Source organism: Centruroides vittatus, unplaced genomic scaffold (genome assembly GCF_030686945.1).
Source record: "Centruroides vittatus isolate TY-2023 unplaced genomic scaffold, ASM3068694v2 contig_357, whole genome shotgun sequence".
Taxonomy (NCBI): Eukaryota; Metazoa; Arthropoda; class Arachnida; order Scorpiones; family Buthidae; genus Centruroides; species Centruroides vittatus.
The window spans coordinates 901,592-973,680 of NW_027122180.1; the positions used below are offsets into that span (position 1 = coordinate 901,592).

The 72,089-nt window shown below is 25.7% G+C and overlaps 2 protein-coding genes across 3 annotated transcripts; one reads left to right on the forward strand and one right to left on the reverse strand.

The window, feature by feature from the left end:
* The first annotated feature begins 275 nt into the window (after positions 1 to 275).
* LOC136974829 (uncharacterized) lies at positions 276 to 10,562 on the forward strand. Its single transcript, XM_067269787.1, has 3 exons — positions 276 to 666; positions 6,083 to 6,140; positions 9,885 to 10,562. Exons 1-3 carry the CDS (start codon positions 316 to 318, stop codon positions 10,412 to 10,414), a joined length of 939 nt encoding a protein of 312 aa, XP_067125888.1. The 5' UTR covers positions 276 to 315; the 3' UTR covers positions 10,415 to 10,562.
* Positions 10,563 to 21,943: 11,381 nt separating this feature from the next.
* LOC136974828 (probable serine/threonine-protein kinase DDB_G0278901) lies at positions 21,944 to 35,954 on the reverse strand. 2 transcript variants are annotated; one of them, XM_067269786.1, is made up of 5 exons: positions 35,749 to 35,954; positions 33,942 to 33,982; positions 23,903 to 24,445; positions 23,609 to 23,824; positions 21,944 to 22,550 (listed from the first exon to the last, which is right to left on the reverse strand). In XM_067269786.1, the coding sequence occupies exons 1-5, from the start codon at positions 35,789 to 35,791 to the stop codon at positions 22,371 to 22,373; spliced, it is 1,023 nt and encodes a 340-aa protein (XP_067125887.1). In that variant the 5' UTR covers positions 35,792 to 35,954; the 3' UTR covers positions 21,944 to 22,370. The 2 variants fall into 2 exon arrangements, with proteins under 2 accessions (XP_067125887.1, XP_067125886.1); XM_067269785.1 differs by having other exon boundaries at positions 23,609 to 23,827; positions 35,749 to 35,952.
* Positions 35,955 to 72,089: the final 36,135 nt, after the last annotated feature.

A 72,089-nucleotide genomic window follows, 5' to 3' on the forward strand; every position in this document is an offset into this window, starting at 1 on the left:
GTATTATTTAAATTTAATAAATTTGCAATAAACTGATATTTATTATACAGTATAATCAAAGATACTATCGCATAATAAAAATTCGTTTATTTCGTTCTCATTTTTAAAGCGATTATCTGGTAAGCCTAATAATATACATAATATATTAAAGAATTTCTTTAAAATTAAAACTTAGGGTTTTATAAATTAAAATAATATTTATTGTTTTCAAAAATTAAAATTAATTATAAATTTAACTTTAAAAAACGCAATAGAATTATATGAATTGAGAGAGTTTTGGGCTAATATGTTCGAATTTTCAAAACTTCTTAATTGATGTTTTTTGTTGAGGATTGTGTTCTATTCGGCAAGATGATTTGTAAACTTCAATACTTTCTTAATCGAATAAGAAAATTCTCTTTTAAAACGTTATCAGATAGAAATGAAATCAAGCCATTACTTAAGGAAGAATTTGAAAATTATCCGCAAATTAATAACGAAAAACAACACTTTACATTCGATCATCGTATTAATGAAGAAGAAAGCGTACGAATGGAAGATGAAGAAAGAAATTTTTCTAATTTTTGTAAAAGAGAAAATTTTGATTTGGGCATTAATTCAAGTAAGGAATCAATAACTACGCTTATGTCCGAAATTGATTCGACTGATATTAGCAATAAAACGGACGTAAACTTTCAGGCAAGTTTTACATTCTTCAGCAAGATTTTATATAAAATAAATTTCAAATTACTATATAATTTTTCTATTACCGGTATATTTATGTTCAACATAATAGCTATACTACATCTACGCTAATTTTATAATTGAGATTTTGCATAAAAATAAAATAAAATCAATTTATGTTCGATTTACACAAAATATATTGTTTATAAAATCTATTTATGATATAAAAAAGCATAAAAAATTTATTTTTGGAAATATCATTCGTTTATATTGAATTAATTTGGATAATACATATGACTATTTGCTAATAAGTATTGATGATTTCAGAATTCGTGCGGTAAAATACAAGTATAATCAGTACAATTAAATTCGATTTTACGCTTATGTATGTGCATGTAATCACATATGATCCTAGTTACATGTTTTCCAACATGTTTACAATGTAATTTATGTTTATAATAGATTCATGATTAGCTTTAAGTTAAATTATTTGTTATGTTCATTAAATAAATACTTTTTGAATATTATAGTATGTTCATAACATAAAATATTATTCAATATTTTGCAAATTCTGTATTATCCATTAAATTGGTGTACGCGTTGAATTATGTATATTTATTTAAACTTGATACAGAATTTACGAAATAACGAAGGTATGTAATTATTTTGTCATTTTATTTTTAAATTTATATACATTGTATGTAGATTTGTCCGATGTCCCGGTTTTCTGGGATTGTCCCGTATTTTTTCCGACTACTATCTAGTGGCAGGAAGAATTTATTCTAAAAACTGTTCCCAGAAGTAGTATTCTTTTTCCGACATTTTAAATGTGTTTCTGTTACTGGCAGAGTAAAATACACACCTATTGCTTCTCTTGGAATTGAAGCGTCCCAATATCTTTCGGGAAGAACCCAGTTTTATTTTCCCAGCTCTGTTATATATAACAAAAGGAAAGTATGGCGATCGGTCATGATTTTTACATTTTTGGACTTAGGACACCTTAAAAGAAATCCAAAAAAATTCGGGGGTAATTTCTGTATGTGTGGATGTTAGTGTGTCTGTGTGTGTAAGGCACGATTTTGTTCACCCTGTTTGAAGCTTAATAACTTGTGTGCTTTTTGTCGAAAATTTCTGAAATTTTACAAGAAGGCTTGTTTATTAGGGGGGATTAATGCTGTTAAATTTTTATGATTAAAGATCGAGGGGTGAGGAGATAATGGGGATCGCGTGTATCTCTACTAGTGTCGGATTTAATGACGATTTTACTTGTCATTAGGTCATTTACAATTTTTTATAAAAGCCATCCGTACTTTCAAAATAAAGCCTTTTGCCATTTTATAATAGTTAAAAATGTAAAAAGTTTTTAAAATAAACTATCATAACAAATCGTGCCACATACGCAGTTTTGAATGTTGTCGGAAAAGTTAATTAACTTGTTGCTAGATTTTTTCCCAGATTTTATCTCCATGTATCTGCAACCTCTATGTAAAAATAGATGCACACGAAATGTATAAAAAATATTCTAAAATGCTTGTGTTTATTTTATACATTTATATTTTACGTAAAGATGTTTATACGCCTTGCCGGGGTTGCGATGGCCGGTTGAGTGCCTTGGGAGGACGTGGGCACTGGATGTGTCCCCAGCCGGCATTGTAATGACCGTCGATGGTCGTCATGTTAGTAAAGATGTTCATTCGTTAATTGCATTTTAAACTAGCGTTTCGAATACGGAAATGAGTTCTCGTCTTTTTTCACGTAAACTTTATTCTAAGCTTATGACATGATGGTTAAAAACTTGCAGTGATGCTACTTTCTCTATTGCATTGTATCGTTCTGTATCGTAATCATTACGATATTATTTTTTTTTTCTCTATATAATTCTATTTTTTGAATTTTATAAATAGATTAGTTTCCCAATTGTAGTGTTTTAATTGATATTTATGCGCGTACATTTTTAGGAGATTTTATCGATAAAGTTACTTCTGTAATTTGTCTTTTTTAGAGATGGGCGAATATCTCTTTTCTTGAATTAGAATATTAAGCAGAGTTCAAATATTTGAATACTTCGAATTCTAGAATACCCAGAATACTTAGTGAACTTAATTATCATAATAAATTATTAACCAAAGAAGTTATATAATATTTATTATTTAAGTTGTTCTATTTATTTTAATAAATTAATAAAGTAAAACAAAAAGTAAAAGAAAAACAATTAACTAAATTTTAAGAAATAAAACTTCAAATTTTTTTACAATAAAAGGATTACAGTAGCTTTTTTATGTTACTCTTATCTCTCTACAATAAATTAACAAATAGTTGTTCTCATTCTCATCATACTGCAGACTTTTATTTGATACTGAGAAAGAAATATGACAGAGTTGCATCAAACTGATATTACATATGACATCATGTATTCAAAAAGTTTTTTGCTAAGAAGGATGACAGAGTTTTATGTACAAAGTATTCGTACAGTTTTCCTGACGGATTGGGAGAATGTGCGGTTTGACCAATTATCCATCAATAACAACATATTGATATAATATCTTAATCTCAAAACGCTGTTAAAGTTTACCACTATAGCATGCGGTTTTCTCGAATCCGAATATGTGTATTTCTGGTGTTGATGATCCAGTTCCTTGTAAATTCCTCTTTGTTTGTAAACAATATGTAGGCTACCTGTTTAAATGCGAATGTTGTCATTCGGGTATATGCTTATATGAGCTTTATAACTTGTTTTACAATAAGGAATCTATTCTTACAGTTTTGACTATGTCGTGAAACATCCTGTAAACTTATTTAGATCTATTGAATGAAATTAATCGTAAAACTTGTAATTGGCGGCTTATTGAAGAATAGCATATTCTGAAAACTGATCGTATTGCTATTTGATCATCATGGATTGGTTTCACATTTCTATATTATTATACGTCTTTTGTATCAAGTTTAACTAGTCCAAAAGAACTAATTAAACTTGATTAACTTAATATTACTATTGTATAATTACTCAAATGTTAATATTTTCATAGATATGGCAATGGTCCTATGAACAAATTTATATGATAGACCGCTAAAATAACTTAAATTATAGATTCACATCAATCAATATATTTGGCATTCATGTTTTAGTAAAGTACAGTATTATTGAAGCTAAATTTACAATAATAATGAGTTCATATTTTTCGTTTATTGTTAAAAATATTAATATAAAAAATTTTCTCGACTGGTCATAAAAATAATTAAATGAGTCATATGTTTAAAGCTACATAATGTTTAAAGTTAATTTATTAATATTGATAAAAGAAAAACATTTTTCTCAAATTATTATCTTTATTCTTCATATTTATAAATAATTATTTATGATAAATATTTATCTTAAGTAGATCATAATAGAAATCAGTAAAATCTAAGAACATTTCTTCATAAACCTTGTAAAGAAATCCCAATCAATACGACAATAGAAAAAAAAGAAATGAATAAAATATTTTAATTTTCTAGAAATATGATTTTGAAATCTAAAATATCTCATAAATTCTAAAATATATTATTTCTAGAATTCACTATTAATCAGTCATTTGTAAAATTGAACTGACTTTTATAAACGGCCATATATTTTATATACAAAATTTAAAATAAGAAATGTTCCACTTACCTTGTTGTGCATTCGCTCATTAACATGAGTAGTACTGTACAGTACTTTTCGCATCTGTTCCTTTTGATTGAAATTTATTGGGAAATTATGAAAAAACAGTTTAGGTCGAAAGTGATCTGAAGTATTAGAGGTATTAGAGCACAGCAATCATGTTTTCATGCTGGCCCTTTTTTAGACTATTGTTTGCTTAAATACTTTTATTTATTATTATCAATAAATTATAATTTATGGAAACAAATTAATAATAGAAAAACAAAAAGATAAAAAATAAAATAAAAATAAAATTTGTCATAAAAAGTTTGAACAGATTTAGCGAAACAAGGCAAATTTATCTCCTTTAACTATGAAATAACAATGTGTCAACATGTGACGTTAAATTTATGCAAAATAAAAACTTTATATGTTTTATTTTCTCGGCTGTTATGTAAAAGAGGGAAAGTATGACGAGCTGTCGAAAATGACTCCCCAAAATTTTTACATTTTTGGACTCGAGTATCTTGAAACGTTGGGGGTTTCTCTTGTATGTATGGATGTTTGTATATGTGGGTGGGAGCACGACTTTGTTCACTCACTTTGATGCTTAATAACTCCTGTGTCTTTTGTCGAAAATTTCTTAAATTTTGCATGTAGGTTTGTATTTTGAAGATTGAAACGCTATTAAATTCTGGTGGTTAAAGCTCAAATAAATGGGGAGATATAGGGGTCATGTATCATAACTCCGGTGGTATCGTACTTAATGGAGATTTCAATTAATAATAATAGAAAGTTTTTAAAATAAAATTTTATAACAAATGATGTCATAAACAATTTCAACTCTTGCCAGGAAACTTACGCAACTCATTGCTGGATTTTTCTATTATGTTAACAGCATTTATTTTTTTCACTAAAACGGAATTGCTCATCAAATTAAATGGCAAATTGAAAAGTAAGAATATGTTGTGTTAAATGTTTAGCGCATCAAATATAATTTAATTCGAGGAAAATGACTTGAATGGAAACGCCATTAGAATGATTTTCTAGTATTCTTTTTAAAACTTACTATGACATACATTGTAGAATAAGAAATAGAAAAATTAACGTGTGATCTCAGAAGAAAGAGACTGACATAGCTCAACTAAGGGAGATGTCAATCTCTCTTAGAGAATGAGAAGCGATCAGAGAAGTACATAAGAAGTTTTAAAAACAGATTCAAAAAAGTCATTCTTTAGTAAAACTACAAGTTTAAGCACGACTAGAATTTGTTTGCATCATAAAATAAAAAAATATTGGTTTTTCTTAGACTTAAAAGTAGAAAAACAAGGAAAAAACAAGTCGCTAGCGTTCATTTATTGACTAATGAAGCAGGACGACGATTAATTGGTTAGAAAATTATCGGGCTGTTCTCTAATAAATTTGATGAAGACTTAATATCAGATGAAAATTTAATTTTTAGTTTTCAAAATCTAATTTGCAATAAAAAGTTTCATATTTCAAAAATTTCTGCGAATTTAAATCCTCGTATTCTCTTATATCAATACTAATCGAAATGATTTTAATATTATTTGCTGTCTATTTACGTGAGTTTTCGTTATGTTTTTAATGCAAATAATTAAAATACAAACGATATAAGATTAGTAATTTATGAATGGCTTTCTTTTTAAATGCTTCTTATATATTAAATAAAAGATTAATTCTAAATTTTTCAAAGTTTAGAATTAAGCTTAGAATTAAATCAAATCTGTACTGGCTTATTTTACATAAAATAATAAAATGTATTATTTAAATCTGTAGAATATGAATCAAGAAGCTAACATCTTTTATGAACGAAATCAAAATAAATTCCCTTCAGGTAAGTATATGATTTTCTATAATCTATTATAATTTATTTAGAACATTTTAAAATTGTAATTTTATAAATGTGAGTCTTAAATAAAGGATTTGGCTTAACTTTTTAACAAGAATGCTGAGAGAAAGTGGATATATGGCTGGTTTCAATGTCACTTAGACAGAAATTTGATCCGCAAATTAGGTCTTCAATTCGCTGGCTAATTTTATTGTGTTTGATTTATGCATATAAAATATTGCTGCAAAACTAATATCACGAAAGTATTAGATGAAGAAATGTGTTGATAGATTCAAAAATTACTTTAGTCCTAATAGGTTGATTTTTTAACAGCTAGTTCAAGTTAAGTGACACAAGACTTTATTGCATTAAACTTTTAAAACACATCTTTATATCAAATGCAAATTGAATCTATCAACATTATACAGCACCCATACCATGTAGAAGAAATGTGTTGATAGAAAAACAAAAAAATAAAAAATAAAGTAAAAATGAAATTTATCATAAAAAGTGTGAAACGTAGAAATGCATTAAAAAGTTTGGATTGATATTTACTACTGCTACTACACTGTCATTCTCTACAGAGGTGGCCAATAAAAAAGTGTCTCCTGTGCATCATCTTTCCTGTTCACAACACCCTGCAAGCTTCAGCCTTCTGAAAAGCATCATCTAGGCAGGGCGTTGCACACCAAGAACTCATCCAAACTTTTACTCTAGGATCTGCTGAAATTATGCTCTATACCCATACCTGACAATCTTGCGCCATTTATGTCTATCCATACATGTCTCTTGTGCTTCTTCCACGTTCATGACTATTTTCACACACTCTCGGCGCCTTCTTTCACTTAGAATCTGTTTCTTTTTCAGATACTCTTTTACTTGCTGAGTCCATCTTTTCCTCAGTTTTCTATGCTCTCTCCTTCCCTCTACATTTTCCCACATACAACTTCTTACACACATCTTTCGACATTCTCTCCACGTGGCCAAACCAAAGCAGATACCCTTGACGCACTCGCTGAATCGCATTTTCTTTCACATCGTAGTGAACCAACACATCCTCATTATTCACCAGATCTCTTTTTGTCACACCACATATATACCTCAGATATCTCATCTCAGCTGTAATCACTTTGCTCTTATGCTTCGTTCCCCACACCTATGTTTCATATAACAGAGTTGGGAGGACTTCACTCCTGTACACAGCCATACCTGCCTTCTTCGGAAACATATTCTTACGAACCAATCACCCTGTGCTCTATCCACTTTCATACAAGCAATCATTCGTCTTCCAATCTCCCTATCTATCTTGCCATTCCTCCCCAAGATGGTCCCCAAGTTAACAAACTCCCTAACCTGTTTTATTGTCACACCATTCAGCTATATCTTGCACTCACTCATACGAGGTATGTTCATCTCTTTCAAACACAAACTTTTGTTTTCTCTCCATTTATTCTCAATGCCATTTTTTCCGCAGCTCTCATTCAACTTTACCATAAGATACGCAGTTCACTTTGATTTTCAGCCTGATATTTAATACGTTAATTTGTTATCTTACAATAACCACATACTGTAGTCTCTCGTTTTATCTCAGCGACAGTTTCCTGAAGATGTGGAGTATTGAATCAACATAAATGAATTATTAATCGTGATATATTTGAATGGGATGTGTTCAAAACGTATAAAAATTGATTTCCTTCTTTCATAAAACCGTATAGAATATTTATATATGTTTAAAAACATTGTGTATGGGTTAACCAATTACCATTCACTTTACTTTTAGTACGTGAACGCTTATCGGTTAACTTTTAACTCTAACTCTTGATCCTTAGTTGTGAATACGGTCATGAGCATGAATCCTCAAACTCGACTGGATCATCATCTGTCTTTGGACTAGTTCCAGGTGTTTCAGATATGCTAATAAAACTGCAGCAACACTGCATTAATTCCTCTTTTTAACAGAACCATTCAAAGTTAGGATCAATGTCGTTTAACTTCTACAGATAATCAACCAATCACATCTAGAATTTCCTGCAGGTCGTCGGTTTCTACGAACCTGTACAAAATGAAATATTCTTTTTTCTTACTACTATTATTTCTGAATAACTTGTGTAGCTTGATCTTCCAATTTCTTATTTATTATCCAAAGAGTATTATAAGTAACAAGAGAATTTCCAATCATGTTGTTATCTTGAAAAAATTCAAAAATATGTTAAACGGTGCTAACAATGTTTAACTTATAGATACATAACTAAACGATCTCCTTAAATAAATAGCGGATTTATAGCCCAATTATTTAAGGCGATTGTTTGTTTATGTGTATACATTATATATATATAGTCATTATTTTATAAACTTTTCTAACATCTACGTTAGATTTTTTGACGTTGATTTATCATGTTAATGTTCTTTTAGTTTGTTACATAGTGGAAAATGTATTAGATAATAAAAGTTATATCACTAATATATGAAATTCGTCATTGCAGAATCTATTTATAAGTTTGGTTTGTTAATAATTCAAATGTATATTATATGAGTATAATTTGATTTGCATTCTTTAAAATAATTTCAAGTATAAATTATACATTTAATATTAAGTTTCAATAATTTTAAAATTTTAGCATTATTCATTTTGCATGCTATATTAAATTAAAATTTAATAATTATTTTAATGATTCTATATTTTTTTCTTGTGCTGTAATTTATCTTAATTTACAAAATAAGTAATTATTTAGTGTTGTTTTTATAGTAGTGAAGTGTGTAATAATACGAGGTGCAGAGCTGACTGACGCTTTTGATAGACGATTATTTTTTATACATTAAGAAAGAGATGAAATGACCAAATTTTATGAACAAAGCATGCAATTTATTATTTATGATAGATAACATCTCTAAGGTAACTTTCTTCAATTGCAATGCATTGTCTTAACTTTAAACAATCCACAAAATTGTCAAAACTCGATGCCGCAGATCAAGATGACGATGTGCGATAATTTCAGTTTAAAAAGCATGCTTCATCTTCAACACAAACCATGCCTTTGTAGGGTGGAACTTGATATCTTATGAGATCAGTCTCGAAAAATCTAGGATACAAAGATTAGAGCCAAGATGATCGACGTGAACCACATTCAGAAAATTCCCTTACTATCCGAATATTTTCTTTGTTGCGCGTAGCTCATTTCGCTACGTCTATTACATTTCTAGTATCTGCAAACTTAAGTATCCAGCCCAAAATTACGTTGCGTTTTGAAATGGTCAAAAAATATTAAATTACCATCTGAAACGATGTCTACAACGGATTATATTTTGGAATAAAAAACGACAATCTGAAGTTTATGCTACACTCCATTGTAAATGAACATTTTTAAAATGGCTTCAATGAAATTCTTTGACTCGTCATGCATCAACTCTTTTTCCTCCCTATTTTCATACAGATTAGCGTCATAAAATGTGTCGGTCGACTTTGCTCTATCCAATTCAGTAACTGTTTTTGTGATGTTATTCTTTATTATGTATAATTTGGTAGGATATCATTTGCAGTCTGTTAAGTTTGCTGATTACAATTGGGTATGATCTGTTCGGTAAAATTGAAACTGGTTATATGACTCTTTCGTGCAATAATCCAAATTTAAAATATTATATATATTTTAATAAATATTATTTTATAACGTTACTAATAATTACACTATTTTAAATATAGTTTGCAACTGTTTTATTTAATTTTAAAAAATTAATATATGTCAATTTTATTAGATATGAATTCCAAAATATTAGAAGATCTTTCTTCAGAAGTGTATTTATCAGGAGATATATTACATATAAATGATAATGATATACTTGAGATAAAACACGAAATAAACAACATACGAGAGATATCATATTTTATAATGATAAAATTATTATGTTCTTTGTTAAACACCTCTAAACCTAGTATTGTATATTTTGGTTTAAATAGTAATTTTACTATCAAAGGAATTTCAGCCACTCGTGAAGAAAGAGATGGATTTAGATGCGGAATAAATAATATAATGACTAATAAAATAGAGCCTAAATTGTCGCATACTAATTATAAAATAAATTTTATTCCGGTGCTCAGAACACAAGACATTGGTATTCCATTTAATGAAGAAAATTTAAAATATGTAATCGAAGTGCATATATATCCCGTACGAAATACTTTGTATAAAACAGAAGAGGGAGAATGTTATTTGAGAAAAGATGGCGTAACTATTTGCGCCAAGTGTGGCATTCGACAGTGGGATGGATATAGAAAAGAGAAATGATATCAGCAACAAATGTATGCTTTGCAAAATGCTGTCGAAACTCTTGAAACATTAATTTAATTTTTGTTATTCGCTTCTCAATAAATTATTTTTCAATGTTATTTAAATTTTAATTACTCTTTTTAAATAATTTGTTAATGTTATGATATTAGCTTCATTTAAAAAATGAAATTTAAATAAAATTGTAGAAATTATTTTAAAAATAAATTATTTATTAATTAATATGTTATGTAATTTAATAGTAAAATAACAAAGGCATTTTTATTTAAAATACTTAAATAAGGTATTCAATTTAATGAATTTTTAAACGAAACTTTTGAGCGTTATAAAAAATTGTTTTAACACACTAAAAACCTTTTTTATATCCAAGTACGAATAGCTTTAGATAAAAACTAACGTTTTCGACCAAAACTTGGTCTTCGTCAGGCTATCGACCAGTATAAAATTCGAAACTGGAATTCGAACAACGTGTTTAAAATTATTTTAAATTCCAAATTATTTAAAATTTGGAAACTAATTTTCACCGTACATGCTACTGAAGTGATAAAAATATTGTTACATCCCCACAAATAAATAATACGATGTATTTGCTGGTGTAGAAACGTTAGCAACATGCTATTGTTGTTCATCCTTTTTCTCATAGCACCACCTCCATGCATACGAAATATTGACGGCATCTTTCGCATTAATACAGTTGCCGGCCAGGCCGGCTTTGTATATTTCCAACGATTCAAGGTTGCGAAGGTGTTGAACCTGATCTGACATTTTTATTAATTTGGCTCTATGGAGGTCGGCTTGTATTTCAGGGTCTGTGGCATAGGCAGCTAGGACGGTGGTATATCTTTGGTTGGTGATATCATACCCGTGTTCCTGTATTCTTTTGCTTAGTAAGCGCTTCTTGGATCCGATGTATACTAGATCTCGCTGGAATCTGTGGTCTCTGAGAGGAACATATAGACAACCGGTGCTCGACTTTCCTATTTAAAACAAAAATTTATTAAACTCTAGATCTATTTAAGTTGTTTTTTTTTTAAAAATAACTAACTTAAAATGAATTGCTTGGATACAATTAGCATTTTCAAACAACTGAACATAGCCAAATATTTAAGTTTGAGGCAATTTTATTATTTGGCAATTAAAAATATAGTTAAGATTTCAAAGCACTACAATTAATGTCATATTTACATGAAATAATAATTTAAAGAATTCTCTGCAGGATGAAGGGATAGAAAAGGAAAATGTAAAAAGAATAAAAAAGATATAAAATGCATATAAAACTCAAATAATAAACATAAAGACATACAAGTAGAAAAGTTGTAGTAATTGATATTAGCCTATAAAATATAATAGAACGAAAAACAATAATTGGCAAAGCACAATAAAGACACACAGTCATGAGTTACTTTATAAATTTTTAAATAAGTACTTTATATAATTGGTAATTTCAAGGATAATACATTGCGAGACATAATGAAAACAACAAGCTAAACTTATCCCACAAAAGATTTGAAAAGTCAAAATTTATTTTTGGTTGAAGTGGTAGTAATGCTTTATAATCTACAAGTACAAGAATGATTTCAAATATTTCCATATTACGAAAAATGATTATATAATAGTTCTATTATTATCATTATGCTTTTAAGCCATGTTCTTAGATCAAGCATCCTGTCTCGACTCTTGCGATATTTTCTTTGGATATCCTCTCTTATTCCTGTTAGATTATCCAAGATCTTCGGATGTTATTTTTATCCATTATTTAACACTTTTATCATTATACTTTATAATATAATAAATGCCATTTTTGTAAGCAGAGATATGAACTTTTTACTCAAAATTCGATTAGAAGATATTATATAAAGAAGATAAAAATAATAATGAAATTTTAATTGTTTAATGATTCGAGTTTGTGTTCAGATGGATAGCAGCATTTTTAATTAAGAGATTTGTATAAAAATCTAGTCTGTATCTATATTTAAAATTTAAAAAAATACCCAGCGAACCAAAATACTTTAAAATATTACCAATTAAAAAAGTATTTATTCTTAAGATTGGAAGAAAGGATTGGAAGAAAGTATTACAATCAAATCAAATTACTATTTAATAATTCATAAACACAACAATAAAGATAATCATAATAATCACGAATAAATTTAATGTAACTAAATTACTGATTTATTGATAACACAACATACGATCTTACAAAATGTGGCATCTTTAGAAGTTATGTTTAGAAGACACTGTGCACTCACTTTTAATATAATATATATATATATATATATATCATCATATATAAGTATAATTTAAGATTCTATAGATCAAGTAATTATCTTAAAATATAATTAGCAATGAAGATTTGACATTAAGATTTTATAATGGGATTTTATAATAAATAAGATTTGCAAGATAAGAAATAGATAATTTGAAAACAAACAAATAACAGAAAAGATTTGATAAAATGGTAATATAAGCTGCTTAATATATATTTAACTAATAATTACTTAATTAAAAACACAATAAGATTATATTGTGTTTTTAATTAAATTATTCTATTAAAAGTGCTGCTTTAATTATATAATATTGTCTCGATACATTTCCACTCATTTTACTAATCTTTTTCTAAAAAGTATATTTAGAAAGAAATAATTTACTAATAAAAATTTTAATAAAATATATTAAGTATTGAAATTAATGAAAAATAAACAACAATATAATTTAATTTTAAATAAGTAAGTAAGTAAGGTTTATTGTACTAAGTGTAAACCTGTTACAAAGGGGGTTACGAGAAGGTATTCACAAAAAGACAAATATATAACTTCACATATCATAGTACTTGGCTATGACAATCCTTTACACAGATGATAGAAATTATTAATAATTACAATTTATAACCATATGGAAAAAAATACATAAAATCATCATCATTGCTCTTGACCGTCGTACGGAGGTTGTATTAATCTTACAACTCATAAATTCGTCTATGACAGGAAATTGGAAAAATTTTAAATAATATTATGAGATATTGTCTTCTCTTTATATAGTCTTATGCCATAGATCTATATAATAACAATGACACAAACACAACATCATTAATATAAGACCATATTGTTATATTATTTCGCACGAAGATTACTCTATAATATAATTATGCTTATTGGAAATTTCCTGTCGAACGATACATACAACAGAAGTTGACATAAAATATGAGAATAATTTAAATCTATTCTTAATATTCCTATTTTCATAATTATAACAATCATATATCTATTGCTTCTATCATTCAGGTTATTCACTATTTCGAAAATAATCAGATCCTATTAACCAACACTCAATTGAAACACTTTATCCAGGTTCATATCTATGAATATTTTTGGTTATCCTTAATGTAGTAATCGTCTCTTATGATTATTCTATTTCCATTGAGTTTTTCCTTTTTGATTATTAGTAATAATTTTTTCTTCCTCATTCTTGATCTTTTACATAGATCTGTGGTGAATATTATTTTATTTTCTTCTGTTTTACTGAATTTATTTTCCTTTTTCCAAAACTCTAAAAATCAAGTTTCTATGAAATAAGGAGTCCACTGAGATTTTCACTATAGGCTTACTCTCGCCATTGGTTAGTCTAACAACACTTCCTGTACAGTTATTAGATATTTCCAAATCTTTTTTAATGTACTGGTTAATTTCATTTGCGTAATCATGTAAATTGAACGGGAAATTAATAATTTAATATTCCTATTATTTCTCTCATTAATCAACTTATCTATTTCAAATTCTATCATACCTTTAATTTGGCGATTGTTCTTGGATATTATTTCCATTTCTTCTACTAGTTGAGATAGCTTTGTCAACTTTCCATGAAAATAGTTATTTTCTTCTTTCTGTAAATCAACCTCTGTTTTAATTTTTTGTATTTCAATATGGAGTTGTGCAAATTTGTCCCGTATTAGTTGATAAATCGATTTCAATGTGTATTGGGGTTCTTCTTGCGCCTATGGTTCTTTATCACTAACTATTGCGAAATAATCGTTTATTTTCTTAACTCTTATAGTCTCGGGGCTGTTTTGACGGATATCTTCTTCTATTTGATAATAATTTTCGCTACGAAGATATTTTAATTGTTTTGCATTTTCCTTTTCTTGGGAATTGTCTTTACGTGGTCTACCACGCCCCCTTCTCTGCATGGTAGAGAACGGAATAAGGGACCAGGATTCGATTCTATCCCGGAAATGAATAATAACAATATAATTAAGTCTAAGGATGGTCTACTCACTAATATCCACTTCCGTGAATTAAACATATTCCAATTATTTACAGCCTTCCAACTCACCAATATACAACACCAGGCTCTACTCAAAAGTTCACCAACACCACCGACGACCAGCACCAATATAATTTAATTTAATCTTTAGAATATTTTATTTATTCAGAAATTTTAAATTATATACTGTATTTGATTTGTATTCTGTTACGCAAATATTACAATACAATATTGTTTAAATTACATATAAAAAAATTACATTAGTGAATAATGAATGTAAATAAAAACAGGAAGAATGCAGGCAAAATAAATGCTTTATTGTAGATACTAAAAGTTATTTGCAATAATGAAGGTCGAATATTAATGAATAAATGACTTAAAAGCTCAGAAAAAATCTTTTATTATTATTACAATTTCATTTATAAATATAATAAATTTAAAATTTAATTATACAAGAATAAAAAGTTTGCAAGAATAAAAAATGGCGAGGTTTGCAAGTTTGCAAGAATAAAAGAATGGCGAGGTTGAAGCCGAAGTTTTAAACGCGAAACGTGTACAGTACGTCGGACGTTCAGCGCAGCTTTCCTGTAAGCCTAGAAGTTTGACAATGGCGTTTGGAAAGCCAGTGGATTCATGCTCGACATTCCAAACGCCGTTGTCAAACTTCTAGGCTTACAGGAAAGCTGCGCTGAACGTCCGACGTACACGTTTTCGCGTTTAAAACTTCGGCCTCAACCTCGCTAATACTTTAACGAAACACGGATTTTTTGCATTTTACTGATTTACATATGAATAGGTACACATTTGATTGTCCGGCAACTAATATCACGACTTTTTTTAATCCGGACAAGATTACGAGATCATTGGGTAACCGTAGATGGCATTATGTATGGTGCGCGCTTTTTAGCGACGGGCTAGTTACATTTTAAACAGATGTCACTCTCGCGAAAATTTACTTGTGAACAGTATATTAGTAAATCATATTACTTGAATTTTTCATGAATATTGCTAAGAATGTATGATTAAACAAGGTACAAATATTTAATTTCCTTTTCTTGTTTTGTTGGTTCGGTTTTTCATAATATATTTTCGGCAGTTCATGGTACTTTAAAGACAAGGGATGCGCATAATAAATGGATCAGAGTGTATTATTGAATTGTTATTACCTTAGTTTCGTTGTTTCCGCAAAACAGATAATTTGGCAATGCTCTGGAACTAATGGTATCGGAAAATCGGTGGTATACCCGTATTTATATTATAATTGTATTTTTTAAATGATTAATTCAAAATTTTTATTGACTATTCAACATTAATTATTATTATTATTATATTACTTTTTTTTATAAAAATCATTTTATTAAATTATTAGGGCAATCTCTTTAAATTAAAATACAAAGTCTTAAACATGTCATACTTGAAATAAATAAAATACAGTAAAAAGTTTTAACAATAGAATATATGTGACAGCTCTATTAAGTAAAATTCCATGTAACAATATTTAATTTGAATATATTTTATATAAGCAAAACATTGAATCTTTATTTGATAATTTTTCTGGTTAACATTAAAAAATTTTATTATTCGTATTGATTAACATATACCTAATTATTTTAAACAAATGAGTTACTTTTATTTACTTTATTACTATAAGTATGTAATATTAATACAGATAATACTTTTTTATTTAAATTTTAACAGAAATAATGGTTTAAAAATGCCAACATCGTCATTATATCAGTTTCTTTTTTTTAACTTTAATAATTTAATGATTGGTTTATTAATCATATACAATTTTAATTAAAATAACGATTACTTTTGATTTTACAAATATAGTTTTGTAAAATCTAGTTTTTTCTTTAGTGTTCCATTTTTTAAAATAATGTTTCGTAATAGTTAGTATCTTGATATTTACAAAAGAACCACGTACAATTCCAATACATCATAAATTTCATAAAGTATTATGTTTCGTGTTGGTAGGAATCTATGATAACAATTCGATTATGAAGTGCATTCGTGCATTACGATGTATAATTATATAAGAGTGTTAAAAATGTTCCTTGCCTACCACTTTCTTAAAAATTCGATTAATAAAATTTATATCGTGATGGTTTGTACTTTATAATCTAGTTTCGCATATAAATCTTTAATTTTTAATTTGAACACGAAAGGAAACGTTTTCTATTATTAGATTTTTTTTCTCTTTAAACATTAATTTTGTCCATAAACCATCATTAAACATCATTCTGTTAGTGTGCTAGTTATGTCTTTCATGTAAGATTTAGACCAATTTTTATTCGCCGTGCATCGTGTTATTTGAGTATTAACCTGATTTATTCTATGAATGAATATTTAGAATTAATTTTTTACGTGATTTGGCTAAAATTTAGTTTTAAGCCGTACTTAAAAAATCACAATTTGTTCTTAATTGAAAAGATTCTTTTGGTTGATTAAAAATAATGTAAGTCGTAGGTATTTTTAAATTTAAAGGAAATTATTTAACGACATACCCTCAAAATCATAATGACAAACTTGTTTTGTAATGAGAATATAAGTAATAAGTTTTATTAACTATAAAAGATAGAAAACATTGTATCATTATTAAAATAGAAGTTAAAATATAATTCTTTAATTCATAATTTATCCTGAAAAAAAACAGAAATTTTCCTTAACTTTAGAAAAAATGAGGAGGATAATAAAAAAATTAGAATTAATTAATTTGAAAAAAATTCTTTAAAACAAATTTAATTTTCTAATTTATCTGAAACTTCAAAATTTTGTCATTTCTTTAATAGCAAATAATTGTGATAACAATTTTAATATTACCGAAAGGAATTGTATTCATGAAGTAAATTTGTTTTTGCAAAATTAGTTGTCAGTCAAGAACCTTCAAAGAAAATGAAAAATGATTGTGTCGAAATCTAACACAAAACGAAATGTGAATATAATGTATATTAAATAAAGAAATTATGCAGTGATCAGAAGTTATAAGCAAGCTTGTAGAAATATTGATTATTTAATATTTTATCGCTTTTATTTGTAATCGGGTTTTAAAAACCTTATGATAATTCAGTTTTTTATCGTATCTTTAAAAGGAAATGAAAAATTCTCTGCCATTAGAATTATTTAATTATCAGCATGTAAAGAAGGAAAGTTCTGAAGCATAATTATATCAATATAAATCTTTAAAAAATCATTTCGAATTTCTTAATCACTCTCTCTTAGTGATTTATTTGTACTAGTTTTACCCTTATCATTCATTATTTCAACTTCCACCTTGTCCCATTTTACGATAATTCACTACTGATTAATTACTGATCTTTATTTAAATATTCTTTTCTTTTTCTCTGATAAATTACTTAGATTAATTTACTATCTACGTGAATTAATGCAGCTACAAAAACTATTTCCCATATCTCTTAACGTACCTTAATCAAATGATTGCTTACGATAGTCCTTTCTGTAGATGTATTCAAATATAAGTATAACGTACTTTGTTATTTGTTTTTGTCATTCTCTTGTTAAACTTAACTGGAGGCTAATATTTTGTTTGCGGTGAACACTCCCTGTCTTGGAGCCATTTGAACTGATTACAACGCTTATAACACAGTGCATAGACCCGTCTCACCTTGACACCATTGAAATAGTTAACTATCAAGATAAAAGTTGTAAGTTGGTACTAATCGCGCGACCTCGCCTAAATTATCACTTAACTTTCGATAGTGTTGAAGAATATGGGGATTTCTAATAAGAATATTCAAATTTCCACAAATCTTTACATACAATATTTTAGGAAATTTTCGTATAGCTTTAATAATCGAATATAGCAGTGAATTGATGTAAGAGGAGAATTATAAAATAGTTAAAAATTAAAGAATTGCCAAAGAGAACTAAAGTTTAAAAGGAAAAAAAATGAATTTAGCTAGTCATAAATGATCTCAGTTTAATATTCTATCGTCCGATTAATTACATTAACTTTTATCAAACGATAAACATTTAAATTGGATTAGCGTATGTAAATGTTAGTATTCTTCATAAAATTCCATTAAAATCACATATATTTTTAATATATCGTAAATTATGTTTTTGAAATTATATAAAATGATTTTTAAAGACTTCGTAAATTTTTATATATATTTACGAATAGAAAACTTATAAATTCATGGTTAAATCAAACATTGTGATGCAAAACACTAGCTACAATGATTTCAAGTACATCTTATTTTTAATTATTGTTAAATATAATTTTTAAATGGTAGTATTTAAACATATAAGGCCATTTATTTTTATTTTATTGGATTAAAATAATATTTAAAAATAAACAATGGAAACTGATTACGAAAGGTTTAACAAAACTCTGAGAGAAGATGCCTGGAGCTATAACTTGAGAAATGTCTTACTACTATAAGCTTATATTATTGTTGCTATTTTGTTTTATTTTTTTCTCCCTTCAGAGTTTCATCTTTTAACTAGAATAACATTTCTCCGCCTTTCCCTCTGGCCAGGTTAAATAATCATTCATAAAAAATTTCATTAAAAAAAATTATGATAGTCGAATTGATAATTAACAAAGTTTGATTTTATTCTTTATTTCATCCGATAAATACCTATAAATTCTAAAAACTAAGTAGTGAATTATTATTTTTTTTAATCCATATTTATGGAATTTTCGTGTAATAAAGGCATTGTAAAAGGTCTATATAATGAAAGTTCTAACGATGTAAATGAATGTAAGATGAAAATTTAATCATGTAAATTATTTAATTTATTTATATATTGTTATAATTTCAAAGAGAAAAGAATGTAAGCTATAAATATCTCGATATATATAATTACAAGAATCAAAAATTTAATTAAGATTATGATTTTATCTTAATATGCTAAATAAAGTACACAGAAAATATTCGGATTCTATAGTGTTATTTTTAAGTTTAGTTTAGGTGTTTCATTTATATGCATAAAGAATATAAATATAGATCACGTAACGAAAGGACAAATGCTTTAAGATTACATCCAGGAATGAAAGAAAAAATAATGCCATAGTATAATGTCATAAGATAATAAAATATTTCCGCATCTTGCTTCCGGTTTATTTTTCGCAAACACTTTATATTTGGTAAATTGCGGAAGACATTCTAAAATTACGTTGCACCAAAGAGAAAATGGGTTACGTTAGATCGAAAATTTTCTTAATTTATTAATAATTAAAGCCTATCTACCGGAAACGATAGTGAATTATTTAAATTAATTCCTTTTTTTATCATTTCATTTAAATTCCTACCGAACAGTGAAAAACTATTGCTTAAAGCGGAGTTCGACAATAGGGAAGTTATAAATATACTTATAAATAGAACTTTGTGCGATTTCCATCGCGTACTTTAGACACACAGGAAAAAAGATTTCTTCCGCAAAGTATGAAACCTTTCCTAGGACATTTAAATATATTTCTACATTCTAATACCGGTATTTTTTTATCTTCTCTCTCATTTTTTGCATCATTTTAAATTGTATTTCGTAGAAAGTAGAGTTTTGATTCAATCACTGATGTATTAATAAATAAAGAAAAAAATTTTCGATTAAGAAATATTTGGGACTTGTTTTTTCAAGGATGTGTTTATCTGTTAGACATCTAAATGATAAATTAACTTTATTCTGAATGTACTTTTAACGATATTTTTTCTTCCGAAAGTAAAAGAATAATTGAAATATTTTTTAAATGATAATTTCTTTATAATAAAATTTATTTTATAAAAGTTTAAACTTTAATTATGAATTATTATCCTTGGTTATTATTTATTGTGATTTATAAAAAAAATAGTTGTAATTAAATTTTTCCTCTTTTTATTATTCTCATTTAATATAAAAGAGGAAAAATAGTTTTTCCTCTTTTATATTAAATTAATTTTTTTTCGTATTTCTATTCTTATTGTAACAGTAATTGTTAACAAGAACGTGACGAATATTACAAAATATTTAATTTAATATTGCATTAATTTAAAATATTTACATCGAATATATTATTTTATTAAACATGTTCGTCTCATAATTTTTTATATCTTTTTTCTAAAATGAAATTAATATTACGAAGCATTTGCTTTGTGTTTATATTTAAATATGTATATGTACGCTATACAGTAAACGGAAACCTGCCTAAACGGGAAAAATATTCGGTACCGTAAGAGTCCGGTTTACACAGGTTTCACTGTATATATTTTAGAATTTATATTGGGTTTCTCATAAAGTATTATTTAATAATATTAATGTTTATACACCGAAAAAGTTTGGATAAACATAACGAAAATGTACTGCTTCGGTAAAAATAATTATTCAAGACATGAATAATTATTTATTTTATATTTTTAATTAAACAAATCTGTATTGTGCTTCATGATTAATCTTTATTTAATTTAAATCTAGCTACATTATAACAAGCTTAGATTTTGTTACATAAACTGGCCAAATAAAAAATGATGAAGTTTTATAAAAGATTTGATCAACTTTCAAGAAGGATATTTAAAAATTTCTTATGAAATTTAATTTAAACAGCAAAATTATTCTTAACGAAAATAGAGTTTACAGAACGAGATGAATATAATTTTTATCTCCTTTAAAATACAGATATACATGATTACATGAACTTATATTTATAAAATATATTTAATAAATAATTTTCTAAGATCTGTAAATTTAATAAATAATCTATAGATACTTTATATTCCAGGCTTTTAAGAAAATAGCTTATTACTATAAAATATCAAATTTAATATAAATTTGTATGTATATAATAATCTGCTATTTTTTTAAAAGATATATTTGCAGATACATTTCATGAAACTTTTTTTCGCAATATTTATTATAAAAAAATGAAAATTATAAATTTTTGAGATTTTTTTTTTTGTTATAATGAAAAATATAGAAAATTAATCCTATAATTATTATTCTATAGGTTATAATTATATATTTTTATTTAATTTTTTTTATTAATAAAACTTCACTTTAAAAAATGATTTAATTAACGTAATAATTTTAAATTTTAAAATGAGATAAATGAGTTTTTCCGATAGTCCAAATTCAGTTATTGATTAGAAATTTGTATTGTGAATTTTATTATTTTCTGAAAAATTAATAAAATAAATGTAGATAAAAAAATACTGAAAACTGTTAACTCAAACGTTCAAAGATTAAAAATAACAACTTTACTTTAAAACAATTATAAAAATACTTATGCAAATTATGCAATTATAAAAGTTTTTTTTAACAATTTCCTTTCCATAATTTAAAATTTTGATTTTAGTCAGTTTTTAGATTTATATGAAAAATATACATCTTAAATTTACATGCCATATATCTTTCAGTTGTATCTTCTATTGAAGCGCATATTTTCGTTACAGTTTTTTTTTAAATTTACAGAATGCAATTTTATTAAATGAATGTAATGTTATCATCTGTAACTTACATTTCGTTTACAAAGGATAGACTATATACAAAATGGAAAATTTCATAAGAATAAGTGGTATTCTTAATGAAATTTTTTTGTTTGTTTTTAAATATCAGTCATCTCGAACTGAATCTTAATCAAAATCCCATAAATAATGATTGCTGAAGGAATAAGAAGTTTAGTTAGTTGAGCCTTTACACTGTTCTCCAGATGAATACATATTTACATAGATGATAATGTTTATAAACGGTGGATCAACATTTAAAGTTGGAAGACGGGAGCCAATTCGTCTACAGACCTTCGTTTCCTCGTGTCGTCCTTTTCGCAGCGTACATTGTACCACCAATCGCAGATTCTTCTAAATTCGTTGAAAATTGTTCCGTTTGGACAGAGAAAACTGTGGCGCGGTACGAGGCTACCACCGGGACACATATGCCATACCTGTAAAGAATAATTTATAAAATTTTGAGTTGAATATAAACTGTTGTACTTTATAACTTGACTTAATATATTTCGAAAAATGATACGAATACATAAAAGTTGTTCTAGATTATAGTTGTATAATGCCCTAATTTTGAGAATTTAGGTTTCTTCATATAAATTGAACAATAAATCTTTCGATTCCTTGTTCATAAATTAATCTGACAAGAGCATACTAATAATCTCCTAAATATAAGCTTAATTTATAGTAATCCGTATCAAATAACTTTTAAAGTATTTGAGATTTATTTAAAATAATATGAATTAATCTAACCAGGTAGATTTATTTAATTGGGAATTTTTGTGTTGCTGTTGAACTATTTTTATCGTACAATTCTTTTAATTTTTTATATAATGTATTAAATATAATTATAATTATAATAAAAATTTAATATAAAATCAACACTCATCATCAATAATTTTATCATCATCATGTTGATGATGATAAAATTATTATTGATGTTAATGGTGAGCGTTAAAGTGACCTGTCAAGATATTAAGATCAAATTTGGCCCGCAGAAAATTTAACTAATATATACTCTATATTTTAAGTATACTTTATAAGAAAACATACCTTGCAGACATAATAAGAATATGTCTTCAAGGTATGTTTTCTTTGAGTGTATATTCTGACATCGTATGCTGGATCTTTGAAGACATTTAAACAATAACAATAAGAAATTTTAAAAATAATAAGAGTTTAAAATTATTATAGAATTCATATCCGTATGTAAGAAAACAATGAATATGTAGTTTATTTAAATATTTCTCTTAATATTGTGGTGGACGAATGAGACTTTTTATAAAATTATTTTGAATTTTGTTTTGTTCGAGACAATGAACATTAACTGTTGTTTCCCTCTCTGTCTTGAATAGATAGAGAAATAACATACTGTTCTTTATCGGTTATCAGCTATGTAACTACTAAGCTTTAAATTCAGTGTACTTTTATGAATATAAAGGCAGCTATATCTGCAAATAGTTATCTCAATATCTGACCTTATTTTGTCCAAACTTACCTGACAGTCTGTTTCAGGATCAGCATACAGTCCAGGACCAAGTCGTGAGCTACAATCAAAGTTTGTCTGAGGTATTCTGACATTGACAGGATAATCTATACCTGGTATACCTTTCCTGGCGAAAGCTGTATATCTGCTAACAGGTTTTTTACGTCGACTTAAACCATATTTATCACCTTTATCATCGTCATCTTCGTAAAGAGACTGGCGACTTTTCTGCTAAAAGGAAGTAAATATAGAGATAAATAATAATCTATGTTCTTAAAAAATATATTTCAAAATGACAATTGATACCTTCTTTTTTCGTTTCTCGTGTAGATTATAATTATTATTGTTGTTGTTGTTGTTGTTGTTATGGTTGTTGTTGTTGTTGTTGCTAGTAAGAAGATATTGCCGGCGAATTTCTAGTGGTGCTTCAGTAGTGCTTATTCGTTGTATAGAAGGTTTCGGTACAAATCCATCTAAACTGTATATTGCTGGGCGAGTGGGTTTCGGTTGAAGCAACTTTGGTAATACCCTAGGTGCAGAAGTTGTGAATGAAGGCGTTCGGAATCTTCTAGATGCGGGTCTTCTTGGCACAGGCCATACAATAGCTGGACTATTATCCGATGAAGAAATTTCAAATATATCAATTGGTCGAATATTTGAATCAGTTGGAATTATTTCTGTTGTTGTTGTCGTTGTCGTTGTGCTGGTTGTCGACGATACTACTCGATTGACAGATTTTACTCTAAGACGAGGTGGAATAATGGGAAAATGTGCTCGTCTCCATGTAAAAGGAAATCTTCGAAAGTTGGTATTATTCCTTCCTGGATTAATCTCTTCTTTTACTAACACCTATAATATATCATGTTTTTTGCAGTTTTAAACTAATAAATATCTCAAAATAAATAATTGGACCGGTGTCTGCATGGTTTTAATATAAGTTTTGTAAAAAAAATAACTTTTTCGATACTTTTTACATTTTTAATAACTTAAATTTTTATTATTATATTAAAATATATAAAGAAATGTTGTAAGTACTGTACAGTACACTTTGTTCTGTTATAATAATTTTACTTTACGAAAATAATATAACATAGGCTATCAAAAATAAATTATGAAATACCGTAAGAGGAAAAAAATACTAACAATATTGCTGGATACCTTCGTACTGAGATTCCTTTAGTTTCAATATATTAGCAAGGTGGATTAAATTAATAATTATTAAAGTCAGTAAATATTATAAATATTCTAAACGTACAGTTTATAAACAAAATTTGAAAATTTGTGAACTTTTACATAACATAACATTCAAATTTTTGTGAAACTTATTGCAAGGGAATCAAAAGCATTTCCCTTTCTCTCGCATAAATATACATATACACAAAACAGTATTAAATCAAAACTATTGATTATAGTATCATACTTTTCCTTTCAACAAACTTATTTAATATTTATAATGTTTTGAAGATATCAAGACTAGCAAAATAATTTTTCTTTTTTGATGTTATCATAAAGTTAAGCTACATAATTTAATACTCTCAACAAGAAGCTGAATTTCAACTATGGAATTTTTGTTAATTTTATATAAAGATCTGAATTAATTTTTATATGATTGCTGATTTTTTTTATTAAAATAAATAAAGAAAATTACTAAATTATAAATTTAGATACAAGATTGTTTCATGGAAATTTAGCATCAATATGAAAATAAAATTGATTGTAGCATAGATTGTTTATAAAATTAAATTTGTGTTTAACTTCTATAATGATCTTGTAAGATAATTTAACGATCACGATTATCGGTACATTTCTTATAAAATATAACCATAATAGTGATATTTTGAATAATCTTACATCAGAACTTTGCCAATTTAATGAGGTAAAAAAACACCAGTTTTATTTTATCGTTAAAGTGTTTTAATGCCTTTAACCATTTTTTCCTTTTTAAAATGGCTCCAGAATGTTTTAATGGCTTCATGATCTAATTTATTACAAATCTAAATAATTAAATTTTCGTTAGCACTGATAATTTAATAAAATATATAAAACTGATTTATTTATCTCTGTTCAACTCCTTATTAAATAAAATAATAAATGAATAATAAGATTCTTATAAACTTAATAACTTCTATTTAATTTAAATGTTATAGACAGGATGAAAATTTGTCTCGATTTTTTATACTGTACAGTCCTATTTAGAATGTGAAAAATAATAACACCGCAGGATAGAACCTAAACTTTTTTCTTAGATAAAAAAACTAAACCCTACAGCAATGCCTTATAAATTCATAAACAATAAACATTGAGGAAGTGTCGAAAAAGTAAAGAATCGAGTTTAGCCTATAGCTTTAAATATAAAAAAAGAAAAAAACGAATGCAGTCGTCAAACTACAGGAGCATCTTGGCAATATGGCTATGAATATTAATGAATAAGTATTGACAATATCTTCACGACATCAAATTTTATACTACCATAAAAATTTAAATGCCTTTGATACTTTTAACCTGAATTAACTTACGAATCATTCGCATGTTTTTTCGTTTATATAGATTATCGCAAAATATTCAAAAATATTTAATTTAATTTTATGTTTTATATCACTTCCTGCTTAATTAAATCAATTAAACAGGAACTAATAGATTGATGAATAATCAGTTTAATTTAAAAAAAACCCATAGAACGATTAAAAACTTCTTTTGAACGTGTAAATTTTATAATCTTGTTAAGCCACTAACAAACAGAAACTAAAATTTAAAATTAACTTATACGGAAAAAATGTTATATGTTTCCTTCTCAATTTATTTCTAAAAGATATTTAAGAGTTACAGATTTTTTTCTTATCTCATGGTTACTAAATTAGCCACACGCTTGTTCTCCTTTCTGCATGATGTAGCCTGTCGTCTGATCTCCAGGCAATACTAGCATGCTATCTACAGAGATTTAGCAAAACTTCCTTCTCTAGAGAATGAATGAAACTTCTCAATGCAAGGTGTGGCATTTCTTATCTTGAGTGACTGGGTTATTGGGAGCATGTTCTATAATGCATGCAAATGGTATCTGCTTCGTCCGCATATAAATATCATCTTTATTTTTTAAAGTTTAGTTTAAAAAATTCTCTTTTTAATCATTATATATTAAATTTACAGTATACATAAATTTAATACAGTATAATATTTAAATTAAGTGTTTTACTCTTATTATTAGTGATTAAAAAAAATTCAATAATTAAAAACAATACAGTTTTACTTTAATTTATTTGCAATTTTTGTTTAAAATTGAAAATAATGGATCGCTTAATATAAACATTTTGGTTTAACATTTCTAAATTATTTTAAATTTTGTTTAAAAATGTAATTAATTTTTAATGCATTCTGATTACCATAACTTATTTTTTGTTTATTTTTCAAAATACGTACACAGTAGAAAATCAATAAACCTTATCTAATCAATATTTAATAAGAGATATCACTTAATAGCGTTTATTGAAAAAATAATAACCTATTTTCATAAAAACCCTGTCTTGAAATTAGTTCACATTAATCGCAGAACTACTCGTTTGCTCCCAAAATTACCATTTTGTAAACTTGGGCTTTTTAGTATATGAAACTATAATTCAAAATATTAGCTTAAATGAAGTTATGTTTAGACCAATATGACACTACATTTACAACATATATTTATTACTTAAAAATTCATAGTCAAATTTGACAGTTGCTTAAGTTTAACTCCGTTATTGTAGAATTATAAGGCCTAATAAATGTAAATATAGGCCAAATCTATTTTGTGTCATTTTGAAATAAATATTATTTTCAAAATCGTTATTACAAAACTAATGAATTTAATAAACTAAAAAATATATATATTTCAATTGGGTATTAGTTACTTTGACGATAATAACGTATATTTGTACAGTACTTGCGGACAAAGTTTAAACGTAGATTGATAATTAAAATAGTTAAGAGTAATCCGAATCGGATCCAGTATATAAATTATATATACAAAAGGTCTCTTTTATTCTATTAAATAACTAGTAAACCTATTATACATTATTCCTGAAATTTATTACATAAACAGGAATATCTGCACTACTACCATTATTTGCATCCATTTTTCAAAATTATGTTCTTGTAGACAGAATCAGGTTTGGCTTCAGGCGTAAAATGAATTTCTAGATATTTACAGGAAGATATTTTTTCTTTTAATTCTGTGAATAACTCTATGTAATGTATATTTATAAAGATAAAATAGATTTTTATAATAGTATGAAATATTAACTTTAGGAAGTTTGTATTGTGCAAAGAACTGTAGGAAATACTGAATAATTTTCCATTTTTTTAAAATATTTTTTTCCGTAAACAGCAACAACGCATGTACCTCGCACCTGCCAGCATCACGCCAAATGTTTTTATTACCTCAGGATATGTCTAGTTCCATTATCAGAATCCAAGCTTTGTTTTAAAAGATGCTGTGTAATTTGAGAATTTGTATTGGATTTTCGTTGCTATTATTTCAGCATTCTACGTGATAATAATTCGAGATTTTAGATATTCCTTGATCTGTATTACTGGATTCGATTCTTGTATTTTTATACGGGTTTTTATTGCATTTTTATTTAATTTGCATTACTTTATCATTAATAGGCTAATTTCGTAATCAATAAGCAATAAATTTCACATTTCATAATATGCTAATAAACTACGATAAAATGGTTTTTTAAGTTGTAATGTAGCGATACTTTATATATCTTGTACTTTTGAAAACTAAATATCATCTATAAATGTACTATTAAAGCATATCTGATCAATACTTCATAATAGTTTAATTATAATTGTAACAAATAAAATTAGTATGGTATAAATCAGTTTGTTAAATTTTAAAATAAATTTTAATGAAGCTTTTATCATTTATTTCTTATTAATTTTGTTAATTTTATCAAAATATATATTGAAAAATTAAATAATGACGTTTGATATATTTAAAATTCTCAAGCTACAATACGTGATTAATAAAACATAAAGGCTAACTTGAGAACTTATTGTTATAATAAATAACACTGTTATTGATGAATATATAACTAACACACTATTAAAATATTTATCTCTTATCTAGTAAGTGTATTAAAATGTAAATTTATAATTCAGATCACAATCAAAATATGATTTTTAATAAATCTTTGTTGTTATTTTTTCTAAATATATTTTTACAATGTTTAGTATATAAGCCTATAACATCTTTAGCAAAATTAAAATAAGGAAATTAATTTAAATACGTGATCTTTTTGCTCGACTATTAGCCACAGGCGTTAACCTGAATTTATTATAAATTACTTCATAAACAATGTTAGCATTCAATCATGGTTTATATTTAGTTCAGTGTTTTAATAATACTAATCAATAATTTTTATTGTAAGTTTTCGATAAAGTTGTTTACAAATAGTAATGCCCATATTAATTAGTTATTAATTTTAAACTTGTTTCACGGAGGCATTACGGTTGATGTTTATGGATACATGGAATGCGCTAATTACAATTAAAATACTACATTAAAATAATAAAATATAGTCTAATATAAATTCAAGATAATGAAATTTGCGAACAAAGAAATAGGGAAAAAAATGAACTAAATTTATTAAAATTGTCACGTTTATTAAAGACTGAAAACTGCAAAAAGTATCCTTACGCTTGCATGCCTATAAGCAAATTAATCCTGAACTCAAGGTAAAAGGGTGGGTAAAAGTTATAAGTGACCACCTGGCGACCTTGTTTCTGACAATCTGAAATTAGACTATTTTTTTCTTGATGAGCATTTATAAACAGTTTAATAAAACGTGATTAAAGGACCATATTGTTCATTTATGGATTATTTTTTTTATTTAATCCATAAATCATATTTAGATGTAAACTTAGGGCAAGCCCGTTTTTTAGATAGCATATAAATTTATTTATCAAAATAATTAAATATTAAATAAATTTAACTTATAAAGGTAAACATCTTCCTTTTAAAGTAGGCTTTTTAAGTCATCTGATGTGTTTATTTAATGGATATGATTACGAAGAAATAAAATAGATCGCTAACACAGATAATTGGGATGAAGCAATTAAATTTAGGAAAATGGTTAATTTTTTTTTCTTTAAAGATCAGGAAGTAACTTTAACAAGTTGTCGAAATGAATATAAAAGAAATTCATATACTATAAATTTATTTAAATATATAACAGCTATATTAAGAATTTAATATGTGATTACTAACACAATTTTAACTGAATGAGAAATAAAAATGTAAAGTAAGTATTTATATTGAATCATAAAATAATATCCTTGAGCATTAGTTAGAATGGTATTTATCCGGATGTGTTTAAATTAATTCAAACTATAAAACTAACAATAATTATAGTGTTATATTTCCATGAAAAAGATTAGAATAAAAAAACACAACAGACAACATTACCAAATGTGCTATTATTCTGTTATTAAGATCTATACATATCTTCAGTACCTTACTATTTTTTCAGACATAAAGAATTAAGTAAGGTTAACAAGTCACCTCCACTTACAAGATAAAAAAAAGTTATGGGTAACGCTACAATATGCTTGTTATCAGCTGAATATCAGATTAAATTTTTTTAAATAAAAATAACTAATTACATTCGACACAAATTACTAAAATAGCATCATCTTTAACAAGATATAAACTTAAGTTTTGACCAGAATATCATTATTTATGTTAGGAAGCAGCTTAAATATTTTCATAAATATATTAACCTAATTATTTGTAGAACATGAGAGGTTATTCAGAAAATACTGTTTTGTTCGTGATTCACTTTCAATGGATCTAAATATTAGATCATTTAGTTATAACTCTTCCCGGATCTTAAAAAAAGTTATGTTAATGTATCCGTTCTACGTGTATCTAGGTGTCGAAAACAATAACCTCATAACCGGTGTATAGAATTAAGCGTGCTGAAGAAGAAAGAGTACATCCACGTCCTTCAGGGTATCCAATTATAAAGCATACTTATAAAAAGTCTATTGTGATGACAAATGATAAACACTTGACTATGAAACTTTAGATTCCTTTTTTAAGTTGTTGTTTCGTATTAATACTGAATAATGACTTTTTCAATAAAATAATAGGAAACTTAGATTCTAATCAATTATTTAACAATAGAAACTGCGACGTTAAGTTGACTTCAACTTTTAATGATCAAATGTTGTCAATTCTAAAAGGAATAAAAAAAACTCCAATTAAATTGTATTTTTCATCTGAAATGAATTTTTGGCAATTTAAATAACACCGAGGAATTACTATCAAAATAATAAGGCCTACACTTAAAATTCAAGATGTTCTATTACAATTAGGCTTTTGAATTATATAACTAATTAAGTAAATTTTACCTGCAGACATTTTTGAAAATTAGATAGTGAAATTGCCACATCAATAAAAATTTTTATAATAAATATAATCAATCAATCATTAAAATTTTGATTGTAGGTAGCGTCCGACCTATTTAATACTAGTTCATGACTTTCGATAACGATAAATGCTTTACTATCCTCTTAGACTTTGGGGTTAACTCCAGAGCATATCAATGGAAAATTCGCTTTCTTTGACATACAAAAATATGAATGAAACATTTAGATATTAAGGAATAGAATTAAAGACCTTTTAGATTTCATTGAACGACATCCTACTTAACATTTTATTATTTAAAATTAATTCGACTTGTAAATATCAAGTGCCTTAAAACGACCAAGAAAAGGAAAAATATTCGAAGGTTATATGCTTTATCAAAATTAGGTTATGGTTTTTGAATAATGAGTACCATACCAGTTTCTTATGATAATTATAGCCTTCAAATGTCGTTCAAGATAAGGTTCTTGATACTAAATTAATAGTGAATTTTGGCACCCAAAGATATTTTAAAGGGAAACTTTATACTGTACCTTCTAGTCACGAAAGTAATTTGGAAATCAGCCGACAGTTATCTTGTCAGGTATTTTGATTTCTGCATTCCTGACTTAAGTATATCGCGATATTTTTGCTATTTAGTAGGAAGGATATTTACCGTTTATGATCCTACACTTATAATTAAAACTTCTGCACATAAATTTTCAAGGATTTTTTACTTTTAAATTAATAATTAATTGATATAGAATTTATAACTTGCCAAAACGAATTATGTTATGTCTGCTAAAAGCAATAAAGTTACAATTATATTTTGAATTTTAAGTCTGTTTACGAAGAATAAAGTAATTAACGTTAAATAAGGAATTGTTGAATGACAATACTTGATTTACACGTAGACCTCCACATTTTTAATTTGATTGATTAATGTTTCCATACGTGTTCATATTAAGGTATACATAAAACATAGTAAATTTTAACATCATGTGCTGTACTTCGTATGCTTAATTGTGTGTATTAATTAAATAAATTTGCATATTAAAATTCTTCATTTATCATGAATCTGTATTAAGTACAAATGAAGATAGGTTCATCGCAGCGCAATAAGAACATATTAAAGAATGATTTATACTAATTAAATCGTTCTTTACTTTTTAAGTTATTAAAGAATACTTTAATAATTTTTAAATTATTATTTCATAAAATGATTTATTCATTACTTGTTTCTTTTTTCAAAGAAATAAGTTGTAGAAATAACTCCATGTCTTCGTTATCAATAGATCAATTATCCATGAACGATACGCGAAATGAAAGTTTATTATACACTTGTAAATAACTCATAAAGTGAATTTACATAACTTACTGAAATATATACATTTATTAATTTACAAAATGTATATAACTAAATATAATAATATTTATTGGAAAATCACAGTTACAGAATAAATACTATACATAAATGTGTATTTTATTTATTCTTTCTGTAAAATATATACTATTTATATGTATATATTCTATATAGGCCCTATGTGATGCATTCTTCGTATTGTATGGTAATCATTATGCATATTTCTAAGATTATTTATTTTTGCCAAATGACATTCGTATTCTGCTTTAAAAAATTTATTAATCCGTAAAGATCAGTATAGTGTACAGTTGTAGTTTAATAATGAGATAAAATGTGCTGCTGCAAACAGGAATATGGAAGTTAAAAAATGAAAAAAAGGAAAGAGGATAATTAATCCAGAATTATGGACTAATTATTTTATTATATATTCAAATTCGTATTATATTGTTTTAAAATTATTTTTATATTTTTAAAATAATTAAAACATAAGAAACAGTCCGGTTTAAAATATAAAAATTGAACTTCAACTTCATTTATTTTATTTAACTTATTTTAGTTCGACTTATGTCTATTATTCAGTTCGTGGATACTGATTTTTCTACATGACTATCGTATCTTATAGTCATACTGAACAATCTCATCGATCTTATTTTACGTTCATATTTCCTTCCGAATACTGAAAAGTTTCCTCCTCGAATTATAACTTTCATTTCTTTAATACCTGAACTTGATCTCATTTGCATTGTTTTGTTTCATTTACCTATAGGTCTAGTCACGTTTCCTTTTTATTTTTAATCGTAGTCTAATGTTCCTTAACCTTAAGCATTTAGCCTGTTACCCATATCACCCGTATGCATTCATTATGTTCAATTGAAAATTCCCATAGGCTATAGGCCTTTGCAGTTTAAGACCCTTAAGCGTGACTGACTGGATAATGTAAATGACAATTATTTTGATGTCTTCCGGGGAATTTATTATTTATATTTTTATGGTTTAAATTCTTTTAAGAATGGCCGAGAGGTTACATAATTTTCAAAAATTCTAAATAAATAGGGTAAGGCAAGAAATTTTTATTTGTATGAACTACTCGAAGTATTTTTCGTTGGGATAAAATTTTATACGATTGAGGATAAATGTTATAAATCGACGAACGACCGCAATAAGAGTAATTTTCTAGTCTTAACAAAAAGTAGACAACAGATTTCTTAACGCTCTAACGAATGCAAACTTCAATATAACGCTTCAGTTGAAAGAAGGTCGATCTTCATAAGGTTACGTTCTAGTCAAAACAATTGTAACCACTTATTCAATCAAGCAAAAATCATTATTTTAATGTTAATGCAATTTTTATTTTATAAAATAAACAATCAAATTGTCTCTGGTAAATTAATCTTATTAAGAATAATTATAATTTCTTATGCGATAATTTCACTAAACACGATTAAAGCTTTATTTGCTATTTATAATTCATTAACTCCGCTAAATATGATGTTATTATCATTAATATAGTTAAATATTTCTATCGAAGAATATTTATTTTATCATGATAATGTAATAGTTTCAATTAGATTTGCATAAAACAGACAAATACTCACTGTTCCATTTGACGATATTATTGATAATGCGGTACCTGTACCTGCAAAAAAGGTATTATATAATTGATTGTAAATATTATTTCTTAAAAGAAAATCAGTTAAAATTATTGTAGCTTACTATTCGACCTTTTTTCTAAAAATAAATGTAAAAAAAAAAAATAATAATAATAATTTTATTCGTCATTCGAAAATTAAATAATTTTTTGCCATCACGTGACTAAAACACGCTAAAAACCATTATATGACTATTCAAAAAAGAGTGTAATTTATAATTATGGTTTGAAACTTTTTTCACCCTTAGAACTAATTATAATTTCGATGTAGCACAGGAATTTTCCGCGTATAGATTACAGAAAACTGCATGCATTTGTTTTAATGTCCCATGTATTGTTAACAATACGATACTTGCTTCATAGAGGCCTCATTAGTCTCGAAATATTTCTAAATATCAGTTTGAAGTCTGTAATTCTCGTTGTCTTAAGCTCGGAAAAGAAGTAACCTGGATTTTGATAGTACCACACCCTTTAACAATAATAGTTTTAGCCTACGCTCTTCTTCTAGCTTGATTGCATCGAATATCTACTAAATACATTAATTTCTTTTTAGCAATAGAATGGATTTAATTGTATATTTGATTGTAAGAGTAGGCATTAGATTAGTGGGTAGAACAAAAGGAATTATTTGAATACTATTTGCTAAGTAATGATGAAGATTTGATCCGTGTTCAGTACAGCAGAAAAGAAGAAAAAAATTTTTTTTTAGTTAAGATTTTAATTCTTTTTCTTACACTAGGCCGAAATTCTCTTTTTTCATTAGAAAACTAGATTAGCGATTTCAAATCTTTTACATTAAATATATATATTTGCAATTATTATGATTATAATTTTGTAATAATGAAAGTATTTCACTTATAAAAGCAAGATTTTTTTTATTAATTTTGTAATTTTTGAAATCAAATCTCTTGATAAACTATTTAATAATTTTGCAATTACTAAATGCAATTACAAAAGATTTCTTATAAAGTTTCGATAAATTTGTATAATTTTTTATATTAAAATTAAGAATTTGTAAAAACTTTTAAAAAATTCGCAAAGATTTCTAATTTTCATAATTTTTCCAATAATAAAATAATAAAGAATTAATTTAATAAAACTAAACTTTTATTTCTGATAAATTTAAATAATATAAAAGAAAGCTTGAAGTTAAAAAAAGTATAAAATTATATTTATTATTATTATTATTTTCCTTTAAACGATTATTTAAATACATTATAAACATTTAAAATGTGAACTGTTTTACTTTTCAAATTAGTGCATATTTAGAGAGGAAATATAATATATTAAGTTTAATATTAAAAATAAATTATATATATTAGTTTGTTCTAAAAACTTTAAATTCATAAATGCACTAATATTAAAATGTGATCTTAATATAAGCGTCCTTTTATTAGAAAATGGGTTAAATTTATTAAATTACAAAAGTTGGTAAAATGACTTCAGGCAATGTTTTTATATATATATATTTCTCAAATATCCACATGTGGTGTGGAAATATATTATTTGCAAAGACAGTTAATAGTAGATATAAAACTATCACGTAAAAATTATACTTTTATATTAGCTAATCTACTTGTTGCATTCGATATACAGATTAAAGCGCTCCAGTTCTTCAGTAGAAACAAGATTTACATATGAAAATTAAATTATAATATATATCAATAACTTTATTAAGAAAATTACGCTCCTGATAATTATAACTTAATGTAAAATAATAAATAAATATTTTAAAAAAAAATGTAAATACTTACTTAATAAAGTAACAAGGATGAGTAAGGAGAAAGGTATCATCATTCCGTTTTTTTCCCCCAGCTATTCAAAGAACTTGCATTGATATCTGAAAAAGTGAATGGATAAAAGAAGTTTATAAACTTCTCCCAGTGAGATACGGACGAGTAATCAGCACCTGACACCGCTTTAACTCGAACTAACAAACATCAAACTTAACCGCGTTCTAATATGTGTCAATTCAATGAATAACGGGATACAAACGGCCGCGCCATCTGGTGGCATAATCGCGAAACCGATCACGTGTCAAAAAACTAGGCCCGTTTCCTGGCGGACAGCCGGTCGATCGCATGCCACATTCACTGTTATTAATGCTTTAGGGCATTTACTGCTGCTGCACTTTCTATTCACGTAATTTGGTCCCGTAAGAAGATACTCTTTTGCCCTACTTTTCGCTTCCGTAAGATTTTAATATTTAAAAATGGTTAACTGGTTAAACATAAGCATCATATTTATATACGTAATACATAATTGTTTCGTTAATTAACATATGTTTAAATAAGCTGTAGGAAAAGAGGATTGTACAAGCTGAAATTATAATGATGTTGTTTTTGTAATTTGTATTTGAATAATGTAAACTTGTTTAAATTTAAATTATGTAAAGCAATTATATGAACAGATTTATACGCATATTTTTAACTTTTATTTTCAGTTATTCGTTTGTTTGGCTGATGTTACAGTTTCGTGGACATTTTTCATTAAAATAAGTACACACTTCGTGCTTAGAAAAGTAGTTATAACGCCTCCAGGTGAATCCCGAAAGCAACATATAACCACTTCTATAATATCTTGAAACTATTTTGCCATACGTGAAATATAATTGCGTTTATTTTATTATATAAGTGTATATCTATTCAAAAATATTTAACATTGTATTATCGTTTTCCATTCAGATTACTAAATCTATTAGCTAATGTTTCCTTGCAATACTCCGAACTCAGTATGCAAGGTCGATAATATGATTTACTTTTATTGACTGAAATAATTTTTAATTTCTTATTACATCACATTGTTAAAATGCCAAGGATATTGATATTATATATCAATAACGAAACTCGTTTAACCTCTTAATTACAGATTTTGCAAACGCCCTTTTTTGATCGGTGTGATAAAAATCTCTTTGTCATATACATATATATATATGTTACTTTTATGTAATTTATCTGTTTATTGTCACTTATTGTTTTATTTTCAATTACATTAATTAATTAACTATTAATTGTCATCGATTTGTAACGTTTCGCATCTTTCACGCAATAAAAACCATTGAAAATACATTATTTCGTAGTTAAAATTTAAATCTTTTATTCAATGGAGGAATTACAATTGAACTGATGAATTATGATTATTAAAATTATTAATATTCATTGGCAATTTGAAAGTTTTAATAAAAACCGATGAATCTTTAATTTTAAAGCTGTAGTTAATAAGCTGATGTCCTAAATTGATGAAACATTCATCGATCAATCAAATTGTGAGCGTGTAGAAAGACTGTCATATAGGTGGAGATTTTTTCCAACTATCTATGTTTAGTTTAAGGAGAAATTAGGTTAGAATGTGAAGTGGACCTGTTTAAATTTCTCTCATGAAGAGAAAATTTGGCTGATGAATTGAGTGTATCGTAAATACAGTACCTATGACAAAGGCTTTGATAAATGAGAATTTAAAACTCTGAAAAGCATTGTTAAAGATCAGTATCAGTAGCAAATTGACTTGAAATTATACACTTAATAGCTACGTTTATATCTTCTATGAAATATTTTTACAGGTCTTCATTTAATGCACCGATTCATTATGATAATAAATATGTAAGATATCATGATACTTAAAATTAATGTATCTGTGTAATTACAAACTACGATAAAGAAATAAAGTAAATTAGTCACATTGCTCACCTATAACCTATCGTATAAAATGGATGTTGTACGACTAAATAAAAGGAAATAAATTATACAGCTTTTTCTTGTATATCTATTGGCAACTTTATACATTTTGCACCTGTTATTTATTTGTTATTCCGTTTTGAAATGTCTTTCGTAAATTTTGAGGTTAAGACATGTTTACTAATCTTTAGTTTATTATAAATTTTTTAAACATTTATTTAATCAATCGGCAAACCTAAAATGTAAGTGATCATTTAAATGAAAGGACATAGCCTAATTAGATTGGAATGTAGACTAAACTGACTACATAAGCGTGGATTAGACAATTTTTACTTTATTTATGAAGTAAAAATGCTTATAAATCAGATTTTATATGCAGTAAGAATAGAAAGGTCGTAAGAAATATCATGATCTGAAAAGTCGTGACACACCCACCCCCACCCAATCTTCTGTTTGAAGGTCTGACAGTGGGAAGGCTACGATAAATTTCTCACGAAATGTAAGTCTGTTATTTCTAGAAATTAATATGCTTTATAACTGATTATAAATTGTATCGATTTGTTTAAAATTTTCTCTAATAAGCATACAACATCTACATGACAATTTCCAATCGTTCATTAGCCTAATTAGCTCTAACATATCGTAGGCGTCCATTATAAGTAAAACAGAAACAAAAAAAACTAGTCACACTTATCCAGAAATTAGGAAGCCAGTAGACATCAAAGTTGCCGATGACTTAAAAAACTATCAAAAAAGTTGCAGATCCAAGTTTGAGAGTTGGAACATTGCCCAACTCCCTTAAGCAAATTTGTAGCAACATCTTATAAAGAAAAATTGAGATCGGTGCAATAAATATGATAGCTATCGTTGATCATCTTGAATGTTTTCGCATCCTACTCTCGTTTAATCAGACGTAACATGTGATTAGAACGTGAATAAGGACAATCGTTAGTCGAGTTTTAAGATGCAATGAGTTTTCTCGTAGGATAATAATGCTATTGTTACGTCAATGAATAATAACTTTCTCATTTGTCGAATTGGAAACGGTTAGACTTTCATACAAATAAGAGAAATTTTTAAATGCAATTGTTTCAAAAAATGTAGGCTAAAACAATTATCAGCGTTTAATTTAGGAATAATATATTTCTTTTTATGTCTCGAAAGTCTAGTTCATAAAAAATAATTATAAAAAGCGCGTGTCCTTAAAATAACGGGAAAAAATTTGGCATAGATAATATATTTTGTAAAGTGCACAATAATAATTTGACTGACTAAAATAATTCTGAATATTTAGCTAATTAGATACAGCCTTTTGTAAAGAAAAGAAATTGAAAATAGTAGATTTTAGTCAACTTCTTCTACGAATAACAAATGTTTCCGAATGAAAGTAACCAATGTGAAATAGGTCATTTTGTACATTATCAAAATAGATAAATTATCCAAAAATTTATCAGAAAAAAGTTAACTCAGACATAAAATCATTTAATAAAATAATTTCTTCCTGTTATTTTCTACATAAATTTTTATCTAAGAGTAGACAATTATGTCAACATCATAGAATATCAATAGGAAAATAAGAAACCGAATAGAATCGGCCACACTCCAAGTTCTACCCGAGCGCAGAGGTAGATTAAATGAGCTATTTATTTCTTTACTTGTCAGCCAACAGCTATATTTTCGTTCTAACGGCTTGGAGAGAATCGTGATCTTAATAACCAAGAACAAACCAAGGACACACTCTTGTTATACTTAAGTGAAAACAAAGCATTGGATCCAAGGTCGATGTGATTGGTAACTATTAGGTTCCGGGTGCCACAAGGGTTCTATCCAAGGCCGCGACATTACAACGTATAATCTTAGAATTTCCAGTGGAAAATGATCTACGATGTGTTATAATGTTTAAAAATAAAGATGCAACATTGTAAAGTTTAAAATTCTGCCTTTTCATTGCTTAAAAAACAAATGTGTACATTAAAATCGATCGATATACATCAAATGGACTAATGGTAATTCGAAATTCTTACAACAGATATGAATTTCGTATCTATAATGATGAAATTTTTCGTTTATGATATAATGGCATCAGATATGCTTTATATTGAAGATGAAATGATGCATGAGGACCTTTCCACCATAATTCAAAAACCGGAAAATTGCATTAAAATATAGATTAATCAGATGTAAAATTTTAAAATAATGAAATAAAATTTATTTTTAAAAAGATTTTATAGATAAGGTTTTTTTATAAAATAGCGGCTGTTTTATTTCTTATCAGTTTCTTATTTTATTATTGCGAAATTAATCACGAGAAATATATAAAATATTGATTATGATTGTAAAATTTTTATATGAAAAAATATCACATTTTTAGATTTTAAAATAAATTTTTCCTTTATAACATTTTTTTTCTTTTTCAATCATTGCCATTTCACCTGTTTTGCCGTTTCTGTCTTGTTAAGAACATTTACTTGTATATCAAGTTCTTTACAGTATTTCTTTTTATTTTTTAAAGAAAATAATATATTTCGGTATTTTTTATTTTTAATCTTTTTATTTCCACAGAAAAATTTCCTTCTGGACAAATAATTAGAATTTGATTGAGAGTTAAAAAATCTTAATTATATGATATAGTTTACGTGTATAAATTAATGAAAGGTGAATAACATTTAAGAATTTTTCTACACGGAATTCGGGAGATGAAATCCGAAACTTTCACAGTTTCGAAAAGGGTGACAAACTGAATTTCCTTATGACAGATCTTTTTACAAGGAATGGTAAAATATCGTACGAAGTTTTTCATTTGAAAAATACTAAAAACTAAAAGTCATTTTTAATTTATTGATAATACAAAATTATTACTACAATATTTTTGTCTTATTATTTAAGCAATTTATTTCAAAATACCACGAAATCGTGTTTAAGTTCCATATTACATATATTGACTTGATATTATGTAAGAGTGAATGACCTTCATTGATTATTTATAAAGAGAAATGAAATTTATGATTTTTAATTATTGAAAACTGGGAAAAATAACCTAGTTCTATTAATTATACTTAATTCTATGGCGTAAATCTCATTTTACTCGATTGGTATCGTTTAAGCCTTTCCATTAAAATGGCGTAAGCGAACGTTTTTCTTTTGTTAAGCTTATATTTATTCTAAAACAGAAAGTTGATGATATGATCTTAAATTATATGTGACAAAGGGGATTAATTATATGAAAAATTAAATTACTTTTGAAAAATTCTATCGTATAAAATAGCATCAAGGATGTTATCTTATCGTGATGAAAAATGGAAATGTAAAACATACAATTAATCTTTTTCTATTTAAATCTGTTTTAGCTTACATCTTTTCTTTATCTTAAATCTATCTTTTTTTCTTTCTTTCTTTTTTAACTTGAAAATATAATGGTTCATTGAACCTTCACTTAGTTGTTTTGGTATTGCTATGTAGCATATTATAATGACAACACAAAATTTCTAACATTTTCCTCTAATATTAAACATTTATTGATCCGGTTTTAATTGTTCATTATGTTTATTGAAAAAAAAATAGAAAAAAAATCATTTCTTTCATAAAATTTGTATATTATTCAATAGTATTTTTCCTATTTTAAGTGTGTTTAATAAATTATGAATTCTCAAAGTTTGAAATAATTTAATATTATATATTATCAATTTTTAATTTTATAAATCTTTATTTAAAAAGGAGGGAAATCTATTATTAGAATAAAACAATACGTTAATTAATAACTACAATAGAGGAAGTAAAGACCTTTATGTATTTATTTTTTATATCTGTAAAATTGTTTGAATTTGAATTTAAAATAATCTGTTTTTTAAATTTAGAAAATACACTAATGATATAGAATTATATTACTTTTTACCAAATCGTGGCCAAATAAGTCATGCTTTTGCTATCTACGAATGTTGATGATAGATTTTTCTCCATGTAATGCTACTTTTTCCCCAATTGTCTTCAAGAATACCTCAATAAATTTGATTACTTGTCTAATTTTAGCAAGACTGAAATTTTCCTTATAAGGTTCTTGACAAATAAAGTAATTGTTAAAATACACAAAAGAAAATAATGGAGACATATTGTTTAATACATATATTTAAGAGAATTTAATAATTATTTGATGGTGATTATTTCTAAATAAATTAAATGATATATGAATTAAAGTCGCATATTTCTTAGTCTAATTCCACTTTAATTCATTCAAATAAGTTTTCTCTGTTAGTGCCATGAATATCAAGCGTTATCTCATCGCAATTTTAAAACTTGTGTTGAAGTGACAGTAAGAATGATTGTGTTTCGGAACTTTGCCAAGAAGTTACGAAGCAATTATCTAAATTTTTTACTTTATTTTATTGGAGAAAAATGTCTCATCGTCCAGTTTTATAAGAAAAAAAACAATAGTCCGTAAAGTATTTTTACTTATTTATCTTGTCAAAAATAATTTAGGTTTTATAATTCAGTTAATTCTTTTTGTCATCAGGATAATAGACACATTTAACTAGGTCTATATAATTATTCCAGTTTATCGAAAGGTGGCAATTTAAAATTTTGCTTTTTATTTATTTTTGTGTAATATATTATAAATTGCTTACATGAATATTATTAAACACGTTGTTGCTATTACTTTAGAACGGACATTCGCAGGTCATTTAAAATATATAAGGACGAGAATTGCAACTTAACCAGACGTTGCTCTATTTACTAACAGTAATTTGAATATTTTTCTATCTTAGTGTCATCAATAAGCTCGAGGCAAACTCTATATAATTCATCCAGAGCGACCTTCTGTAGACCTCGGACCAACACATCAAAGGAATTTGGGTCATAGAAAACACTCGTTACTTTCTCGATCATTTTACCTATAATTTTGTCGATCGTGTATGTTTCTACTTAAGAATTTACAAAAATTATAACAAAATTCTGAATTAATAATTGCTCTGTATAGTTTTCCTCTTAAGTTTATTTCAAATATATATTATTAATATAAAGTATGTCTATTCTAATAGTTTACTTAATATAACTTACTTAAAATATTCTATTGATGAACTATTATTTCTAGTTTATTTTAAAATAATTTTCAATTAAAAAATAATTGTTCAACAAGTGTTAAGTGTTTGTTTTACACTCATATGAAGGACAAAACGAAACGATGATGAGTAGATCAAGGATAAATCAAAGTTAAATATTTTAAACAGTAAATAATTATCGACACGTAGATTTGCTTTCATTTTATAGGCCAAATTAGTAAAATCTGCTTTGAATTTAAATTATAAAATAGAAATATTTTTCATATAAACTTAATTAACAACTTTCGATTAAAACAAAAAGTAAAAAAATTCTTACTCTTTATTTTAAGAGATAATTCTTACATCTTTATTGTTCATAATCATTTATAGATTAACGATAGAACCATATTTAAAAATCCTTGTAAAAATCTACATAGAAAAATATAAATTGTCACGATCTTTATAAAAATATCAAATTTTAAAATATAATTAAAAATAAAAATTATGTTTTATTATTTAAATAAATTTAAATAATAAATTTATTACAAGGGCACTTTTAATTTATTTTAAAATATTTTCAAAAAGAAAAAATTATAGAATTCACTTAGATTATATTATAAAAATTCTGGTTTAACGACCTCCAAAGGAGTCCATATATTTTCGTCTAACTCAAAATTTCCTAATTCTCTAAGTTCTGCTAAAGCTGAAATTCCAAAATAAGTTATATTTCTTGAAAAATGTCTCGTAAAGTATATGAATATGTTAATGTTTACAATATTCTTTGCTTATTTATTTAGAGTTTAAAACTTAAAAAAGAGGGGGGAAAAACTTACATTTCAGAAAGTAAATGGTTGATATGGAAAAATCTGTTACTTAATAAATTGGAACAAAATGTCAAAATCAAAAAGAGAAGCTATAAATCCAGATTAACACGTCAAAGTTGCATAACCTAATTGCTTTCATCGGATCACGACGAACTCCAGATCCATATTGTCGTCACGAATTTTACAACTGCAAGATAATTTTTTATTTCAAATAACACTGAAGACTGTCACCGAATATTCGTTCTATAAGACTATATAGGTCTACTATGAAAAAAAAAATATATATATATATTTGTTAAATCTACAGAGTAATTGTTAACCTGTAATCACAAAAGAAAAATATGGCTTTCCTCTTTTTTACTTCATAGTAGTAAATGTGAATAATGAATAAAACATCTGATAATTATATTATTATCTAATTTTTGTTAGAATATATTTAAAAACTAGTCGACCTTTTGAATATTTTAAAACTTCGTAATTACATTTTAGTTTCTCCTTCCTCTATTTTTATCAAAGAAATATAATTTGAAAGGTGTGAAAGTACTTCCCGACAAGGTTGACTGTATTATTTATTTACAAAAAGATCGTTTTACTGTTTAGTGAATATACTTGAATATTTTTATTTGAATATTTTACAATAGGTCTACTTTATTTTTTATAATTTATTCAAGCGAAAAATCTTTCTAAGAAAACAATTTGCTACCTCGAAAAATAAATCTAATTATTTTAAATTGTTCATATTTTTGTTTTCTACAAAAGAAAAAAAATCTCAGAGAATGGAATCGAATAGCAGAAAACTCATCCGCTATTTTAGATGCGTAAGTAATTTATTTTCAAAAATTGAATTGCCAATTATATATATATATTATATAGCACGTTTCTTATATATTGACGTTAATAAAGAAATCATTAAAATAATTATTTTAATATAATAAAAGACTGCAAGGTCGAACAAATGTAAAACAAGAACTAAATTATACACGATAAACGTGATCTAAATCACGAAAAAAAATTTAAATAATAAAATGAACAATATAAAAAATAGGCTAATTCCATTCATCATACAATAGAAAAAAGTTTGACGAATATGTAAATTTTGTGTGTTCATCTATAGTTCAAATAGGTCTGACGAACGGATTGGGTGCGATAAACGTGCGTGTGAACAGAATTTTATTCTATTTCTTCTGGTTTTTTTTAATACAAATTATTTTGATTTGTGATTTCAGCTATAATTTAATATTATATTCGTTATTTTACCATTTTATTTGCGTTCATTTAAATCTGTTTCGTACAGAAAGGTTTTAAATTTTTCAGAAAAATTAAAGAGAGAATTTAATTTTTAAATAATTTTTTCATTCAGATATTAAATTTCTTTCGTTTTTAATAAAAAAAATTAATCACGCAATAAAACCTTGGAGTTTTATATATATAAAAGGATTTAAAATTTTCAATTTATTTTTAAAATTACTGTAGGATGGATTTATAGTACGAGGTAACAATGAAGGCAAATCTCTTCTAAAGATAAAATATTCTTACTTTTGTGTTTATTTTTGTTGTTTTGCGTATAAGTAGTATTTGAATCAATCATTTTGTTATTATTGAGATTTCCTTAGAGTTATGATTATCCTGGCAGAAAAGATGCCATAATTGTTATAATTAGGTACTTCAAGTTTTGATAGTAAAATGCTCGTGATGTACGTTCTTCCTGATGCTATTCATTTCTGGTCGTATATGGTGTCCTTTTGTGTTCGGAGTATCTTGTTGAGGGAGATTGTACAAGAAAACTAGTCCACTCTCTCCGAAACAAACCGAGCTGGTAGGCGGTGCCACGTGTCAGCCTATGTTACAGGGTGAACAACCTACAACATGCATACGTTTCCCGTTACGTAGAGACACATATGCTTAATTCTTTATTTTTTCTCAAACTTTCATATCTAAATGGTTAATTCTCTGAAATCTTCTATATCTAAAAGCTTCGATTTAAAAACAAAGTTGGACGATAAACGTATTCATTCACTGGAATTTATTAAGTAATGCCACCTGATAATGAATATAATTTTTTGCTACATTTGTTTAAAATTCTTGAAAATTATATTTTAATACGAAATAGAAAATGTTTAAAAATATTTACAATTAATAAAAATTAGATCAGGATATTAATTCATTGTAAAAAATAAAGACGAATATAAGAAATTTCATGCAAATCTCTAAGATTTTAGATTTTGTTGGAGAATATTTTAAAACATTTTAATGCAATTCCAATTGCTTTTATTCAATTTTGAGAATCAATTAATATTTTAAAATATTTTCCATTTGTCATTTTCTCCATTTAATCGTTTAATGTATTGTCCACGATTTATCATCTGTACTTTTTTTTAACCACTGCCATCTATTAATGAAACTTTAAATTAAATATTTTACTATTTAAGAATTTCAAACATTTCATTTTGTAAAATGAAATTTATAATAATATTCTTTCAGTGACTATGCCAAACTGCTTATAAATTAATTAGTTTAATTAGGAATTCTAATGATCTTTGATTGAAAAAATGCCATTTTTAATTAATCATTGGTGCTGATCGATGTCCAACGGTTAGTTCCATGTACTTTATGCGTGAGTTGCAAAGAGTTTAATGTGTCAAGGCAATTTGGGTACGGAATGGTAAATAAGAATTATTGAAAAACACACAGTAGACCATCTACGTTATGTATAACGTGAGAAGGAAGTCTTTTAAAATGTTAACAGATAATCAAATTAGTAATTATTATCACAATATGAGGAATGTTTATTTATAAATGATTATATAATGTATAAAAAAATTAAATTATTGTTCTTTAAATAAACGATATTTGTTAATATAGTCCCTATCTTATTGTTAGTTTTTCTGATATAAAACAAGTGCAAATCTAAAAGGAAGCATTAAAGGAAAGAGCCTAGAGAAACTGTATTAAATAATAAATAATAAAAGTGGATAGTTTAATTGAGTAGACTATTCTTAAATTGATACATTTTGAAGGAAATGAAATTATATTTTTTTAGCCTAGGGTCCTACAAATAATTTAAAATCTGATAAGTTGAATGAGCTGCGTTCAACGCGATTATTGGCGAAAAGATCTTTTATTGATTTTCTAAGATAAATATATGTTCAAAGAACTTGTTTCGTACAGAAAACAATAAATTATCTACCAGTTTTAGAATAGACTATGTATATTTTTGAATAATTTTGACTTTCTTTTATTATATACAAAGAGTTGGTTTAAAATATTTATTACCTATTATTTTTTCCTTATCTTTATGGGAAATAATAAATATGTTTATTGTTCTAAGAAATTGTTTTAAACATGAATTTAATTGTTTTTGAGTTATGATAATCTACAGTTCTAGTTTTTAAAAGTAAATATATAAAAGTTATAAACGAGTATTACATAGGTTCGAGTTGTTTATAAAAATGTTCAAGTATGAATTTTATGTGTGTTGTATTAATAAAACAAATCGTTCGAATTCTTAAGAATATATTTCCTTTAAATTTTTAAAATAAAAATTATCTGCATTAGAATATATTTTACTCGTTTACAATTTCTTTAAATAAAATTATATGCAGATTATTCACGTATATAATTAAAAAGTGCTTCCTGCAGACCTCTTTACTGGAACAGCCATCTGTCGACAAATGAAAGAACTATTTCGTATTTGAAAATTTCAAAAATACAATTATATATATAAGTTTATTTTAAATAATAATTAAAATAACTTAAAATAATTTTTATTGTTTAAAATACTCATTATTGCGTTCTCTATCGGTTGCGTTATTATTATAAATAAATTACAATACAAAACTTGAAACAGTTAAGAACAATTAACGTTGCATGCACTTATTGTGTTTCTATAATCTAATAATTGTTATTGTTTGTGTTTATTTTTTAGTTTCGTCATAGAAAAACGTAACGTATTATTGTAACTATAGGTTATTAAGTATTAAAAAATGATGATTAAGTATTAAATAATAGGAACAGATGGTTAAAGGAAATCTCTCCTCAAACTTTATAGGTTAAATGCGTAAAAACTTTTAAAATGGATAAATAGAATTAACATCTTTATTTAAAAAAATGAAGATGTTAATTCTATTTCCTGTGCCTTATTAAAGATAAAATGTCATAATAACGTTTCTTCACTTTAAACTGTTTTAACAGAAAATTTATGTTTCATTTTAATAAAATAAATTTAAATCAAATTTAATTTATAATTTTAAGAATAGGCCTATAATAAATTGTTACAATAAATTTGTGTGAAAGCATATTATATAAAATAATAAAATTAGAATTATTTACTTTATAGTATTTAAATAAGTAATTTAAATCTTTGAATATTTCTGCACTTGATTCGATAATGCAAATAAACCTGAATAATTTATTCATACTTCGAAGTCAATTAAGATATTTAGCTTTTATATTTTGTAATTAATATGATAGAATCAATAAAATATTATTTTATATATTTTACAGTAGCTTTGAATAATATTGGTTTTAAACTTTATATTATAATAATGTTTTATGTAATTATTTTATATTGATATGTGACTTATTAATTATATTTAAATAACTTATTACATTTTCGAATAACACTGTAATGAAATCTCAATTGTTTATAGATTTATATCTTTTAATAAAGATTATTAACAAAATTAATTCTTAAAATATTTCAATTGGGCAAAATTAAATTTTGATGTCGAGTTTATAAAGGATATTTTCTGAGATTTTCATTTTTCAAATTTATAATCGAAATTATTCGAAAATTACAATATAAAGTCTTATATAAAACTTATTTTCAGTTTCTAAATTTTTTATATGACCTCAAAATTATTATTACTTTTTATTGAATCTTTTCACAACAGTGTTTACTTAATAAATATGTATCAAATACATCATACTAGTAAATATGTCATAATTACTGTATAGATTTAACATAAAATAATATGAAGTTATATCAATTTTTTACATTCGTGTTTAACTGTATTTTTAAATAAATAGATCATCTAGAGATGTTGTAAAACTAAAAATTAGATTAGAAGTAGTACATGAAGTTAATGTCATTCGATACTATATTCTGTAAACAAATAAAAGGCGAAAGGCCAATTTTATTTACGAAACTTCGAATTTATATAGGACATTAATTATACCTATTTGTTTTCTAAGTATTTTTCTTCGTTAAGTTTAATAAATTAGCTTAATTTCAATAGTTAGAAATAACACTGGCTGAATATTTTCGCGAAAAATTGTAATTTTATTCTATGTGTAATTTCATTTTTATATTTGCGAAAAATATTAAATTACACAATAATTTAATATTTATTAAAAATTTTAATTACGATTTTTAATTAGTGAAAATAAAATAACTGGCTATTCGTATAAATTTAAATTTTACGTGCTTAAATTTTAAATGTTTTATAATTTATATATGCATTTTAACTTAACGGATAAACCTTCTATCTAAATTGAGTAATAACTTTAGTAAAATTTGAAATGACTACTGGTAAAACAACTACAATTTATCTGAATTACATAGTATCGTAACAAGACTTGATGTTACATGACCTGTCACTTCCTCACATCGACTGGTTAAAAGTAACTGGAGACACTTGACCCTAACACCTATCTATCAGATTAACATCACGCAATACTTATGTAGGCCTAATACATAAAAGAATTTTAAATTAATAATATACATTTTATAAGATTAATAAATTACATTGTTAAAGTTTTTTTAAAATTGAATATTCACTAAGAAACTTTAAATAAATATACAATATAAAATCTATTACTAGTCCGAAATAATAATAGGTTTTGGCTTTGTAACTAGATAAGTGATGATGATGTTTTATAATAATAAGTACATTAAAAAATAACCTATTTAAATTAATTTGTTACTTAAATAATTTTTTGTAAATCAAAACCTGTATAATACTATTATTTTATGAACTATAACTCAAAAATAAATCGAGTCCGCTATATCCTTATGTACTAATAATTATCACAGTTACTATTATTCTTTATTCTATTGGTAATAATAACGTTTGGATAAATAAAGACTGCTTTATTGTGTTTAATTTTTATTAAGCTTAACATTATTATTATTATAATATACTGTACTCATTTAAAATTGGCAATCAGGATATTTTTCTCCGGAATAAAATAATGTAGAGTCGTTAAAATTCGCACTTTTTAAATTTCTTTTAAATAGGTATTTAGTTTTATCGATAATTTGTTAACTAAAACTGAAATGTAAACAAAGTCTTGATCCGCAGATAAACTGGATGTTTCACGATAAATAAATAAATCATTTTAACTAAATACTTAGATATTTAATTAGATTTAAAGTCCATAAAAGTATAATAAATCAAAATTTAAACATTTTTCTTTATTATTTCCAATAAAATTTTACACTAGCTTGACCAGTAAAATGTGATAAAGTTCTATTTAATGCACGGATGAAATAATATCAGTGAATGGCTTAGCGAAGCGAATATTATTTTGAGTAAAATAATTTAATATAAATTAACTTACTTGTATATTTTAGTAAGTTAAATTAATTTAATACGTAATTCCGAAGAACATTCTTCTGTTTACTTGGCATAAATTAAATTAATAACAATCCCACGAATTTGTGCATATTTTTTTTCTATGAAAGTCGTGTTTTGTTTTAAATAGATTTTCGAACATTTAAGTAGTCTTATTTTATTTTGTTAAGAAAAAAAAGAATTGTATATGAATAGAATTTTGATTAAAAGAAAAGAAAGGAAAGAAAGTGATGGATTTGAATCTAGAAATGTACTTGATATAGCGTAAAAAATTTGTGTTATATTTGTGAAAAAAAACATTTAAATCAATAAAATTGGAGTAAGTTGTTTTAAATTGAATTTAAAGACTTTAAAACTATTTTTATTATAATCTTTATATATTATTAATGTCGATTTTATAAGAATTTACGATGTCTTAATTATATTAAGGTATCGTAAATTGTTATAAAATCTTCAGTCTTCTTAAAATTGTAAAGAAAAATATAGCATAAATTGATAAAAAAATTTTAATATAATATGATATAAAGAATTACATTTTTAATATTTTATTATTTTATATATATTTTATTTTATCATACTTTGAAATTCTTTCTCAGTGACATAACAAAATCAATATTTATATCCAAGCCTTACGTCTAATATGTTATTAAGCTTTAACGTTTTTTGTTGCCCTACTTATAATTTAATACATTTAGCTCGATTTTTTACAACGTAGATTTGAAACATAACCAGAGTGGTTAGAGATAGCTGAAGGCTACAATATAATAAGCAATTATAAATACCGGACGTTAATTTTAAGAAGTAATTACAGTAGAAAACTATTAATTTAAACGTAGCTTTTCTAAGTTTACTTATCATAGCCTCAAATTTTATAAAATAATTTTAAAAAGATAACTAAAATTTGAACAAGTTATACAAGTTCGATTGTGTTTTATAACTATTTATAAAAGTATAATGTTATCAAAAAATATTTATATTTTTTAAAAGCTTTGCTATTGGAAAAAATGCAAGCTATTGTAATAACGAAATGAAATAAAATTATTTTGATTTAAAAATAGGAATATTTATTTATATTTTATTTTAAATTTTAGGCTATATTTTTGTAAAATAATGTATTATTTTTGCTTGTAAATTTAATTAAATTTTAATAACTTTTACAGATTCGCCTGCAAAGTTTTAAGTGCTTATCTGTATTAGTAAGTATTCGTACAGATATATAAACTTAATTTATATTTAAAATAGATTAAAAATATTTTTATGATTTCTACATCTAGAAATTAATTAATAAAGTTTTATTCCATTAAATATTTTACTCAATTATTCAGTTTTCAAAATACTTTTCAATTAATTAGATATTTCATTAAAATTAATTCTTAACGATTAATCAAAATATATAATACTTGTAATTAGTCTTCGTAACTGTATTTATTTTATTAACTGAATGTGATTCTTTTTATATTTAAATAAAAGAATAAATGCTTAAAACTTTCAATATAAAATAACCTTTATTAATTAATTTAATGTACAGTACATGTCCGTCTAATAATTTAGAAAAGAAAACTAGTGATGTACATTTTTATAAATCCCATTAAAATTTAACTATTTTAATTGAAAGTTTTCAAGATATAAAGCATTTAGTGAATTTTCGATTGATAATGCTTAATGATTTTATCATTTATTTGATAAAGATTGTTACAATTTTATTTTTAAATTAATTTTATGTAATAAATAACTACATTTTATTTATAAACCTCATTTATAATCATATAGAATAAGATTTTATCATACTTTTAACGTTTTTTTTTACAAATAAAATATATAATTTATCAAATCTTCAAAAAAAAGTATGATGTTCTCTTTCCAAATGAAACTATTATGTATGTAATTCATAAAAAGGTAATTTATTAAAATTAAATTTCGACTCAATATAAATAGATATAATTTATAAAAATACGAATATAAGTATAAAAACAACCCTCATAAAATGATACAGCTTTAGCTAGAAGCTAAGGGGTGGACTCGCTTACAAATATTGAAAAATTTATTATAAAATTTAACATTAATGTATATTCTTAAACTTGTAGATTGAGAGCTAGAGAAGCATCTATAGATAATGTGAATGAAATATATTATTTATAAATTTCTTGACCGGAGCGAAAATCTTGGAGAATTATATATAGGATTATATATAAAAATATGCATTATTCAAGAAATGAAATAAATTTTAAAATAAGTAGTTAGCTGTAAAGAACTTTTATTTTTAAAGAAATAAAATACGATTCGTATTTTTTGATGGAGAAGATTCATGCTTATAATACTTTGATAAATATAGTATTATATATTTAACAGTATGTCTAATATCATTAAAAAGATTAACAAGATTAATAATGTGTATAAAAACTCAAAGATTTTAATAAGAAATTCTAACAATTGTTCAAATTCATAAATTGATGTTTCAATCTTAGATACACTGAAAATAATTAAATACTGTATTCACGTCTCTCAAGTTTTGGAGTTTCGAATAATTGATATTTTTTTTATTTTTAATTTAAAGCCATCTAAATGTGAGGTTATTATTTTTTTTAAATTTAATTTAATTTTAAGAAATGACTTTTTGATTTAACATTTTTTTATAAAATAAATCTTATAAATTATTTTCTAGCGCAACTTCGTTTCTATAAACCTAAAAAATCAAAATTATTTTCATGTCTGTCTATTTTTTAACTTTATATATATAATTTTTTTTATTAAAAATTGAATTAAAAGTATATCTATGTAATAAATTGAATTTATTTTTTAAAACGGAAAATTTTCATTTTTATTATCGTGACATTTTATCTAAATGATTGATTAATTTATTTTAAACTTTTTAAAAAGATTAAATCAAAGTTTGGGTCACGTATTGATTGCATATACGTTATAAAATATTTTATCTTAATTTAGCAAAATGGCGGAACTTCAAATTCTTTTTATTCACATAGATCTTATTTAGATTTATGTAAATGTAAAAATTACATCTAAACAAAATTAAAATTATTGATGTAGTCTATCAAGTTACAGTTTGTCAATTTTGTATCGTTTATCAGAATACTCGTTAAATGAGAAAACAAAATTAACAGCTTTCTGTATATCTATGCCAAAGGATTTCTAACACATAAATTATTTCACATTCGTGACATCCAAACCAATACAGGTGCACCCCAGGTTACGACCATCTCACGATAAAACAAACCGCAGATACGATCGTCATATAAACGTATTTCTACCCCTCTCATGATCCGATTTAGCACCAATTCTCACCAATACGGCGCTCGTCCGTTTCAAGTGTTGTCACCTGTCCAGTTTTTGTGACGTGTGTCAGGGCGAAAATTAAAAATGTCTGGCAAATTCTCAATAATTAATTATTTTTTAATTATGTAGCTAATTTTATAACCGACGAACAGAAACAATTTGATAATTTAATTAGCAAATCATTTACAATACCATTCCAGAGTATGAGTCTAGATACTAAACCACGAGAACACCCTTTATTTAGGAAACAAGTTTTTTTTAACAGCCAAATTTAAGCTCAGCTGTTCTGTCACTTAAGAAATCTTTGAGCAAGTAGAAAATATTCTGTGGTACTTTGGTATCTCTGAGAAGTTTTAAAATTGAGAGCCACCATGCATTGTCAAATGCGCCTTTGATATTTAGAAGTATTAACAGAGACAGCAATCTCTTCTTTTCTTAGTAGAGTATCACACAATTTAACAATGGCATTCTCTGCGAAATGAAGGGTGAGACCATATTGATCTCTGCTCAAAAACTTTCCATGAGCTGAAGCTTTCTTTAAATTAAAAACGAAAAATGCATGGGAAATGGCAATTCACGATGGGATGCATTATGTACTGTACGGTACGTAACCTGAAGTTCGCCTGCGCTACTTTCAATCGATCGGACCTGAAGTTCGCCAGCTTTATTTATATCTTATTTTAAAATTCTTAAATTATTTTGAATCTTTTAAACGTCCTTATGTCTTCATTTAATTATTCAAATAAATGCGTTATTAAAAGCATTGCTTTATAAAAAGCTTTAGTGTGAGAATAATCTATAGTTTTAAAACACGATCCTTAAACTATATTAAGTTAATTTAACATTTTAAACAATTTTTGAATGGAAGTATTCTAATGAGTAGTAAAAATGCTTAGATATATACAATCTTTCGGAAAATTTGCTCTTTAATCGGTCGGAGTTTCGAATGATAAATCGAAAAACATTAATTAGTCAGTAAAGTTGTTTATTAAACTTTTTCTTATCTGTTCTTTCTTGGTGCGATAAGAATATTAATTTTCTAGAATTGATTAATGCAAATTAAAATTAATTTATATCTAAAAATATCAGCCATGTTGTGAACATGGCGGTTTAACTTTATGCGAAACAAAACGCCAATAACAATTTCATTGTAAAAAATAAAAGAAATAGTTTACTACTTTAAAACGAGGAAAGTTATAAAAGTTTTACGAATTAGAATCTGATAAAACGTAATCTTATACGAAATATCAAGATTTCCAAAATAAGATATCAAAATATATTTCAATAAATTTAAAACTAGTTTTAACAAAAATGTATTTACAGATTAATACTTTCCTACAATTTATTTTTAATATAAGCTATAACATGTAAACTAATTAAATTAAATAATAATGTAATATAAATAAGTACTGTGAATTACTTTTCTATGTGATAAAATAACAAATAACTTTCTATTATTACATCAAATCGATACCGAGATGATCGGCACCTTTTACAGACTTAGGGTTTATAACATATACAGGACTTCCGAATTTTCTTTAATTCACTTACTAAAATAGCGAATTGGAAATGACTTAAATCTTTTACAAAAGGTAAATTATTTCTATTGTGAGGCGTTTAATAATTTCACAGCATAGTAATAAATATATTATGAAATTTTATACAGTATTTGCTTTCAAAATTCGTCATATTCGATCTCTTGGTATACAGATGTGGATAAAAATTATACATACTTTTATAAATATATTATTAAAAAAGCATATTTATGGGTTATGGTAAAAATTACCATCCCAATTGGAAAAATAAGAGAGAGATTTTGTGATCTTTTCAAACATCTGCATTTTTTAATGACTAATTCTACTTTTCGTTGCATTTTATATATATATATATATATACTGTATATATAATTACCTCTTTTTTAAATTAATACAGTTAGGTCTATAAATAAAAAGTTATTAAGCACCGGAGAATTTCGTGAGACACACTGTATATTTTGCTGGTTTTTTACTGTCATTTCTGAAAAAGTTGATTAATTATGCGGTTTGGCCCGTTGCTTAGGGATATGCATTGGAAATTTTACTGAGTTCTTATCTATGATAAGAAGTTTTTATAAAACAAAATTCGTTTATCGTAGCTAAGATAGGAATGAGTAATGACGATTAGAACTTTATCATCTTGCATTATACACGAATTGCCATCTTAGAAAATATAAACCTACTTTCCGAAACGTTTTCTTTCTTCTTTATTTTTTTAAATACTTTTTTCCCTTATCTCCTCGGATATTTGAATTCTGCAAATTATACAGACTTAAAAGTAATAATTAAAAAGCTACGTCAATAGAAAAACCTGTTCATAAAATCATTATTATTAAATCAGATATTAATACATTCGCTACCGCCTAATAATGAATTTCATTAAGAAAAAACTTTAGCCACAGAAAATAATTTAACCAGTAAGTCTGATGTAAAACTGATTTTTATACTTTGTTAAAATATATCTTTTTCCTTAAAAAAATCGTTGAAAAAAATATAATTGAATGAAAACATGTAGAGACTTTTTGATTAATTTTGAAGACTTATTTATTATTTATGTCTATATAATAATATTATCTAATATAAAATTTAAATTTAAATAGTCTATAATTAGAGTTGGAGCAAACGTAATACGGTAATTACAGAAAATTTATGTAAAATATAAACAAGTTGTTTGTTGGAAATTTCATTTTATAATTCTCATTCCGAACATGATGCTTAAGAAAATTCACTTGTAAATGTTCCCTTCTGATGATAATTTGATTCTTATCAAAGATGCATTAAGATAAATGATGCTAATGTTTTGCATAATAAAATTCTAGATTTGATTATTTAACTGTAATTTAAAAAATATAAATTAAAGCAACTAGAATTACTAACACATTTTCACTTCAAAAACTCCGATAAATAATGTGTTTTTATTTTATTAAAATATATAAGAGTACATATCAATCTAACCGAAATTATTTATCTGTGGAATAAATTAACCTTATCTATGTCAATTAACAATTCTGGAAGTAGTCTATTGGTCTGATTGGTATATTAATGAAAAATAGGAAATAGAGAAACGCCTATGCGAAGATAGATTAAGGAACATGATTACGAATGCTCTTAACCCAAACATTTATGGTAAATGAAACGGATCGTTCTTCGTGAACACATCCTATTTTAACCTTCTTTTTTTCGACAGCAATTCGGTGATTGACCCAGCTAAATGTATTCGGTTGATCGACCCTGAAAGATCGAATACAATAAACAGAACACGGAAAGATAACGCCTGACTGCAGGCTATAGAATGACCGTAATTACAGGGTCTGGAAGGTATTTGAAAGATTCTGTCGCTACTTTTGAACTCTTTCTGTCGTTTCCTAAAATACAATGACCACACCTCTAATAGCAAATCTAATTGGTTACTCGTAGCTATCGGCTTCTATTTATTTAAAGGGTTATTTTTATCGTATTGGTGGATTTATCTTCAGATAACGCAATCGTGCACGCAGTTTGATTTATTGTGGGTTGATTGTTGATTTTATAATTCCTATCTAACGTTGTATAAACAATAGGTTTTCAGTAGTTAACGTAAAAAATTGTTTGCTCAATATATTTTACACTATTTTTTTTTAATTTATCACGAAATTTAATTATATTTAAATATTTTTTTTATGAACTTTACTTATTATCTTATAACAGTTAGTTTAAGATGTAAGAAAATAATAATCTCTTGTGTTTTACCTAAATATTAATTTATGAATGATTCTGGATGGTATGCTGAAGACCAAATTATAAAAAAATATAATGATAATTTGATGATAAATATTTAAACAATAATCTTAAAATATAAAAACATTTTTGTCAGTTTTAATTCTCTTAATATAAGAAGAATAAACAATAAACAACATGATATAATACAATTTTATTTCAATCTAAAATATACTTTTGTAATTTGCAATTAAATCTTTTTCAAAGAATTGCATATTATTAGAATTCTCAAGTTGATGGAATAGAAATTGTTTCAACATTAAATAATATAACTTTAATATTATTACTAAAAATACAATTAAAACTGATTAAAATAATCAAAATTTAGTGAGTTTTTGTTACAAATTTCATTTAAGATTGATATTTATAATAGTGCAAATTTAAAAACCTCATTTTCAGTAGAACATTAAAATTACTGACATAAAAAGGTTTTAAAAGTGATTGTCAAAATTGATACATATGAATCCAATTTTTGTTTAAAACAAATCGCGTTGAAACTCCAAATATACGCATAAACTACAAAGTTTACGAGTATTTCTCAAATGAAAAATATCTTTTAGGTTGAATTACAATTAATAACGGTTCTACATAATTAATAACACCATTTTAGCAATTATTATTATATTTTGAGGTATTAAAAAACACCTCAAAATATGAGAATTCAATTTTATAATACTATTTTCATATTTCAAAAACATATTTCTACTTAATTAATTTTGTTTCAAAATGTTACCTTTTATATTGCATCTTAATCATTGTTTAATAATCTAAATATATTAAAATATATTATATAAATAAATAAGACTTATCATAAAAAGAACAATAATTTCTTTCCTTGTAGAGATTCTTATTGCTTTCATTAATTTATTTATTTAAATAAAAGAGACAGTTTAATAGTCTTGTAGTATATTTGAATATTTAACCCATTTATTCTTATTTATTATAATTTAATTTTAAAACGATGTCATTATTAAGGATACTCTACGTAACGACTCATTGTAATTCTTAGTCATATATTATGCGAAATAAGACATAAATGAAATCAATTTGCATTAGATATTATTTATGTCTCATTTACTATATTAAATTTATGAATAGAAACTTCCTTCAACTTTCTCTAATTTAAAGCGCATTTTCCTTCTAATTTCATATTTGATGAATTTATAGCTTTATATTATAATTAATTAGCATAAGAAAAATATAATTAACTATGCCCTATTTTATTCTTTAAAGATATTCACATTTAGAAATTTCGAATACGATATCCTTAGATATATAATTATGTCAATAAACATTTATTATTATATAAAAATATATTATATTAATTAATCTTTTAGTAAAATCTACTGTACAGTACATTCCATTTTAATTGCTTAAAATATTAAGACATAATAAACTTAAGAAATTATAGATTTAAGTTTAATTTTCACTGTTAAGGTTTAATTTTATCTTTACTTTATTGAATAAATAAATATCGCTTATATAATTATTTTTTAAATATTCTAACTATAGATATAGTTAGGATAAAGGCCCACTTATGTGATTATTATTTAGGAGATTAATGTTGTTTGCTACAGTCAACAAACAGACACGTGTAGGCGTTTTGGGAAAAGCATGAAAAAAATTATCATTTTAATCTTTAGATTTTCATCATTTGAAATTAATGAAGCATCCTCCAACTTTTTAATAACAAGATGCAATGATGTATAGGTTTAAATTTTTATAGGAATTTTCTATGAATTTTGCTAGAGAAATCGTGGAAAATTAGAATATGAACATAACATTTGATTATTTAAATTGAGCGCATGAGAATAAAAACATATATATTTATCTAAAATTAAATCTATTCATAAAATATGAGATTTATAAAGTTTAGCTTAAAAAAAAAAAAAAAAAAAAAAAAAAAAAAATTCGAAAAATAATTATAAAAATGCCCAAAGGGTAGATCTTTGGCATTTAATAGGCTTTGATAGAATAGCCTATTTACATTTAGAATTCATTGAAGCGTTAAAATTCTCTTAAAGTATCCTGAGAATAAATTGCTATGTTACATTTATTTTCAAAGTAGCGCCCATTTATTTAAAATTCTCGTAAAATATTAACACCAGACGATTTATTGTATAAATTTTATACCTGAAAAAGTTTGTGGCGATAATTATTATACAGGAAACATATTAACTGACTTAAGTCTAAGCCATCTAATGTAGGGCAAGTTTTAAAAAATTACGATTTTGAGTAATATTTTAAACTGGTTGAACGATGATATTATGTATAATCTACTTTAAAAAGAATAAAAATAAATTTTTTCGGAATTTAAAGAAGTTGTTACTGGAAAACAACGATAACCGCCTCGCGTTAAATGGATAATTTTACGTTTTATGTAAATTTATTGACATTTTACTGCTGTAAATAAGAAAATATTTACGATAAAAACGACATTTATATTATTAAAATTTATATTTGTTAAAAGTTATTTATTCATTAACATAGATTTACATTATGTATTGTTCTATTCGCATTTTAAATATTTTTCAATTTTATAGAATAGGCGTGCCGCTTGTAACATATGGGCCAATGGGTTAAACCTGAAAGATTAGATTATAATCCATTGGCCCAATTGAAATCCACGTGGATCGTTATGTTAAAAATGAAACCGTACACTACTGTATTGTTTGAGATAATTAAAAAATACGTATTTAAACATTTCTTGATAATTCTGAATTAATTATGTTTTAAATTTAATAATTTTGACAACATTTAATTGCAAATTGACATAATTAAAATAATTAAAATAGGGGAAAAAGTTAGAAGAATATTTATACAAAAGTACTTGATTTAGGCTATATTTATGTTATATAAATATCGTTTCATATATGTGTGTGTTTATATCTGTATATTTTATAGATGTAAAGATATCAATTTTACATTCGCAATACTTGCAATATGTAAAATTAAATACAGATTTCATGATATATAATGCTTGAATAATCGTGGCTTTACGTAGATACGTGATTAATTTGTCTATAGATTAAATTATATATATCCTATTAATTTAGTTTTATGATAAATTTAAAATTGATATTTAAATTTATCGTGTTTTAAGATTCTAATGATAAATGAATTAAAACTTTTTTTATACGCAAATTGTGATGTAAATATTTTAATCATTTCGATATGAAAAACGAAAAAGGAATCTGGAAGTTTATAACTTTCGAAAATTGTATTGATCTTGCGGTTTTTAAAAAAGACACGACTAACATTTAAGTAAATTAGGCAGACTTGTTTTTGAATTATCCTATTAAAGAACGAGATCAGGTAAACTATACTATATAATCTATATAATTTCTGACAATTTTTCTTAATTTAAATTTTGTTAAACTAAAACACGGGAGATAACGAAATAGTTATCTGAGTAGGTTTTTCGCCTGTAGTTATATTTACATGTTTTGTTTTATTAATAAATACTATCGCTGGTTTTATTGGTGTAGTGACTGGAAGATTGAAATCGTTTTATGAAATTTTAATTATAGGAATAATAATTCTAGAAGCATCAAAATCAAATAAATTAATTTTAGGAAAACTTTTATAGCATTACAATCTCATAAAACTATTTTATTCCTCTTTTCTTTTATTAATAACTCTATAAATATTCCGATTATTAAATGTCCGAATACGATAGGTAAGCGGTTTTATGATCCATAAAACCATTCAAATTTTAAAAAATCATGTATATATACAGCTTTGAAAAATCTCAAATTTCAATATAGATACAAACTAAAGTTTCTAATGGGCCAATTATTAAATTTACGATATTTAAAACACGTTAAGCTAATATTATTTTCTGTCTAGTTACTACCATTTTTTTTTTTCTCTCCTGTAGACCCACATTCTAATTGGCAAAACATATATTCCATTAATGTATTGATTGATTGAGTGAGGATGCCAGGCCCTAAAGCGAGCATTATTAGATACGGGTAACGCCCACGGTGAGACCATTCGCCCGCCATCTTGTCTAGAGGCGTTTTGCTAGTTTTGTAATTTTTACTGGGATATCGACCCATAAAACTTTGTTGTCGGACAACGTTTGCTTTGATTCTAAAAACTAATATACTGTTTTCGTATTCGATTTTTATTTCATTGAAATATCAAAGTTTGAAAAAAAAAATTAACTTGTTTTGTAAAAATACTTTGCTAGACTTTTCAGATAAAAAGTGTTTTAAGGAACTAAATATATTTTTATTTTATTTTATTTACAAATAAATGTTTAAATTTAAATAAAACAGAATCGAAAACATAATGGTAACCTCAATTACTTTAGTACTAATTTTAATGTAAATATAACAAACCTAACATGGAGTGTGAATTTGAACACGAAAAAAAAATAATTTTAATTGAGTATTAAACATATTAATTATCAGTCCTAAAAACCTCGTCGGGAATTTTTTTTCGTCGTCTCTTATATTTTCTATCAATTTCATTAGCACTTTAAGTCTAATTTCATGAAAATGACCTAAATGCAAAGGTACTATACATCATATCTGACCTAGCTATCTTCTCCAATTTCAGCAATATAAGTAAGTTGGCAATCATTAAGTCGATCTAAATCTATTGTTTGCAGATCCATTTCAAAACACTCTTTTGTCATTTTTTAAAAGTTTCACAAGTGATAATAAATCTAAATGTAGAAAAGACAAATTTTAAAAATAAAACGAATGCCCTCTAGTTCTTTTCTCAGGAAAAACTTTTTCCATAATACTGATATGGAATATAAGAAGTAAAGCTATTTTTACTATAGCTAAGTCTAAAAATACATCTTTTTTAAATTTTCGTTCTATAAAATTGATTTTTATATTAATATATAATAATTTTAGAAGCTTTATATCAAATTCTTTCTTCTGTAATTTATGATATCAAATAGTTTAATTGTCTAAGTATAAAATCAATATATTTTTCTTTCAATTTTACTTAGAAAATCAGATCTATAAGAAAATGATAAGAAAAGAGCAAACCTATCGAATGAATTCAAAATTATTTATTTTTAATTATTAATTAAGTAAAAAAAACTCAAGTTATACGTTTTAAAAATACAATCATATGACATTTGGAGCTTGAATTTATAAGTTAAATTATCAGTATATTCATATGCCAAGTGGTTTTAAAAAATATGAAATCCTTTTCATTTGTGTAATGTTATCTTCTATATCACGTTTATAAAATTAAAAAAATAATTAGTAATAAGGAAAAAAAACAATGAAACCAGGATTAAAAAACACTTAACCTATATGTCCTCATACATGAATTATATTAAAAATACATAAAAGTAATGAAAATAAAATTAACATATTAAATTAAATATCTAAATATACATAAAAAACAATTGTTTGATTATCTAACGCAATCATACAATTGTCTTATGCATGAATGCATTAGTCATTGTTTTGACTGCGTACAAATTTTTTTGATTTTAAAAAAAGAAAAGACAATTAAGATCCGATGATTCATCAGCCTACTTTCTAGAATCTAGATAAACACTAATTACCAGTGAAAGATATTAATCTCTTAAATGCTTTTTATCACTTCTGCATAAATTTTCGTTTGATAAAAATGCAAAAGAGAATATTGGAACACAAATTAAGAAATCTCAAATTACTTCGATCTTAAATTGTATATTTCGTATCAGTTAAAACAATTACTGAATATATTATTTATATGATAGATCTAGTTTTATATGTTTGCTTACATTTCTTATCTTCTTTCATCACAGTTTTGCTAGATATACATTAGATGTCTCCTGATTTTTATACAAATATTGTACATGAAATAGATAACAGAATCAGAGATACATGCTGTGTTAAGAAGCAATAATTCGTTTGTTTCCTATATGGTAATAAGTTTATTTACATGTCCGTTTATTACATAATCACTTACGTTATTATATAAAGAAATAGGATAAAATATTTTCCGAAATTAATATTTTTTTTCCGATTTTAGACCGTAGACTACATTTATTTATTTTAAAAATAAGAACAATCAAATAATTTATTATTAATTCAATATTAACTTCAAAATAATTCAACTAGCAATAATCATTACTACTTTTCGTCATGGATTGAACGTTTTGTTGTTATTTGAAATGTTTATTTTTCAAAAAGAAATTAAAATATAACACGGCCCTTTTTTACAATTTTTAAATATTTGTAAATGCTTAGAAATTATTCCGTTTAAAATTTTAATATAGACTATTTACATAAAATTTGTTTTCTCGCATAAAAATCAATATTCTTCGTCGTAATATTAAATACCTTTTTAAAAATCTAACTATTAAAGAGGTAGGGTAAAATGTAAAAATGAGAAATAACGTTGAAAATATTCAAGCGTTAGGTGTAATTAACATAAACGATCTTGACATTTGTGCCTTTTTGATATTCGTGTCTTGTTTGTTTTTGAATTCGTGGCATTTAAATGGTTTTTAAAAGACCAGAAATACATAGAGGTTAACGGCATGTTATTCATGAGAACATTTTCATAAATGAAAGCAATTATGAATCGATATCAACATATTAGAGATTCGAGCTTTTGAAAATGATCAATTTTCTTTTTCAACCCATTATCTTTATATATAATTAAGGTGGGAATAATTTAATACGTTTTTATTAACTCGCGGAGAGAACATTAAACGGGATTATAAATAAATTAAAACGATAATTATTACTTAATTTATACATTCAGAAATCATTAACACGATCCGGTTTCAACTTAAGAACTGGTTCCATTCGGATTCTTCTTTACTAAATTTATACTAAATACAAGCGGGATTAAATGAATGATTAATATTTGTATATCAAGTTCGAGATTTTCTTAATAAAGTTTTTCCAAGTTTTTAATATTGGAATAACGCATGTGAAACCTCATGATTATTAATTAATCTTATGTTCGTTTTCCATTAAGTCCGGTAGCTTTCATAAATGTCAAAAGAGCTTGATAATAAGCTAACACTTACCAGATGAGTGAGTTTAAACACGAACGAGAGATGACTGTACGATTAGAGTATAAGGAGTGGAAGTCAATGCCGCTAATGAGATACGCGTGCCTAAATTACTGATCAAGTGGACTTTTTGACGTCGTCTCCGTAGCACGCTTCTGGGTGTGATTGTATATTCTTGGGCGTTAACCGAGGTTAGATTCTATCTGTAGGTCTTCTTTATGATCAGATTGACGCATTTGTTTACGTTAAAGCTTGCTTCCAGTTTATATAGAAAACTTGTATTCTACAGATATTTTTTGATATTTTCTAAATATTCAATTTCTTTAGTCATTTATTTTAATTTGTGAATAAAATTTTTATGTAGTAAATGGTCAAAAAGAAAAAACATATAAATTGCTTGCTCCATAAATGATATTTATTCTCTAAAGAATTTTTATGTTGGCATTATTAGCACTGTTTTCGACTAATCTAAAATATTTATTATTGTTTCATTATATAATTATCAACTATTAAAATTAATAATGAAAATTTTATATCAAAATATATTTTTTTAAATTTAAATTCTTCAACACTTAAAATTTTTGGGCCATTTAATCATGGACTTATTCAGAAATCAGTTCACATATAAAGGGTTTATTTTATAAAGATTCATATCTTTCACTGTTACAATAATAAAGAATTTGAATTAAACAGTTTACTAAATTTCAGAAAAACATTCAAAACATCCATTAATCCAAAACAAAACAGCAAATTTCGAAAGAATTTATTCAATTTACATACATTAAATTCTTTATTTTTTAATATAAAGAAGACAAATTAATAACTAAATTTAAATATCATTTTCTTATAACAGAACTGTATACTACTTAAATTAAAAACATAACTTGAGAGAAATTATTTAAAATACAACCATTTAAAAGAATTTTCAAAAAGTCAAGTTGAAATGTCATTTGTTCAGAAACTGCTGGTTTTTCTATTTTTATTAAATACTTAAGCATAGCTCTCATATATGTATGTACTGTACAACAACGAAGATATTAGTATATTCGATATATGTTAAACTCAAAGATGGAAAACACTCAATGAGCGAAAAACGTTTTTCGCTCATTGAGCGTTTGGCCACAACAAAAAATTTTGCATCCTGACTGCTTATAAAGAGCCACGACGAGTCCTGACAATTTAAAACTGCATCATTAATGCGAAATTCGTATTGTGACTTAAAAAATTATTGCAACGCGTTCCAGCGTTATCAACATACCACAGCGCGTCATAGTCGTTTCTTGTTTATCTGTAGTAGCATATAAAGAATTCAGGATATACAACTAAACATCTATAATAATCAACTGTCAAGCTCAGTTATTTTTTGCAGCATCTGTTAGAACGACACTTAAAGTTAATGTTGATATCTTTCGAAGGACATTTGCACTTTTTATCAATGTAGTATCTCTCACAATAGAGATTACAAAGCCCTCTTTCGTCCAGACGTTATAATTGAGACTGACCGAAGTGAACTAGAGACTAGTTCACTCTAGTTACTAGAGGGCACATTAGGTCGATGAAGTTGTTGTCAGCAGTTGTAAACTCATTGCGAGCATAGAATCGCTCAAGCAGGACCAACTGATGTGTTTCTTGATCGCATCAGATCAAAGCTGATGAATGACTGAGTTGAGTTTGTATTGGCTCCGCTGTTCTTTCTTAATTATAACCTCATTAAGGTGGCAGATTGCTGTATGAGTGTGTGATGAAAGTGACACGTATTGTTTCTTCAACAACGCGTTGTATTATGTTTAATAATGTTGGAACGTGTTGTAGTTATTTTTTTAGCAGTGCCGAAACCAATTTCTCAGGGCATTTTAGAAATTTCTGAACTCAACGTGGCTCTTTATAAGCGGCCGGGATGCAAAAATTCTTGCTATAGCAGTTTCTGTAATACCCCAATGCGTTATGATCGTTTTTCTGTTCATTGAACGCTTTTGATCTTTGAGCCTAACATACATTGGATAACAAATATATAATATCTGACTTAAAATTTAGTAAATGCGATTTTTTCGGATCGTAGACATCATAGCCATTAGTTTCAGATATTCCACAGAAAAAAATTCAATTAGGAAACAAAACAAAAAGAAAATTTTACATTAGATTTACATTATTAATACAAAGTTCAAAATTTTGGAATTAAGAATATAACTTCAATAAGTAAATACGTTGAAGACCTTGAAGTAAGAGCATGTTAAATCATTTTTTCAAGTTTCTAGGTAAATTGCTCTAAAGTTCAAAATTTGCTCTGTATTTTAGAACATATTACAAATGATTAATGATGTTAGAGGTTGATAGACCTGTCTATTAGAAGTTATGGGTCACGAGTCTGGAAATTATATCTGCCTTATATTTGTAGACATTCAACAATGATTAACAAAGAAACTGAGCTAAAATGTTCTTACCCTAAAGTCTTCACTTATTAAATAGCATAATATTTCATTTATAAAAGTATAATCAATATAAATATGTGGTATTGCAAAGAAATCATACTATAATAAATCATATTTCTAGAACCTAAAAGTTCTAAAAATCTAAAAATTTAAAAATAATTCTAGAAACAAAAATTTTAATCAGAGACTAGAATAAAATAATAATCTAATATATCTAAAATCTATATTAAATCAACGTCAAATGATAATTCGTTTTTGTAATAGAGTATTAAAACATAATAAATTTTATAAGATATAAATCAATGTAACTTTATGACTACATTACAAACGCACAGACATTAATTTTAAAATCAAATGCCGAATAAACAATAAATAGAAATAAGATAACTAATGCGTTACCTATATTCAAAGTTATATTCCTATAATTAAGTTGTAAAACGTAAGATATAATCATTGTTTTTCAAGTTTACATGGAATGGAGCAAGGTTCTGATGCCAGCGATAAATAGTAAGTAGTAGGTTTAATAATAATATTTTGTAATTCATTTAAGTTTCTGATAATATATATGATTAAAAATGCAGTTTCAAATTACCGTCTGAATTAAAGATTGAAGTCATTAATCTGTAGCAATTCTTCAAAATAATAAACATTTATTATTGTTTATTGCTTATCTTTGAAATTATTTATTGTAAAAAAATTAATAATTCTTTGATAGAAACACTACAATTTATTTTTTAAAGTTTATTTACAAATTCAATAAATGAAAATGAAACCAGCTTTTCAAAATGAAATTTCTTTTTAAATGTTGAAAAAACTGAATGCAATTTGAACAGAAATTTCTTCTGATATAAATATATTTATGTTCGAATGACGGATGTTCACATTTAAATAATTAATTATATTTTTTAATATTCCATTTTAAAAAATGAAGTATAAAAAATATCATTAATTATTTAGTTGTAAACCTTCGATCATTTTCAGCTGTTTAATTATAATCATTAAATAGATAATTAATAAATAAGCCTATATTTTTTAATCTGTACCTGTACATATCGAATTTAAATTTTAATAGAGAAATTTAGCTCATAGTATATATTCTTTTGATATAGCAAGATGCAAATTTGCATAAATATCATTCGAATGCCAATATCTTTTGTATTTTTAATATAAATATAATCTGGAGAAAGTCACATACGTGTTATAGAGTATTATATACGTATAAACTGTTCAATACTACTATAAAAACTGTAATTTATTTCTGAAGCTATATTTTAAAGTTCGGTATGTAATCTAAATTGCAATAGGCTGACACAGGGGTCGGCAACCTTTTGAGTCGGAAGAGTCAAAAATTACAATTTACAAAATTTCAATGTTTTTAAAGAGCCACAAAATTTTTTCTTGCCAACAATAAATAGTACTTGCATAAATAAAGTTTTTTGATAAAAAAAAAAGACTAATCTATTTATTCATATATAAGTAGTGTTTTTCACAAGAAATTAGATAATATATATATGGCATTATTAGATAATTACTTATTATTTAAGTAAAAAATTAAAACAATCAAACATTTACTTAAGTATGCTGGGGTGTAACCCAAAACCTGGTGTTCTGTGTTTTTTTTCTTCTGCTTTTTTTAATTTGTCATTAAAGGTCTTTATTATTAACTAAACATTTACTTACAACACTAACTTGTACTTGAATAACAAACAATTGAGCAAACAAATTCAATGGAAGCGTTGACTTTGCATGGTTTTAGAAAGTTTCGATAAATTTGGCTCATAACTTGTTGTTTTAAGTTTCAGACACGATTCTAAATTTTCATTTGTTAGTTGGCTTCTTACTTTACTTTTAATTATATTCATGCAAGAGAACGCTTGCTCGCACGAATATGTCGATCCGAAGATAGTCAGCACTCCAAATGCCAACTTCTTCACCTCACTGTAGCAATCTGGAAGACTATTCCATGCGTCGAATATAAGTGCCTCAAGTCGCGGCATTTCTTTTAAAGCTGTGCACTTTTGTTGCGTTACGTACATACATTTCTGGACCTCCAACTCTTCCAACTTGCTTTTCAACTCTGTAAATTTTCCACTCCACAAAGCTTTACTTTTTAAATCGATCAATTGCATTTCTAGAGATCCAGTATCAATTCCAAATGGCTCAATGTGGATTTCGTTACTATTTGTGTTAAGAGGATTTACTATGAATGCTAGAGTGGTTTTGTTGGTTTTGAATTGCTCAAATCTGTCAGCAAATTCATCTTTAATTTTTTTTATAACTGTGCTGAAGTAATTCGTGTCAACAGTTGCACTGGTTTTATCGCGATATTGCTTTAGAAATTGAAAATGAAGTAATTTACCGCTCTGAATATCTTCTGCAAAAAGAATTAATTTTTCTTCAAAACAAACCAATTCTTCTACCAAAACATAGGCTGGGTTTCCCTTTCCTTGCAGTTTTAGATTCAGCCCATTTAATTTCGCTGTGATATCCACCATAAAGTAAAATTTTTGCAACCATTTGTTGTTCTCTAATTCAGGGTGATTAATGCCTTTTTCATTTAGGAATGTATTTATTTCATTCAAGCACAAAGCGAAACGTTTCAACACCTTACCTTTCGAAAGCCATCGCACTTTATTGTGAAGAAGGAGGTCGTATAAATAATATTTGCGTATGGAACTAAAGAGCCGCAGCTTCACATCCAAAGAGCCGCATGTGGCTCGCGAGCCGCAGGTTGCCGACCCCTGGGCTGACATCTTAACCGCCTGAGTCTATGGCCGCCTATTTCATATATTTTAAAATTCATTTTTACTGTTATCGATGATTTTAAAAATTTCACTATTCGGCAACAATCGGAAATAAAATTTCTAAGTCTTTCGAAACTATTACTAAATTATTCCTTTAAAAATTCAATACTGTTATCTCTCTCAATATATGTTTGGATATAAAAGATTAAAAAAAGAAACAAAAATAACAAATCTAGTAGAGATAAACAATAGAATAGCCATAGGCTTGTATTAATTATGTTTATTTTGATGGAGTAACATTGTTCAAACAGAATATCTGTCTCACAAGTTAAAATAACGTATCGAATTTAGAAATTTCACAGATTATCAGCGATGAAATGATTATATCGCCAATTTTTACAAATGTAGAATAATAAAACTATCCGTTATTTCATAAATTATTCTTACTATTATTGCTTAAAAGTATTGTAAATGCATTATTTGATTAAACTGTTTTTATCACATTAACAGAAACTCGATATTGCTAAGATTCATCATTTATTTAGTTCTTATCTTTTCATAATTCATCAATTTCCTGACATTATTATAATTCTGTTTCAAATAAATTATGTTCTATTTTTACAAGATCCCACATGTCTTCTGATTGAAATTTCCATATGATTTTATTGTTTTATTATTCTATCATTACTATTTATCGAGATTTTAACAATTTTTGAATTTTAAAATGGTTAAATTTTTTAAAAATCATAATTGGCTTCATCTTATTGTAGGCCTACTTCCTTCTTTTTACTTAACAGAATTATATAACATCTCAAATATTAGTTAATTTAAATTATTTTAATTTTATTTCGATATTTTATGTTTTATTTTTTATGTTTACACCGAAAACAAAAGGAATTAAATGGTAAAAATCGAAGAATAACTAAAATTGTTACATAATATACTGTACTTATATGAACAAGTAACGGTTCGAATTTCTTTCTATACATTTTTCTATCCTTGTATTATCTCCCATTATTAATGCAATAATTGTTTTCCTCTAGCTTTGATCTTACTATTGGTTGTCAACTATAAAACTATGTCAACTATATTGTCCATTTATCAGTGCACCTTACTTTGCGTACGTATAATGGAAACTACTACATTGAGACAGGGTGTCGCATTTTTCTACCTGATTGAGTGGTTCATTCCACTATGAATTTTGACGAAATACACATCGGGTACTATATTATTTTTGAGTTTCGTAAAGGATCAAATGCAACTCAGACTACAAGGAACATCAGTGGCATTTATGAAAATGCACTGAGTGAACAGAAGTGGCATCGATGGTTTGTAATATTTCGATCTGGGTATTTCAGCCTGGAAAATCACCCACGTGGCAGATTTATCGCCGGTGAACAATGAAGCCTCTTGTGTAATCCAACTCAAGGAAGATTTTAGCAAAATGGCAGAGATTTTGAAGTTCTCTCACGACGCAGTACGAAAATACTTGTAAGAAACTGGCAAAGTCTGTGGAAATGCATTTGGGTTCCACATCAGCTTTCCGAAAAAAACCGCATTCAAAGAGTGATGACTGTATCTTCACTTTTGCAACGAATCGAACGAATCAGTGATAAGATAGGACAAAGTTATAGAAATACTCTTGATAAATCTGTTCGGTTTACATGTGATATGATGAAAGTCTGTTTAATAAATCAGACGTTTAATAGTTGACAGCGCAATATATAAATTATAGATTTAAACACTATTAACCTAATAAATATATTACTGCAAAATGTTTTTCCGTGTTTCTTCATCTATCCATATAATTCCATGTGAACTGATTGTTTCTCCGATTCATTATTTTAAATATATTTCGACAAAGTTTATTGTTCATTATGCAAACTGCTTTAATCGAAACATGTGTTACAATAATAATAATAATAATATGTTCGCAGAGAGAATGCTCTATAGCTTTAACTTTACTTAAAAATATAATTAAAAAGTAACAAACAGTAATGATATGAAGTTACATCATAAGAGATTAAGTTACATTTTTCAATTAACATAATTCTTATCACATCATTTCATCAAAAATTTTTTTCATATTTTATTTATACTCTGAAAAATAGTCATACTACTGATTAAATGTACAGTACAGTACGTCTCTTTACTCTCATGGACCTACGAGACGAGGAATAGGGAGGACAGTTGCCCTCCCAAATTCGGACAAAGCAAGAATAAAAAATCAGACTGATTTTTTATTCTTGCTTTGAAAAGGTCTATGCAAAAAAAAAGGTTTAAAATATTATCAGTAAAGGAAAATTAAAAATTTCGAGCAAATCAACCTCTTCTGCTCCTCTTAAAGAGGAACAGAAGGAGTTGATTTGCATATGAGCGTATGGAGATGTACCGTACTCTCATATGCAATTTTGTTATATTCAATTCTATGCAAGCATTCTTCGTGACTTCTTCAATTAAATTTTTACATTGAGATTACATATTTAATTAATATCTTTCGAGTAAGGATTCATTATAATAAAGTTTTAAATTTAATGAAGACATTAATTTTCGTTTAATTCACGTTTTTTTTTTTTTTTTTGCAGAAAACTGAATTTAAAACTTAACACTGCTAAAAAGATTGCAGCTTAATTTATTCAGCAATGTTGATGTATTACTGAAAATTAATATAGTTATATCAAATTTTTTCTTCGTCAAAACAAAAGGAAATTGATATTGTTTTCGTTTGTATTGAAAAAATAATGTCATT

Coding starts and splice junctions, on each gene's coding strand:
- LOC136974829 (XM_067269787.1), top strand. CDS start 316: ATGTTTTTTGTTGAGGATTGTGTTCTATTCGGCAAGATGATTTGTAAA. Junction 667..6,082: donor ATATTAGCAATAAAACGGAC/GTAAACTTTCAG, acceptor TTAAATCTGTAG/AATATGAATCAAGAAGCTAA. Junction 6,141..9,884: donor TCAAAATAAATTCCCTTCAG/GTAAGTATATGA, acceptor CAATTTTATTAG/ATATGAATTCCAAAATATTA.
- LOC136974828 (XM_067269785.1), bottom strand. CDS start 35,791: ATGATGATACCTTTCTCCTTACTCATCCTTGTTACTTTATTAA. Junction 23,828..23,902: donor ACGAGAAACGAAAAAAGAAG/GTATCAATTGTC, acceptor ACTTCCTTTTAG/CAGAAAAGTCGCCAGTCTCT. Junction 22,551..23,608: donor ATCCTGAAACAGACTGTCAG/GTAAGTTTGGAC, acceptor TATTCTTTACAG/GTATGGCATATGTGTCCCGG.